Here is a 72,089-nt window from a genome sequence, read left to right as displayed (position 1 = left end):
TTCCATATTCTAAGCATATCTCTTCAAAAGGAGATTCGTATTCACCACTTCTATCACTTCTTATCATTTTGATTTTCTTGTTAAGTTGTGTTTTAATTTTATTTTTGTATTGCTTGAATGCATCTATTGCTTCATCTTTACTATTAAGTAAGTAAACATAGCAATATCGAGTACTGTCATCAATAAAAGTTATGAAATACTACTTTCCACTGAGAGATGGTATTGACTTCATGTTGCAAATATTTGTATGAATTGAGTCTAAAGGATTTGAATTCCTTTCAACTGACTTATAAGGATATTTAACATATTTAGATTCTACACATATTGATATTTTGATTTGTCGCATTCAAATTAATCATTTTTCGCAAGATTTTATAATTGACATGTCCTAAACGTATATGCGATAAATTATTTGACTCAAGTAAGTAAGAAGAAGCTGAAATTTTATTATTGTCAACAATCATTACATTCAGCTTAAAAGGGCTCTCAGTAAGGTAATATTTTCCTAAGTACATCTCGTTCTTACTTATTACAACTTTGTCTGAAACAAAAACACACTTAACCCCATTCTTGACGAGAAGTGAAATAGAAACTAAGTTCTTCTGTATTTTAGGAATATGACCTATGTTGTTCAGAGTCACCACTTTCCCAGAGGTCATCTTCAGAAATATCTTTCCATGCCCTTCAATTTTGGCCGTTGCAGAATTTTCCATAAAAATGGTCTTGTCGGGTCTAGCGGGGCATATGAAGCAAATGCTTCTCTAAAAGCACAAACATGGCGAGTGGCGAGTAGCACCAGAATCAATCCACCACTCCTTAGGATTTCCCACTAAGTTGCATTCAGATAACATAGCGCACAAGTCATCAATATCATCATTTGTTTGAACCATATTTGCGTGACCCTTTTCTTCTCTTTCTTTGGAGCACGACATTCTGCAGCTTTGTGTCCATCCTTTCCACAGTTGTGGCAGTTTCCCTTGAATTTCTTCTTGATGTGATAGTTGTTTGGTCCAGAAGACTTCTTCCGCTTCTTCGGATTAATTGGAGCAGTTTCAACAATATTTGCTCCCATAATTGGTTAGTTCCCACGTGTCTTTTTTTCTGCAGCTTTATTGTCCTCTTCGATCCTCAATCGAACGATGAGATCTTCGAGTTTCATCTCCATGCACTTGTGTTTCAAGTAGTTATTAAAGTCCCTCCATAAAAGGGGTAACTTCTCAATCATTGCTGCAACTTGAAACGCCTCATTGATGACCAAACCTTCAACAAAAAATTCATAATTGGTAACAAAATTAATACTTTCAACAAAAGCATTAATTTGGATTATACCTTCAGCAAGGATATCATGAATGATAACTTGCAGCTCTTGAACTTGGGTAATGACAGGCTTGCTGTCTACTATCTTATAGTCCAAATATTTAGCTGCAACGAACTTTTTCAAACCGGTATCCTCGATTTTATACTTCTTTTCCAATGCCTACCATAGTTCTTTCGAAGTTTCTACATTACTATAGACGTTGTAAAGATCATCCTCCAGTCCGCTAAGAATGTAATTCTTGCATAAGAAATATGAGCGCTTCCATGCCTCAGTCACTAAAAAATGTTTATTCTCAGGAATTGATTCCACCAGAACTGGAACGCCCTCTTTGATGAACTTCTATAGACTCCAAGTAGTCAAATAGAAGAACATCTTTTATTGCCACCGTTTGAACTCAATCCCGAAAAAAAATTCGGACTTTTTCGTCGGAGCCGGTGGTGGCACAGAATGACTGAAAGAAACAACATTGCTCGTAGAGCCAACCACGAGAGTTCATGTTTCTGTCATTTTTGCTTTCTGTTAATCACAAAACAGAAACAAAATTAATCAGCGGTGAAGTATTTAAAATCTTCAAACCGAATAACTTTAATGGAAACAGATTAAATACAATGGTAAAGATTTTATTTCTTCAAACCGAATACAAAAGGAGTAGAAAATCCGAAAATTTTAGTCTCCAAACTGAGAGTAGAAATCACTAGGATTTAGTCTCTCACAAACAGAATATAAGATGAATACAGAAAAATAAATGAAGTTTCTTAAGCTTGTTATTATTCTGTATTCGAAAATATATTCAAAACCAACAGCAATTAAAAAAAAATCAGAAATGTAGAAGAACAGAAAATGAATCCGAGCCCACTGAATTCACAGTGTTTCCTTAAGAAAATTAATCTCCTCTTAGTACCTCGAGATTTAGGATTATTTCCTCTCAGGATAGAACGGATAACCTCACTGGTGTAGCGGTACTTCAAACCCAGTGACCAATGAACTCAAAGAACAATAGTAAATCACACTTACTGCTTTCTTTTCTGAAGCCGAAGCCGAGCGAGCGATGCCGCGAGGTTTGCCTTCTTCTTAACTCTTTAAAAGCTAGAAGAAGAATAATTGTATATGTACCCATCAAAAGTCTTTTCCTTCTTCAATATGGGACAATGTATCTTTGTCAAGAAGGAAAAATCAAATTTTTATTTTTCCCTTCATTTCTCATTCACCATCTTTAAGCTCTAAGAGGGGCTTAAACCCAGGGGATGTAATTTATTTAATTATAGTTAGGATTGTGAAGAAACATTCAAATTTTTATTTTTTCCTCAATTTCCCATTCACCTTCTTTAAGCTCTAAGAAGGGCTTAAACCCAACGGGGGTGTAATTTATTTAATTATAGTTAGGATTGTGAAGAAACATTCATATTTAAGATCAAATTAGTTTCAACTGCTGGCCTCTTTGGTTGTGTAAGCGGTTTCTTAACTGATTCTGCACATCTGTGATCTGTTTTTAATATTTGGTGTCAAAAAAATTTGGTATAAGCTTTGCCAAAAGGTGTCATGGTAGATGCCAATGGGGATATTCTGGGAATTGTTTTCCACCTAAAAAGAAGTAGGCATAGGATAAGATCCAGAAGAGCAGTTGGTAAACTTGTCCCTTTTGGGGGGATTATTTGATTTAAAATGTTTTGCTTATCAAAAGGTATAGTCTTAGTTCAGATCTCGTCGTAAACTCATTTCTGTCAAGTTCCTTAAAATATAGATGATGGAATATTTTAGCATGGGGTAATTGAATAGTTATCCTTTCCCAATCTTTTATGTGAATCTCTGAATGCATATACTCTTCCTATCAATCTAACTTCTAAGGGTATTTCTTCTGTTTAGAACTGTGAACTAATGTATATAGTAAATAGGGTGAAGAATTGTGGGAGATTACTACTGCAATTGTCATGTACTTTTTGTTAAATGCATTAATAACGAGGCACTTCAAGATCAGTTTTTTGCCTCAGTTTGCTTTCGGTATATCTACATTTGGTGTATGGCTCTTGGAATGTATAGTGGTCTACAACCAACAGAAACAACAATGGCAAAAACAAAATCCATCGTGCTGAATTTTTTGTTAATATTTAATGGGAAAAAAGTTGTCACTACAGCAACAATTCTGTTTAATGGGAAAAAAATTGTCGCTACGTTGAGAATTGTTAAGTACTTAGTTGATGGTTTACCATTCATTTCCTTTCTACTTAAGAGTTTTCCTTTTTTATATGCAGAGGTTGTTTATGCTCATTTCTATTTAATTGTAAATGAATTAGGATTCAAATATATTAGAGAATCTGCTCTCTTCACTCAAATCAGTTAGTAGTTTCGATGTATTGGGGCGAGTGAGTAGGGTAGAGTGGGATCATAAGATTTAGGGCTTACATGTTACAAGATTTTTAATTTCTGAGCATAAACCAGTACCTGAAATATAATTCCAACATCCCGCTCCCTTCCAACGGAAGAGGGTATATATATGTTCCATTTATTAACATGCCTTGAATATTTTGAGATGCAGTAACTTGGAGTAGCTCTCTAACCAGATTATATCCACTCTACTTTTACTGTTTAGAAAATTTTTTAAAGATACAATCGTTGCAAAATAAGAACATTCAATTCTACATAACCTTGTGTTTTAGAAAACTGGAAACTTAATATAGTTGGTAAACCTCATGTTTGTAGATATACCGCATCAGTAGTGAAGTATAATAGCACGTACTACGATGCAAGATATAATTCTCCTTCTAAATCTGTTTGTAAGAATAGGGATTACGTCAAAGGTCCAAATATACCTTTGTACTTTCGAAAATGGTTTAAGAATACCCTCGTTATACTATTGGGTTATCTATACCCCTGCAGTCATACTTTGGATTCAAATATACCACTCATTTAAACGGAGGGACACGTGTCATCGTCCTGTTGGCCAATTCTAAATATCTCCTAATTAATTAAAAAGCCACACTATTTGGTACCCGAAAAGCAATTTTCTAAAGCAAATTTTTTTTGTAAAAACTGAAAAAAAACTGAAATTATTTTTACTAAAAACTAAAAAAAATAAAAATATTTTTTTTCCAGTTTTTACAAAAAAAACTACTTTAAAAAAAACTGAAAACTATTTTTCTAAAACAATAATTTTGTAAAAATTGAAAAAAAAAACTGAAAAATAATTTTCCAAAGTAATTAAAAACTGAAAAAAACTGAATTGTTTTTAACTAAAAACTGAAAAAAAATTGTTTTAGAAAGATATTTTTCACTTTTTTTTAAAGTAGTTTTTTTGTAAAAACTGGGGAAAAAATATTTTCATTTTTTCAGTTTTTAGTAAAAATAATTTCAATTTTTTTCAGTTTTTATAAAAAAAAATTACTTTAGAAAATTGCTTTTCGGATACTAAATAATGGGTCTTTTTAATTAATTAGTAGATATTTAGAATTGACCAACATGACGATGAGACGTGTCCTTCCGTTTAAATGAGGGGTATATTTGAACCCAAAGTATGACTGTAGGGGTATAGATAACCCAATAGTATAACGAAGGGTATTCTTAGATCATTTTCGAAAATAGAGGGGTATATTTGGACCTTTGCCGTTTTGCCGTAGGGATTATAAAGTGTTTGACCTTACGCCTTAGGGGAGGTGCTGACAACAACTAAAATCATGGTGTAACCTCTTCGAATGACCAGCTCTTTTATTTTTTCCTTTTCCAATTTAGACAAAGTAAGTAATGGCAGTGTTAGATTTTGCTGCACAAGAGCTTCTGAGATGTACAAGATTTTAGCTATGACAGGCACTAATGAAAAATTTATCATTGCCACTTTGGCAGGACTGGCTATTCCTTTAGTTCCCACCTTAAGCTTTGCAGTTAGGGATGTTCATAAAAATCCAAAAAATTAAACCAAACTAAACTGACCAAAAAAATCGATATTTTTAGGTTTGGTTTTGATTTTAATAAAAAAAAAACGAACCAAACCGACTATAAAAGTAGCTATTTAAATTTATTATTACACCTATATAAATTTATTATTACACCTATATATATGTATATTTTTATATAAAGTTTCTAAAATTTTATGGTACATATTAGTCATTTATATTTTTAGTCTAGTTCTTTGCTATTATAATAATCTAATTCTTTGCCTTCTAGTTTGATTGGTAGTTTTCTTTTATTAAGTACAAGAATTTATTTCTTATTAAAAATAATCAAATTTTAATTGAGTACTTAAGTTATTCATCACTATTTGAGTCAATTATCATCAATATATCTTGGTAAATGATAGATTTCTCAAAGAGCAATTGGTTTGATAACGTTACGTTGAAAATGTACTCGCTGGAATATGCGTTTGATAGTGTATGTCTCATATTTAAGAAAAAACGACAAATAACCGAAAAAACCGAAAAATCGAATCGATAAAAAACCGACTTAATTGGTTTGGTTTGGTTCCAATATTTGAAAAACCGACTTACTTAGTTTGATTTCTTTTTAGGGAAAAACCGACTCAAACCGAACCATAAACCCCCCTATTTGCAGTGTTTGGAACTTTTGATAACAATTCTAATGAATTTGGAATTCACTGATGATATTGGCCAAACTTTGTTGTATGAACCGGGTGTAGCCATTGATCTATTCTAAGTCTGCTCCCTTTTTGATGTGGAAGTCCTAATTTCCAAGTTTAATGTATTTTATGAATACTCCAATTTGTTTGTATACTGATGGACTTCCTTGCTTTCTTTTGCTTTCTCCTGATTTTCAACTTCTGTTTAGTATTTTCATTTCCATTGCTCTCCTGTATTTCATGAAGATCCTCTCATTTTTGACTTTATACCTCTGGTTAGTATTTTCAAGCTTTTGGTAACTCTCTACACGTTAGAGTGCCCCATGTTTGTTGAGAGTGTATGGTGTTATCTCCTTCTATTTTATTAAACAATCTTCGCCTTTTGAGTTAGTTTTTGCAGTTGAAGATCCATTTTTAAACATGGTATTAGAGCCAGACCAATACTCCAGGATACGCAACCTGGATGAGGGGTAGGGGGAGGGGGAGGGTGATACGAAGATTATAGAAGAAGAGTGTAAAGAGCAGTACCAGCTGCTTTGAAGATGGTACTAGTCGTTAAGTTAGTTAATAGAATTAAGTATTCTAGTGAATACACTTTAGTCCCTTGGTAGTTATTTTTATTACTGTTCAATATTTGTAGAATAGTCCCTGAGAGTTGTTAGGATGTTTTGTCCGGTAATGGGGTGTATAAGACCCTTTGTAATTATCTTAATTGGACAAGAAATGAAATCTATCTTAGCTAACCCCTAGCTTCTTCTTATTTTCTTCTTAGTTGTAGCTCGATTCTCTCTTAGATTCCAATTATCGTAACAGGGTATTAGAGCAAGCTCTTGGCTCTGTGGAATCCATGGCCGCCGAGATGTCTGAGGTGATTAATGTCCAGCACAAAATGTCGGTTGATATAACCCATTTCAGTCACATGCAGGAGCAAGTTGAGGTGAGGTAGGAACAAGCCATCCGAGCTCAGGAATTAGCTCTGCGGGAACTTCAAGATGTTGTTCATGGAGGTAAAAGGCCCGAAAGGGGTAAAGATCCAACTCCCAGTGGTAGTGAGTTATACTCTATGTCGGGTACCCTACTGGTAATTGGGGATTTGATGGTTCCATCTCCTTGTTCCCTAAATGTTCACGGTTCCGCAAATACTTGATAACATCAACCATCTCCCAATGTTTCCCTTTCACGTATTGTTCCATTGAAAACAATTATTTCACTGCAAAGTTTTGTATCAGCCACAACTCTTAATTCTAGTTTGCAAACAAGTGGTGATAATTCTGTCAAATCGCAAATCCAATATTGTCAATCCCCCATACCTAACTACCTAAATGTGACCAACACCAGCAACATGAGCTTCCAAAATACAGTTGTGCCAAGCAGCCATCCCCAAAGTAGTTGTGTTCAATATAATATGAATCCATCACTAAATTACATCGTCGCTACTCCATTGTACACACCCCAAACATAACACCATTACACCCCACACTCCCAGCATTTGAGCTTCCAAAACCTTCCACAGGAAAGAGCACCATTGTGTCAACCTCAACCCTTTCATATCCAACCTAACCAAGGTAGGTATTATCCATCCAATCAGCCTCAAAACCCAAGAATCTCTTTGGGAATGCAAGTTCCCTACAACCCTTATGCTCATAGTACTCAGTATTCAGTTGCCTACAATGTTCAACCCACTTATATGCCCCCTCTTTTATACCACCAAGCTCCATATATGGCCACCCATTTTCCTTATCAGAACATACATCCGGTCACTTACCACCAGAACCACCATAATATACCTTTACCCAATATTCCCTTTACCAAATATACCAAGGTGGAGTTCCCAAAATTTAATAGTGAGGATCTAAGAACTTGGTTATACAAGGTGGAACAGTTCTTTGCAGAAGAGGACATTTCTATCCAACAGAAGATGAAATTGGTGTCCTTACACTTTGAAGGGGAAGCCTTGCAGTGGCATCTAGGTTACATGAGGAGCAGAGGACAAATGCCTCTTCCAAGCTAGGAGGAGTACCTATGGGCTTTATCTGATTGCTTTGGAGCTGAGTACTCTGATGCAATGACAGAGATCATGAGAGGTTCTGTGAAAGAGTACCAAAGGGCTTTCAATAGTGTTATGACCAGGCTCAACCTGTCAGTGGAGCATGCCATTAGCATTTTTCTGAACAACCTTAAACCTGAATTGAGCAATGCAGTAAAGGTTGGAAACCCATGCACCCTACCCCAAGCCTACTATCTAGCAAGACTGCAAGAATCTAATTTTGCAGCACAAAGCAAAGCTATTAGAGGTACCTCTTCAGGAGCTCCTCTGAATAAAATAATAGTGGGTTACAATCAAAATAACCTGCAGAGGAACAACACAGGTACTATCAAAAGGCCCATTACTGCCAAAATGGATACTACCAGGAGAAGAAGATTAACCCCACCATAAATGGATGACAAAAGGGACAGGGACCTATATTTTTTCCGTGATGAGAAGTTCTTCCTTGGCCACAAGTGTTAGGCAAAGAGGCATTTATTTTCACTAGAACTGGAGAGAGTGAAGAGCACGAAGAGGAGGAGACAATGGAAGCACTAGGTGAAGTAGAGGAGGAAAAAGAGCCAGTAGAGACTCTGGAAAATTGTGATATCTCTTTACAAGAACTCAATGGTACTATGGGATTCAAAACCTTGAGACTCAGGGGTTTCACAGAACAAAAACCTCTTGAAGAATTCATTGATTGTGGGTCAACTCATGATTTTATTGATGAAGAGGTTGTTATGAGATTGGGTTGTGAAATTACCAAGATAAAACCTCAGCTAGTGCAAGTGGCTGGTGGAAGGGAGGTACCAAGTGACAAAATGTGCAAAGGATTCAAATGGTTGATGCAAAGGGCAGTGTTTCAGGATGATTTTCTATTATTCCCTATTGGAAAGAGTGGCGTAGTTCTGGGAATACAGTGGTTGTTCCCTTTAGAGGATATTAAATTTAATTTTAGGAGGTTGCAGATGGAGTTTGAGTATCAAGGGAAATTACTCACCTTACAGAGTATTAAACCAAAATTTAAAACCGTTGAGGCCAGGACACTGAATAAACTGTCAGTAGGAACTTCACAATTCTTTATGGTTCAGGTAAAGAGTGCAGAATCGGAATCCTTAGAACTAATGGAACAACAAAAAGATGAACCTACGCTAGTTAAAAGATTACTGGAAGAATTTAAGGGAATCTTTGGTGAGCCAAAAACACTACCCCCTTCAAGGGGTGTGTTTGTTGATCATATCCCTATAATGGAAGTCAACTCTCATGTCAATTCTAAACCCTACATATACTCACATGTTCAAAAAGATGTCATTAAAAATATGGTCCAAGAGATGATAAACCAACAAATTATTCAGTACAGTTCAAGCCCCTATGCTTCCCCAGTGGTTCTGGTGGGGAAGGAGGATGGGTCATGGAGGTTATGTGTGGACTACAGAGCTTTAAACAAGGTGACAGTGAAGACAAGTTTCTTATTCCTGTCATTGAGGAGTTATTGGATGAGTTGGGTGGTTCTCAAATCTACTCAAAGATAGACTTGAGAGCAGGATATTATCATATCAGAATGGCATCTTCTGACATTCAAAAAACTGCTTTCAAAACACATTCAGGACACTATGAATACTTGGTCATGCTCTTTGGGTTAACCAATGCACCCTCTAGTTTCTAAAGTCTGATGAACCTTGTCTTTCAAGAACATCTCATAAGGTTCATCTTGGTGCTTTTTTATGATATATTATTATATATCAAGAGCTTAGATGACCATTTGCATCATCTCAGAATCACCTTTGAGTTGTTGGCCGAAAATCAGTTGTTGGCAAAAAAGAGTAAATGTGTGTTTGTTGCCACCAAGGTAGAGTACTTGGGTCACTGTATCTCAGCAGATGGGGTAGCAACAGATCCCAAAAAAAGTAGTTGTTGTGCAAAACTGGCCTCAACCTGCATCCTTCAAGCAATTGAGAGGTGTTTTGGGGCTAGGTTGGTATTATAGATGGTTTATAAGGAACTATAGAATGATTAGCAAGCCACTCACTGAATTGCTCAATAAGGAAAGCTTCAATTGGACAGAAAAAGCAGCTAAAGCGTTTAGCAAACTCAAGGAGGTACCCACTTCAGCTCATGTGTTGGCACTTCCTGATTTCTCCTTACTTTTTATAGTAGAGATAGATGCTTGTAATGTGGGGATTGGGGCAATGTTGATACAGAAGGGTCAACCCATTGCCTTTCTCCGTAAGGGACTCTCTAGTCAACAACAGTTATTGTCAGTGTACGACAAAGAACTACTAGGTTTAGTAATGGATGTGAACAGGTGGTCATAATACCTGACAGGAAGAAACTTTGTGGTAAAACAGATGAGAAGGTTCTCAAATTCTTGTCAGAGCAGAAACTACACATTGGAACTCAGCTGAAATTGATCACTAAATTGATGCAGTATGACTTTACCATTGAGTATAAGAAGGGAAGGGGGAATAAGGTTGCAGATGCCTTGTCTAGAATGCATATGATAGAATTGTCTATCGTGACCTTATCAACTATGAAAACTGAGCTCTTAAACTTAATTGTTCAAAGTTGGAATCAGGATTCAGAGTTGGCAGAACTAACAACAACAACAACCCAGTATAATCCAACTAGTAGAGTCTGGGGAGGGTAGTGTGTACGCAGACCTTACAACTACCATGGGGTAGAGAGGCTGTTTTCGATAGACCATCGGCTCCCTTCCTCCAAGAACTCCCCACCTTGCTCTTTATTAGTTGGCAGAACTAATAAAAAGATTGAAGGAAGGAGACAGAGAGGCCAAGGGGTATACCTGGATACACGATCAATTAAGAAAAAATGGCAAATTTGTAGTGAGGGCTGATCGAGAACTCAGGAGGAATATTATAAACCTCTGGCATGACACTACAACAGGTGGTCACTCAGGCATTGATCATACTTACAGGAAGTTGGCTGCTTTGTTTCATTGGAAGGGATTGAGGGAGGATGTCCAAACTTATGTCAAGGCTTGTGATGTGTTCTAGAGGCACAAGTATGACACTGCACCTTATCCAGAGTTGTTACAGCCTCTCAAATTACCAGAATCATCCTGAAGCAGTATCAGTATGGATTTTATAAAAGGCCTACCAAAATCTAAGAACAAGATAGTGATATAGGTAGTGGTCGACAGACTAACTAAATATGCACACTTCATACGATTGTCTCATCCCTACTCAGCAAGTGGTGTGGCTAAATTGTTCATGGAGCACATTCATAAGTTACATGGGATGCCTGAGGATATAGCGAGTGACAGAGACCCCATATTTACTAGCAAGGTATGGCAAGAGCTCTTCTCAATGATGGGGGTCACTCTCAATACCTCCACCACCTACCATCCTCACTCAATAGATGCCTAGAGACTTATCTCAGATATTTTTGCTCAGATTCTCAGAACGATTGGTATTTATACCTAGCTACAACTGAGTGGTGGTACAATACCACATTTCATACCTCCATCCAAACTACACTTTATGAAGCCTTTTATGGGCAACCTCCCCATCTACACTTGCCATATGATGCTGGTGATTCTGCTTTGGATGAGGTGGACAGGAGTTTACTCACTAGGGAATACAAACTTCAATTGTTGAAATTCCATTTGTAGAGAGCACAACAAAAAATCATTGATCAGACTAACAAGAACAGATCTGATATGCAGTACCAGGAAGAGGATCGAGTTTATATGAAGATACAACCTTATAGGCAGGTTTCTATGTCTGGCCACCATTTTTCTAAGCTTTCTGATGGGTATTATGGTCCCTACCAAATTCTCCAGAAAGTGGGGAGTTGTTGCATACAAATTATCTCTGCCCTCTCAACTATTGATTCATCCCACTTTCCATGTTTCTCAACTGAAGCTATACCACAATTTACCTAAAGCAATTAACCATCCACCTGTTGTGGAACTTTCAAGTCCATATTGCCCACAACCTCAAAAGATTCTGGAAAGGCGTATGGTATGGAAGGGAAATAAGACAGTCATACAAGTGTTGGTGCAATGGGATAAAATTCCACCTGATTATGCTACTTGGGTGGACTAGCAGACCTTATGAGTTCGTTTCCCTAACTTCCTTTCTTGAGGACAAGGAAGTTTTTAGGGCGGGGGAGGGGAACTGATATGAATATTATAGAATAAGAGTGTAAAGAGCAGTACCATCAACTTTGAAGTTGGTATGATGTTTTGTCCGGCAGTAGGGTGTATAAGACCCTTTGTAATTATCTTAATTGGACAAGAAATGAATCTATCTTAGCTAACCCTAGCTTCTTCTTATTTTCTTCTTAGTTGTAGCTCGATTCTCTCTTAGATTCCAGTTATCGTAACAGAGAGGGAGGGGAGAGCTGTGTTAGAGTGTCTCTATAAGTTGAGGTAGTTGCATGTTGTCTCCAAATATTAGATATTATATGAAGCAGTCGAAATGTAGAAGTTGTTAGAGTATTAATTTTAGTTAGTTATTCCCTTCTTCAAACTATAGCTTTTTAATAATTTGAAATGGTAATACCAGGTCATAATAGTACGAAGTGGTTGTTGTGGATTAGTTATCTCATGCATCTTTTTTATTTTCCTTCATTTACTTTCTATTATTTACCTCCTAATTAGTTCCTAATAATTTGTCAAGTGCTTATTTCTTTAAATTATGAATAGCAGAATGCTCAATTTGGGCCTATTAGAACTTAATCTTATTTGAATTTGACTAGAGACTCAAGTGAGAGAATCCAGAACATTTCACAGAGACAACCTATCAGTTTGCAGTGGGCGCATAAGCAGTGGCGGAGCCATATGCTTTTAAGGGGTGTCAATGACACCCCCTTCAACGACAACAACAATAAAAGCCCAGTGTAATTTCACAAATGGGATATGGGGAGGGTAATGTGTTCGCAGACCTACCCTTACCTTGTTAAGACAGAAAGGTTATTTTTTATAGACCCTTGGTTCAAAGAACAATGAAAATAAAGTAACAGACAGGAACAACAATAATATAATAAAAGCAAATAGCACAACATGGTATAGTAAAGAACCAGGAATAAGAGAAATACAAAAATAGTACTAGCACTACTAGTAAGACTAAGTAACACTAGCGACTACGTATCATCCTTCCACCTTAATTCCCATCTTTACATTTTTCTATCGAGGGTCATGTCCTCGGTAAGCTAGAGCAATAGCATGTTTTGCCTAATCACATCACCCCAATATTTTTTAGGCCTACCCCTACCCTTCCTTTGACCCTCCATGATCAACCTCTCACACATCATGACCGGGACATCTATGTCTCTCCTCTGCACGTGTCTGAACTATCTCAACCTCGAATCTCGCAATTTGTCCTCCACCTGTCACGACCCCAAATTCCCTCTGTAGGATGTCGTGATGGCACCTAATCTCTAAGACTAGGTAAGCCTATCAATGCGGAATAATAATAAATATCTGAAATAATTAAACTACAATTCAAACAATTTCAACTCTCAAAACCCGGTAGTAATAAGTCACAAGCTTCTAAGAATTTATTCTCAATGTCTCTATATATCAAGAAGAAAAATAAGGAAGTAACATAAAAATGATAGAAGGGGACTCCGGAGTCTGCGGACGCTAACAGATATACCTCGAAGTCTTTGTGCGCAGGTAACTCACTAACGTCTAGACTGGTAAGATTTACCTGGATCTGCACAAAAAGATGTGCATAAGCATAGTATGAGTACACCACAGTGGTACCCAGTAAGTGCCAAGCCTAACCTCAGTAGAGTAGTGACGAGGTCATGTGAGGCCCTACTGGAATATAATAATGGTATGGTAAAATGTTTAACAATATAGTAAAATAAAATGACATTGAAAATGAATCAAGTAGTGTGTCACCATTTAATTAAGCAAAATAATGGTAAATAATATCTCGTGGAAACAAAACAGAATTTCCTTTCAACTTTAAGAAAATCACAACAAATAATCAAGGCAACTGCGACCATAAATCAATATCAATAAGGGCACTCCCGAGGTACCGCCTCGTAGTCCCAAATCATAAACAAATTCACAATATCTCATTTTCTTATCTCACCGCGGGAGCCTTCACAATTTATTTGAAAGAAAATATTTTTTCCGAAATAGCATCCCGCGTTTTAGCCATCCTTATCACACCGCATGACTTCTAGTAGTTCCTCGTACTAGCCACGCGTATCAAGCCACCATTATCTCACCGCATGTGTTTCAATACCCAGACCTTATACCACCGCATATGTATCAATATCACAATATATCACAATTTGCACCTCAAGTGCTCAAATAATTTAACTTGCCAAAATAATTCAACAACAATATGTTTCCACAATAAAGAGCTCACGGCTCATGCCAAAATAAATCATCAATAATATTTTTCCACAATAAAGAGCTCACGACTCAAGTCAAACTAATTCAACAATAATATTTTTTCACAATAAAGAGCTCACGGCTCATGTCAAAATAATTCAACAATAATATTTTTCCATAATAAAGAGTTCACTGCTCCATCACAATGAGTAAGAAAATCTTACAAAAATATTCAGGAGTAAATAATTCAGGAAAATGATATTTCAAAATCTTTAATACGTTGCTTCAATATCAAGTTTAAATATGCCAAATACTTCATATTAATAATATTTAATTTAAAGAAAATCAACCTTCAAATAATGCACAGAGTAAAAGAAACCAAGTTCCAACTAAACAGATAAAACAATTAGCAAGAAAAGGTCAAGCAAATTTAAAATATAAACATTAAATCAATAATGAAGAATATAACAAAATAAAATAATTTAATTAATGCGCAACAGTGATCTACACAATTTTAGACATAATATTTCACATTTATCCCGTGTACACACTCGTCACCTCATGTACACGACTTTTCACACATTACAATTATCAATCCTAGGGGAAATTTCCCTCACACAAGGTTAGACAAGTCACTTACCTCGACTTGCTCCAATTTAACCAAGTATTATGTTTTTCCTCGACTTTCCGACTCTGATCGACTCGTATCTAGTCATAATTAATTCGATACAGTCAACAAAAATTATAGGAATCAATTTCATAAGAAAATACTACATTTTTTAATAAAATCCTAAATTAGCTCAAATATCGCCCGTGGGGGCCACATCTCGGAATCCGGCGAAACTCACAAAATCTGATAAGTCATTCAATTATGAGTCCAACCATACCAGTTTCACTCAAATCCGACTCCGGATCGACACCGAAATCTCATAAATTTGTTTCTATGAAATTTCTAAAAGTTTCTCAAATTTATATTTCAAAACACTAATTAATTAGTGAAAACAACGATATATTCGTATATATTGACCAAATCCGAGTTAGAATCACTTACCTCCAATGTTTTTCCTTGAAAATATATCAAAATCGTCTCTCCTCAAGCTCCAATTCGTCAAAAAGACAAATGGGACGAAGTCCCCTGTTTTTATAACTTACAGATTGCCACGGAGCTCGATTTTGTCAGGAGCTCGATTTTGTAAGGGAGCTCGATTTGTCAGGGAGCTCGATTTGAGGGAGCTCGATTTGTCAGGGAGTCCGATTTTGACAGGGAATCCGATTTTGACAGGCAGTCCGATTTTGACAACATTTCCAACAGAAAAATAGTAGCAACTTTTGCAGCAGCTAAGTCCCACTTTTGATCCGTTAACCATCTGAAACTCACCCGAGGCCCTTGGGACCTCAACCTAATACACCAGCAAGTCCTAAAATATCATACGAACTTATTTGAAACCTCAAATCACATCAAACACCGCTAAAATCATGAATCATGCTCCAATTCAAGTTTAATGAAACTTAGAATTTCCAACTTCTACATTCGATGTCGAAACCTATCAAATCAAGTCCGATTGACCTCAAATTTTGCACTCAAGTCATAAATGACATAACGGAGCTGTGAAAATTTTCGAAACTGGATTCCGACCCCGATATCAAAAAGTCAACTCTCCGGTCAAACTTCCAAACTTTAAATTCCTATTTTAGTCATTTCAAGCCTAATTTCACTACGGACTTTCAAATAAAATTTCGATCATGCTCCTAAGTCCAAAATCACCATATGGAGCTGTTGGAATCATCAAAACTCTATTCTGGGGTCGTTTGCACATAATTCGACATCCGGTCACTATTTAAATTTAAACTTTTAATTTTTTTTCAAAATTCCATATCTCGGGCTAGGGACCTCGTAATTTGATTTCGGGCATACGCCCAAATCCCAAATCACGATACGGGCCTAAAGAAACTGTCAAAATACTTATCCGAGTCTATTTGCTAAAAATATTGACCAAGGTCAACTTAGTTGAGTTTTAAAGCTCTAATTCACATTTTAATTTATTTTTCGTATAAAAACTTTTCGAAAAATTTTACGGACTGCGCAAGCAAGTCAAGTAATGATAAATAGTACTTTTTGAGGTCTTAGAACACATAATTAATTATTAAATTTAAAGATGACATTTTGGGTCATCACACCCCTGGAGCAACACTCATCTTTTCCCTAATAACTTTATTCTTAATCTTGTCTTTCCTGGTATGCACACATATTTATCTCAATATCCTCATCCCATCTACCTTCATTTTTTAGACATGGAACTTCTTGACGGGCCAACACTACACTCCAGACAACATAGTCGGTTTAACCACCACTCTGTAGAACTTGCCTTTAAGTCTTTTTGGCATATTATTATCACAGAACCCCAGAAGCGAGCCTCAATTTCATCCACGCTGCACCAATCTGGTGTGTACCATCAAGTCAAACTCCATGATGCCTTAAGTTACATTACAGACCCAAATATTTGAAACTATCCTTTATAGGGATGACTTGTGTATCAATATTCACTTCCACCTCTGCTTCTAGCATCCCATCACTAAACTTGCACTCCAAGTATTCTATTTTCGACCTGCTCAACTTGAAACCTTTAGACTCCAGCGTTTATCTCCAAACCTCTAACCTAGCATTAACCCCGCCTCGCGTCTCGTCAATCAGTACTATGTCATCAACAAAAAGCATACAGTGTGGCACCTCCCTTTATATGAGCTGCTTCAGCACATCCAACGCCAAGGCAAACAAAAATGGGCTAAGAGTCGATCCCTGATGTAACCCCATCTCCACTGGGAAATGCTCTGAGTCACCACCCACGGTCCTCATCCGAGTCTTAGCTCCCTCGTACATATCCTTAATCACCCTAAAGTACGCTATCGGAGCACCGCTAACCTCCAAACATCTCCGTAGAACCTCTCTCGGGACTTTGTCGTAGGCTTTCTCTAGATCAATGAACACCATATGCAAGACATTTTTCTTCTCCCGATACTGCTCTACCAATCTCCGCACAAGGTGAAGGGATTCGATAGTAGACCTCCCCAACATAAATCCGAACTGATTCTTGGAAATAGACACATTTCTCTTCACCCTTTTCTCCACCACTCTCTCCTAAACTTCCATAGTATGACTCGGCAGCTTGATACCCCTATAGTTATTGCAGTTCTGGATATCACCTTTATTTTTGTACGACGTAATCATCAAACTCCACATCCAATATTCGGTCATCTTCTTCGTCTTGAAAATGACATTAAACAAACCAGTAAGCCACTCCACGCCTGCTCGACCCACGCTCTTCCAAAATTCTACTAAGATCACGTCAGTCCTAGTCGCCTTACCCATGCTCACTTTCCACATTGCGTCCACAACCTTGATACGCCTACAAAACCCAAAATCACTTTGTCTCTCTCTAAGTTCTCCAACTCATCGAGCACGATGTTCTTGTCCCCCTCCTCGTTCAAGAGTTTATGGAAGTACGTCTGCCACCTACGCCTAATACTCGATTCGCGAAAAAATAATATTGTATAACTAAATAAAAAATTGTTTTTTATGTATAGATATTATATGACTTCTTCGTGGATTTACTTCTTTATATTTTGACCCCATAAGTAAAAATTCTGACTCCGCTTCTTGTGACATTGCATGCAAAAAAAGCCACAATGGTACTGATGAGTTTGCTTTAAAACCAGCTTTAGAAGTGTTCTGCTCTACTAAGTGTTATGCAATGGCACGCACCCTCTGGTACAATGTATAGTCGGAAGTGTAAAGAGAACCTTGGTAGGGTGAGAAATCCCTAAGGGGACTTTGAGAAAGTATTAGAGAGTACACGTCTTAGGATAGCTTTGAGAAAAGAAATGAAAATTGAGCGAACAGATAACGCTCGTCTGACCTGAAGGACATTATGAATCCACTCGACCCGCACAGCATTCGTTTGTGTCGAGCAGATCCAATAGTATAATATAACATTCGCTTTTCGAATATAATTTGTGGAGTACTTGTAAGAAAAATGGGCTTACACAATAAATATTTTATTTATAGTCAAATGCCTTTGTTTGGTGATAGTCCATAAACTTGTCCATAAACTTGAACACACTTATAAGGGTGGTAATTAGTTATTAAGTTGTGCATTTTATGTACTGGGTGGTCTAGGTGGTGAATGTAGGCTCAATCCGATAAGGTCCATAATGGGAAGGCTTATTAGGGTTTCATCAATTGCAGCTATTCCCTTGTATAAATACAGTCGGTTGGGTGTGGTAGTTGTCTTTGACACCGCTAGTCGGAATTGGAGAAAGGGTAATAAAAAGGAAGACCTAGTCCTTTGTCAATAATGCATGATATGGCTGAAATAGGTATGCCACTATTCTTGCTAATCTAAAATTGTTTTTTGTCCTAATATCGTGTTTGATTTTGGGTTCATATTATGTCAATACTATTAAAGTATGCCTTTTGTTTCAATATTTGTGGTATTCTTTTCTATTTAGTCTATTCAAATAGGAATGTCGCTTTATATATTTAGAGATAATTAAACTTTAAAATTCAATTTTTATCTTTAGTAAGATGGTTTATAATCACACAAGTATCTAAGATTGGCTTTAGACCACAAATTTCAAAAATCTTATAAATTGAAACAACAAGTACATATACACTAGAAAAAATACAGTATAGCGGATTCAACTGAACCTGCTCCCTTGAATGTAGGTCCATCCCCATTCCCCGCCTCTATGATACTGCAAATCCAAATGACACTTTATAGTGTAAAATGGTGTGTTCATTAGTCTGTCTTGTATATAAGTTAAAGGGTATGTGCATCTCACAGAGCAAATCTTCGAATGACCATATATTTCAGAGTCCGGATTAGTCCGGAGTTTATTGTTGAGATTATCATGATACAGAAAATGTATGTGGGGGTTAAGTGCTCTTGAAAATTATGGCAGCCATGCTAGCTTTGAATTAACATTGAAAAATTAACATTGAGCCACAAGTTATTTCAAAGGCATAAGCAACTGATTCATTTCAAGAATTAACTAATTGAAAAATAAGTGATATTTAGAACAATATAAAGCACAAGTGTACATGTGCATTGCAGTAAACAAAATGGTCATATCTCGGTGCTTTCTTTTTCCTTCGTCTATATATAGTGATTCCAAGAAGTGATAATACTTTAGTCTGGTCGGACATCACTTACTATTTCTGTTCTTAAGAAACATTACCAAATTTAACCCCTAGTTAAGATTCTCATCCGACTTAACCCATTTTGTACAGCAGTCCAACTTCAGCCGACATTGTGAATGAAGCTGTACTGGACCCAGATTGGTTCTTCTGAAATTTAGCTAAATCTTCTCCAACTCACTTCAAATGTGAATTTCCAACTCCTCTTGATGTTTCTAACCTATTGGAGCAACATACAATCCAAACAACTAACAAACTTGATTTCAAAATCAATCCTTGAAAGGCCTTTAATGATAGACTTTCATTCTTCAAGTTTTTAATCCACCACGATAAAGAAAAGCTCAACCTCAGTTCAGGCGAATTTTTTATATGTTCAAGGAAATGTAATCATTTGCCATACGTTCGTGTAACCTAACCTCCCGCTGAAATCCTTCCTTTGTTATGTGATGATCGACAACAGTAACAACTTATACACAAGTAGTTTTGTTTCTTGGCCACCTTATTTCCTAACACTTCCTCGCTTACATTATATGAATATTGAATCAATATTCATAGAGCACAAAGCAGAGATTTCGCCTCAAAATATCAATTCTTATTTTAGAAAACAATTATGAAAACAGATCATGATATGCAGAAAGGAAAACAATAAATTAAGAAATTATTTACTTAAGTTGTATTGGGCCCCTGCTGATTCTGCTCGTTAACATATAAAAGGCTGACTAATAAGTAATACAATCCCCTAATGCAACTCCAGGCAACACAACAATCAATTTACATGTAAAAGGCTGACTAACAAAATTGACTTAATAAAATTGAATACTCTATTAGGTATTAAAACATTACTCAGATTCCACGCCAAATCATACATAAATAGAAAGACTGCACATGACACATGAAAGTTAAACAGCTGTCAATACCGATGTTCCAAGAGAGTTCAACCATAAATAAGACTACCAATAGTTTAAGGGTGCAACTAACAGTTTGTGCCAAGTTTAGTGGTGTCTTCAGGTATTCTACAACTAATAAAGACATCAATCAATATTAACCGCTTTAGTATTGTAGAATGAAATCAGTTTACTGGGCTAACTACCATGCCAACAAAAGTAGTTTAACTCATCACTACCTAGTAAGGGCGTTGAGAATTGTTTTTGCTTTTTTTTTAATGATAGTGGTTTCAACTTTCAAGTAGTACTAGATCTAGAAAGCAATAGTTCAACTGCCTCTTTTCTTGCCTCCGGTGAAGCTTCTTAATTCAACTTCGCGGATAAACCAACTGCACATTAGTCCAAGAAAAAAAACTAAATTAGCCATCATGTATAGATGCAAACCAAGGCAAATCAGCCATCAAGTATAGGTCAATACTGTTACTTCAACTCTTTGACAACTAAACCACCACCACCAATTCAGGGCAAGTCATCACAGTTTAGTAATTATATTTAATCATATATTCCCTAAAGACAAGAAGGTCCAGTAACAGCTATTTTCATGTTTCAGTGTCATACCAAAATCTCAACTCCTACAAAAGTGTCTCAAGATGAAGTTCAGGTAAATGTATGCAAAGGGGGGGAATCCAAAAATAAGGTGAATGGAAAGGGAATGTTTTTTTTTTATTTTGCACCGGGTGTCCAAGTCTCTTTTAAGCCCCGACTAATCCTGGGGGTGCACAGGCCCTCGGCAAGGAGATTCCCGCAAGTGCACCACGGTTAATTCAGGTTTTACCCAGTCCGATGGCCCTCAGAAATTGTTTGCACCCAGTAAGTTTCGAACTTGAGACCTTGAAAGGGAGCAAACCCCAAGGCTCAAGTCAATTGCCACCAGGCCAACCCCTGAGGGTTATGGAAAGGGAATGTGCGGGCATATAGAGCTAAAAAGGGGCAGAAGCAGTGATAGTAACACACGACACACAATACAACCGGAGAAAATGAACACATGGTTGTTACAGCTAGCTACAGAGAACTACCAGTTCAAGGTTCCCTCAAACCTTGACCAAACTACACATGAGCATATTAGAATTGACAGAAAAAGAAACACAAAGAAGAAGAGGAAGCCTAAATTTCAGAAGATCAGTAGAAACGTGAGCAAAACAAGAAAGAGAGGGTATTCCCTGATCCTGAAGATCAATGCAACATCATGAATAATTATTTTTGTAAATCTGAAGCAAGTAGAAATTTTCTTCCGGAGTGGTAATTCCTCCTGAGGTGGTCTTGGGAAATGAAGGCCAGGTGGAGGAGATGAATACCAACTAAATGTTCCCTTCTTTGGTTTAGATGCCCACCTATCAGAAAAGAGGTGCTAGGGACAAAGCTAAGGAAAGGGAACATGAACATCCAGCTGGGGAAGTTCAGAGATTAAGGGCCAGGATGAACTTCTTATCAATGATGCACAAGCTGCAGATGGAGTACTAGAGGATACTGCCTACAAAGACTGGTCAGGATATTGACATGGACGGAATGTGGCTTATTTTAATAATCTCTCCAAGGGGTTTTCTAAATTCCACTAATGGGCAAAATGAAAATCCAATCGGTGGAGGGATAAACGTCAGAATTAGTAAAGACCCTAACCCTACTGTGTCTCGTGATTATAGCGATCTCATGGAACGTTAGGGGCATAGTGTCCCAAGGTGCTGCTGCGAGACTCAGATTAATAAAACAACTAAAAAAAACTTCATTTTCTTGGACGAACCAATGGTGAGGGCTAAGAACATTGACAAGTTTAAAGGAAGTTGGGACACTGATCCTGATTTGACAACTGCTCCAACAAAATTTGGATCTTCTGGACTGGTGCACGTGTGATAGCCATTCTGGAGGATAAGGAGTACAGGTTTTGTTACATACCACCCAAGCCCAAGGGTCAATCTCTTTTCACATTACTGTTGTATATGGCAAGTGTGAGGTGCATTTGAGAAATGAGTTGTGGAATGAACTCAGGGCTACTGAGAGTAACATTGATGGTTAATGAGGGGTTGTTGGGGGACTTCAAGTCATTACTAATGCAGAAGAAAAACATGGAGGAAGACCTTTTAGGATCGAGGTATGTTTCAATTTCATATCTTGTCTATCTCACTAATCTGTGTACGAATGGCATAGTCAATTTGGTGCAACTACTGCCGCATATCTGTCAAGATCGTTCAAACCATGTTCTTTTGCTGATACATGTGATATGAATGATTAGAAGATAAGATATTTCAAATTCCATTATGCAGCAGGTGTCCTCTCTGGGAAGAGAACCCTGAAGATACTCGTCATCTTTTCCTACACTCCAAGATAACTTATCAGATTTGAAGCTTGTTTTTTGCTATTTTGGGCAGATCATGGACAATGCCTCACTCTACTCGGGATTTCTTACGTAGATGGAGAATAGATGGTCTCAATAGGAAGACACACAAGCTTTGAAAAGTGCAACACTATTCCCATGGTTATTTGGTGGACAATTTGGACTGAAAGAAACAATAGAATTTTTGAAGGCAAAGTTAACAACATACATAGTCTTAAACACAAATGTATTTCTTTGCTAGCTTTTTGGTGCAACATGGCCTTTGTAAACTATGTGATTCCATGTTAGATATGATCCAGGCATTGCAAACTTTGTAACTTTTAACACTGTCTTAGTGCAGTTATACCATTTATAAAATATCATTACGTATAAAAAAATATGGGTAGATCACGAGGATTATCCAAAGTAACCCAAGATGCTTGGTGTCTAACGATGTGGCAGGTAATCCTCTTCTCATTCTGCACCAAGAAACTAGAGAGTTTGCAAAGCCCTTAGTATATGGTCTAGAACTGCATTTGGTGATACTCGTGAAGAGCCAAAGAGTATGGGAGTTCTAATTAGGAGTTTGGAAGAGGCTGTTGTGTCTGATAATAGTCGAGAGAATTGAATGAATTTACCAAGGGCAAGAGCGGAGTTTACCAGATTCTAAAACTACAAGATAGTGTAGAAACAAAAGGCAAGAGTGAAATGGCTTAAGGGGGAAGATACCAACACTGTTTTCTTTCATGGGGTTAATAAAGATAGGACGAAGAAGCTGAACATACAGAAAATCAGAGATGGAGATGGACAGTGGGTGGATGGTACTAAAGATGTGGCAAAAGCAACTGTGAAGTTCTTTGAACAACTCTTCAGTGCTGAAGACATCTCTGGAGATTGTGAGGTGTTAAATGTTGTGAAGAAAGTTGTCACAGAGGAGGACAATGCAGTCCTTACAGCTTCTACACTGCAGGAAGTAAAGGAAAGTGTGTTCTCAATATATCCAAACAGTACACCTGGTCCAGATGGTCTCAATGAAAGGTTCTACCAAACAGCCTGGCCTATTATTGCCAAAGATATTTATGAAGCAGGTATGGCCTTCTTCCTTGGAGCTACACTCCCTAAGTCCTTTACTCATACATGCCTTGACATGTTACCCAAATTGAATCTCCTAAACGCTATACAGATATTAGTACCTATCAGCCTATGCAATGTATCTAGCAGGATCATTGCTAGGTGTTAAATGCCAGATTCAATATCACACGGCCCAAAATAATTACTCAAAATCAGAGTGATTTTGTCAAGGGGAGAGTTATTACGGACAATATACCACTAGCCTAGGAGATTGTAGATGATATTGCAAACCTATGAAGGGTGGCAATGTGGTGATCAATTAGATATGGCCAAAACATACGGTAGAGTGTCTTGGTTTAGAATTCTAGATCAACCTCATGGTTTCTAGGTAGCAAACAATTGATACTCCTAGGTAGCAAACATGGTTTCTTCAACTCACCGAGGGATCTAGGGTGACCACCCTCTAACACCCTCTCTTTGTGTCCTCACTGCAGAGTTACTATTGCATGCTTAATGCATTGCACAACAGCAGGAAATATAGCTTTATAAGCAGCTATGGGTTTATGGCCCTTAAATTAATCATTTAACCTCTGTTAATGATACTATAATTATTAGCAGTGGAGGTGACATCTCAGTACAACTCGTTCTCAATACTATGGTGAGTCACGAGTTATGAGAATGTTTTATGGGCATCTGATAAAGAGAATTAAGAGTCGCTACACTATGGCACCTAATACATCCCAAAGAGTCATCTGAAGAGTGGGAAGAATCTTAGGAATGAGATTTGATAAACTCCCCATGAAACATCATGCATGTCCTTGAACTTAAATAAGGAAGAAGCTTTCTATCTTCTCTGAAATGGTGAGTACAATAATTAACAGAGTAAAGGAATATAAGACACGTTCTACTTGCTCTGAACATCCACACTCCACACTCTGCCAGTTGTTCATCCTTTTAAAGGAACTATTAACTATTGACATTGTTGAAAAATATATTGCAAGATTCTTCTGGTCAGGCATGGAGAATGGTGGGAAGCATCACCGGGCCTTCTGGACCAATCTATGTTTCCCTTATGAAGGATAGTCAAACTTTAGGATGTTGGAAAATACTTTAGAATAAGTTTCACTGCAAAAAAATGGTGGAATCTCTGAACCACTAACACATTGTGAGTCTATATACAGGCTACACACTGCAGAAATTCTCATCCAGTCACCTAACAATGGAGAGCTGGACGATCACATAGTTGGAACGCCTATCCACAAGTAAATCATCTGATATCCATATCCACAAAAATTGAACAACCAAAGCCAAAGAAACAACGTAAACAAATAGCACTAAGATTCATTCAAAATCTGTATACCTCAAACCAGCAATTTTCTCCGGCAAAGGCAGACAATATTCTCCCCATCTGGTCCTTTATATGCATGGATTTGAAAAGTTTCTTTAGGTGAACGCAGAGTGAGATTTTTAACTTTAACAGTCATAAAAAATTCGCGGCATTCGGCCAAAATAAAGTTCACTTTTTCAACATACAAGACCTCGTATTTGTAAACCTGCAAGGCACGTAGAAAATACTGTAAGGACACTTGGGGTGAGGGAGATTGTTCAACCAGAGCAAAGATGATAAGATGAATAAAGGCCTACATTGGTTTCTTTACTGTTGTAATCCTGAATAGCATGGTTAGCCAGTTCCATCAGCAAGTCAATTTCTTTCTCAAAATCCAGGTATGGTATAAGCATAGCTGCCTTGGCTTTACCCGGATAGATGTCAATGTCGAAACCCTGCCAAATAAGCCAATCAGTCATGAATCCATACTCGAGCGATAACAAGAAGGGGTCATAATTGAAGCTGAAAGTCAAAGAAGCTGATATTCAATCAAGTAAAGAAGTTTAATTTGTGGAGCTAACATGCTGTTTTAGAATTTGGTCTATTTGCTTAATAAAATAAAGAGAACAGGGGCTAATCAAATCACTTGAACACTATGGCTAAAAGTACCACCAAAACAGCCATGAATTCCTAAATTTATTTTAACACGTAACCAAGTAAGCCCCATAATCTTGTCTGCCACACTTAAGGCTCTAAACAAAATTAAGGAGCTCAGACTGGGCAGAGCTTGGGATATTACAAATTAGTTGTTAAGAATGCTCAGACAATAAGCAGGCTAAACAACTAATTTTCTAAAAATATACTCCTAATGTTAAGAACAGCCTTAGCCAACTAAAAGTAAAACTGGGAAAAACTTGGAATTGTTGAAAGTGATAACAATTGTAAGCTCTAATTAAGAAATTTGACCAGCTCTAATTGATGTGTGTGTATACATATAATGCAAGATTAGAATAAAAGAGTAGTGAAAGAAGACGAACATCCGAAGCAAAAATCTGAAGGAAGTATTTCCTATAAATTCTGCGAAATATAACCCTGTGCTTCTCCGAAGCGCCTTCGGGGATGAAAGCGTCGTCATCCCAGACAACCTGACCAGACAAGAACCTGCGGGGCAGTTCCCTCCTCTGCCAGTCAAGTAGTTCTTCTGCAAAACATGGCTCCTTATCAGGTGAAAATTGCCTCGATTCACTATCGGCCATTTCTTCGGAACTATCGACCAAACCCTAGTACCAACAATTTCCCATATATGCTAAATATATATACTAGGAGTGAGTAGTATAGAAAAATAGTGCCGGGGCACACTTGTAAATTAATTATTACAATATTTTCTTTGCCTTTCTCATCCCTATAATAATTTTCTTTATGAGTTTATATATCCAAACTGTCTTTTTATTTCTCTTCAATCTCCTACTTTACTTTACTAACTATCTATTTTCTATCTCTCTCTATATATATATATATAATACTATATTAAAAGTACAAAAACCCTTAACGAAATATCATTCGTCATTTTTATCCTTCAAAAATCGATTTCATATTGGACAAACCTCTAATTTAATTATGTTCCTAATATTTAAATTTTTAAAATCACTTAGAAATTTAATTATTAAATATTTCCTTATTTGTATCAGGTATGTAATCCTAAAATTGAGACATTTAAAATAGAATAATTTTAAGTCCGTGTTAGAATCGTGTAAGCTACAATTAAGTAATCATTGTTATTCACTTTTAGAATTACAAATAGCATTTTCTCCCACCACCTAGAATCGGTGTTGCTATCCCTTGGATCTAACTCCTTTTATAATTTTTATCTTATCCTTTCCCCAAAGTATTATAAGATTGTCCCTTAATTCGTTTAGTATTTTTAATTTTTAATTCTATTCTAATTTTTGTTTATAATTTACCACTATTGTCGTACATGATGTATAACACTATGAAATTTGAGTTAGTTTCAATAATATCGAATTTTAAATAATTTCCTACTACTCCTTGTTAGACAATTTGACGTGGACCTGACATTCCAAGCAATAAGTTTTGGCTAAAAGTAAATAATATGAAATAATTGTCCAACATTTATGAACTATACATATATAGATTTAGGATTTCATTTAATATTGTTTGATTCAGTTTTCTCTAATGCTAAATTTAGACAGTTCCCTCATATTATCATTTTAGCTGTAACAATGTCTTGCAATTATTTATATATTATTATTTAAGGTATAATATTGGTTCAAAATTAGTGTCATGTTTTTTCCCGATAAAATTATTTTTCCTCTCCAACTTTTTACTTTAACAATCAAAGTTACCTTCCAATTTTGAACAACATAATACATTTGTCCTTACTATCTCAAAACAATTTTTAAATTAATATTTTAAGCTCAGTTTATTATGATCAAGCTTTATTTTATTTTTTTAATATCGTGATTTTTAAAAAAATCTATCATATTAAATTACCTAAATAGTGAATTAAATATTATTTCTAAGTAAGTAAGAAAGAAAAAATAGTGATCAAGCAATTATAAATTAATTTTTCTAATTTTTAGGACTTTAAAATCAATTAAAAAATTTATTTCATAATTGGAATTATATAGGAACTTCTAATATTAAGGAATACAAAATTAAGAAAACATTTACTTATATAAGCCATTTTCTTATTTAAAGTGTTAAATAAATTTCAATTATTTTTTTTGATAAGAGTGAAACCCGCCGCCGCTACACTTAGTGCGCACTAGGTAAACTTCCCTTTGTGTAATAGTCTGCAAACCACACGGGGGAGGTAAATCGCACTAGGCAAGCCATGTGCGATATGCTCAATCCATAAGGCATTGAGGGGGATTCGATCTCAGATCATCCGTATAGATGACAACCCTCCAAACTAATTGGGCAACCTCGAAGGGTTAAGCTGTCTGATATACTTATTTTCACTGCATACAGATAAAGTTAAAAAAGGTACAGTTCAATTAGGATGTAACAATTATAATCCAATTGTTTTAGCTAAGGCACGTACAAAAAATACATTTAAAACATAGTTTTGATTAAAAAATATGGAAGCATTATATTGAGATGATATGAATTTAGACTTAGCAATTAGGACTTACTTTTTTCTTTGACTAATAGAAGGACTTAGAATTTGAAGTATACTCAAATTCGTTTGTCCACTTTTATTGTCTACATATTAAGAAATAAATCAAATGACAATCTTTTCAAAACGTGAAATTATATTAAACGATAAAAAGATTGATCAATATTTTGGACAAAAAAATAAGAATAGAAAAACAACGTATATATATAATTAGAAGCAAATAAAAATACTTTAGAAAAGAACCAAGGTAAAATAAGATAACGATCGAGCTAAAAAATTATAATTTTTTTTATAATAATCGAGTTCGGATGTCTATATGATTGTTTAGGCATGAATAGAATAAGGTTATAGTTTAGAAGTTTCATTAAAATGAGTAAAATATAGGTAAAAAATTTCTCAATCTTTCTAAGACAATTTGTGTAATAAGTAACATAACATATACATGCAATACACCTCAGGCAAAGTTGAACGATCTTTTTACCTTTTAATCAACGTTATTTCTATGATTTTTTTTATACAATGAAGCAAGCAAGCGAACAAATGGAGGGAAAACCCACTAAAGTAAATCAAACTCCCAAATATTATCATTTTGGAACTTGTAAGTTTTTGTTAATTCTTACGTTATAACATAAACACATCATTTGAAAATTATGTTATTTTTAAAATTTTGTTTTCTTTAACACGAGGGACACGCGCAACGCTACACTAAGACTAGTTATTATAAAAGTGGGAAGTTCAAAAGTGAAAAGTTGAATTATAAAATTACCTTTCTATATGACTTATAATTTATTTAGAAAATTTAAAAAATATAACGCTACAAACATCACTAAATTAGTGCTTCATACCCCTTCATTAATAGTCACAACCGTTCAAATTACAAAGCTAAAAGTAATAAATCATCACTTCCTTAATCTAAAGAAATAAATCGTTACTTACCAAGGCTAAAGAAACAAATCATGACTTTTCATTCTTTTGATACTTTTCGATAAAAGTTAAATTACTGAAATGCCCTTCTTAAAAATCTAATATTTATTAATAAAATTTAATTTAATTTTAAGTGCCTTTTCTAAAAGGTTATGTCTTTTTAGAATGTAACTAAATATCCAAATTTGAACTCTGTTCATTCGTTGCCTTAATTAGTTGAAAAACTAAACGCTGCCTTTGATTAAAAAAATAATGTGTATATATATATTTTTTCTTCAAAAACTTCTAAAGGTTTCCGATATTTGTTGACATGCGGTGAGTGCACTGTAAGAATTCCTTTTCATTCGGATGGTTCTTCGTTTTGATAATAAATAAATGACAAATGATAGTACTACGTCCATGAAAAATTTATAAATAGTAGTTACTAATAAGTAGTATGTCTTCTTTTAATAGGTCCTTTCGTAGACACATTTATCAACAATTGTTACAAAGATCCAAATATTCAAAAAGATCTTAGAATATAATTCAATATTTAGTTTAATTATTTTATTCTCAAATATTCAGTATATTATGCTTGAATTTTTATTAGTATCAACTTTTTAATTGCATTATGATGAAAAGAATTATGTAAGCATAATTCGAATAGATACTGGATTGAATCGTGTTCACAAGAATGAGTGTTGATTAGACTAAGCATTAAGAAAAGAGATGCATTGGGTTTATATAGATTATTATGTATATAATTAGACCATCTTGCACTAACAAGCTACGTCGCTAGCAGATCAGAGGAGAAAATGTGTTAAAAGCAACGTGGATGAACTCTTTGGCTCTCAAATCTTTTCAATGGTGCATCCATATATTAATGGTCAAAGATATGACTATAAAGTGCATAGCAAAAACAACTGCACCGAAGCAATGGATTACGAGGAAGAAAGTGATAAAATCAGGTTATACTACCTTTACATTACAATTATCAATCATCTATGAGTTATACAATTTAATGTTTATAAACATTAGGATAATGGTCATGATCTCATAATTATTGTGTCTTACTTATGCATGATATGGTTTGGAATATTATTTTTACACATGAATAAAACTTACAATAATACATTATAATTATCTTGGGATATAAAAATAATATATATTAAGTACTTTATACATGGATTGTATATATATCTAAGAATTATTATAACATTGAGACAGAGATACTTTGATTGGGCATAAAATGTTAATGATTTGGGCATTCCAATTGCTAACAATATGATTTAGGTTGCCCAGGCACTTAAAAATTTTAAAGTACGGGATATTAGGGTTATGATTAAAATTCAATATTGAAGTTACTGGTTAATATTATTTTGAAGAAGTAGAAGAAAAACAAGATTCATGAAAATCTAAAATATATTATTTGTTTTGTAAATTTCTTCATGGCACTAAAGTTTTCTCAATTATAGCTTAAAATAGAGAGATAGAGCTGTTGTGGGACACTCTGAATGAGATTTTCTATACATGTAACAAAGAGAGAGGCCACTTTCAATGAATTTAATAGAAAACCCTAATATTCTTGTTAAAACATGATAGAGTACAAGTCTCATATGCCTCCATTACAGAACAACAAGAATTTAGGTACAATATGAAAAAGAATCTTTCATTCCAAAGCTTTAATGTTTGGTTAGCTACCTTTAGTTATGTATTATAAATATTATTTAATTATGATAAAAATACTGATAAAGAAGGTGTATTTTCTAAGGGTTGCGATGCTTCTATTTGTAACCAATTTTTAAAATTTTCCTTTAACCGTTGGCTCCCTTTAAAATCAAGAGATACGTTTATATAAAAGTTTTTTCCTCTATTAAGCCGATAGCAAGAAAAGTCATTCTTCTGAGCTAATATTCTGTCAAATTCTTCTTCGTCATTCCTTCTAACGTTGAAAATATATTGACATTTCCGTTTTCTTCAATCTTATATTCCAACTTCTAATTTCTGTTAATTGGGTTGGGTTTTGTATTAGAAGAAATTTTAAAATACAACTTTAATTTTTGAGTATGCACTGTTCTTGAGAGTAGAATTTTTATTTAACAATTTACACCATGTGGAAAAATTTCAATCCTAAAAAATAGTAGCGCACACCATTTTGTATTTTTTTTTTTAAAACAAAAATCTCTTGCATCATTTCACATATATATTCAATAATTGTTACATTGATGTTCGGTCAAAAATGCATATATTTGACTATTATTGTCTCACATTCTAGTACTTTTAATCGTCTTTTGAGTATCAATTATATTGTGTAAATAATAATGTAGTTTTGGAGTTGGAGCGTATTGGACCTCATTCTAAACACTTTTCAACATTGTGTTTGGTTGGTGACATGGGAATTAATCCATTCGAGCATATGGAGGAGTCAATAGATGAGGAACAAAGTGCTTATATCCTAAAATTTGCCATACCAAAGAGACAAAACGACATCTCTCACTTAAAGGTCAGGAAGTGTAAGATGCGACATTGTTTACTTGGTTCTTTTGTATTCACACCACCGCCCTAGGAACGTGATAGAAAAATTGATGCGAAATTGGGGGCGCGATTCATATCGTCAAAGTGGAAGAGAAAGTGGTGAAAGTGATGGCACCGTGTCGCGACGTTAAATCAAGCGCTTGTTGGGAGGCAACCCAATTCTTTCTTTTTTTTTTTGTTTTTCTTCTTCTTTTGTGTGTGTGTAATCGGTGTAGTGTTATTTTTGTATTTTGTAGGAGTAGGGGCATGGAGTCAAAGCCAATAGGCATGTGCAAAAGCGAGCAGATGGTTGAAACTAAGTGTGAGGTACCCGCACAAAGAATCATACCTGGGTAAAGTGTGAGCATCTCGTGAGCTGCTAATACTTCGGCCGTTGGCCTACCAGGGAGTCTCTTTTACCTCTTGTTATTTTCAGTGTGCATTGAGGATATTGCACAATTTTAAGTGTGGGTGAGAAAATTGTCTGGGTGATTTTCTGTGTTATCCTAACTTAGTTGTAAAAACAATGTTCTCTTAATGTAGTTTTTTATTTTATTTTTTAAAACATATAAAAACGAAAAATAAAAAATTTAAAAAGCAGAAATTTTGGACTTTTTCCAACGATAGATTTTATGGACAACTTTCTTGAGGGATTAAAGTCCAATAATTTTTAAAAAATCCAAATAGATTTTCTTTTTGTTTCTAGTTAATTTTGGGTAGGTAATAATCCCCCTTGGTTTTTCTTTTTGCATCGGTTCTTTTCCAATAGATGTAACTTGAACCGGATAAACTTTTTTATTTTTAGGATTAGATATTTTTTAGGAGAAAAAAAAAGGGAGACGACAAAAACTTTTATTACCTGTTTGATACTAGCATATTTTGGCCCGAGCTTGAGTAGTACTTTCCTCTAAGTGCTTGAGTAATGAATAAAATAACAGACTTTCCGACACCTTTGCTCAGGGTTGTGACTCTGTATATAACTTATTCTTATTTTGTCGTTCGCTATGATCATGTCTGTCTTAGAGTACAATTGATCCATCTTGATTGATACTAGTGCCATGTGTGGTGAGAATTTCTTACATATATTCCATGTAATGCATCTTAGTCTAGAACTTTCCATGCACGTTATTGAAGTGAAATAAAAGTGTTGCTTTGTTTAGAAGATGATAATAGGCTTTCTTTGATATGTCTTATGAATTTTAGTCTCTTTAGATATCGTACCACTAGTTAGCTTGTTGAGCCTGTAACCTTTTGTTTGGAAGCCGTATTTTTGTCTTGATCCTTTTGTTGAATCCCTAGTCTTTGCACCCTGCTTCCTTGAGCATGGTTGCTTAAACTATGATATAAATTGATAAATTTGAAGAAAGGGATGGTTAAGTGAAAAAAGGTGACCAACGATAGCTGAAAAGTGATGAAAAGACCCTCTTGACAAGAATGTGACATGAAAAAAAAACAAGAGAATGAAAAAAAAAATTGCTTTGAAAAAAATAAATTAAATGTTCTTGATATGGGGGAAATACCTGTGAAACAATCGATGAAGAGAGGGTTGAAAAATAAAATTAAGAGATGAAAATAATGGGTGATTAAGTCTAAAAGTGCAAAGTGTTTAGGGAAGAAGTCATTATTATATAGTTCTCCTACTCTTCCCTTAGCCAACATTACAACCACTCAAAGTCCTATTTGATTCTATTCGAGCATACTTAATTAGTAGAGATGTATATAATGGGCAAGCCTATTGTTCTTTGTGCGTACATGTGAATTATTTGTGAGTGCGAGAGTTATTCTTTGATGCTAAGTCATTAAATTATATTCATTCTTTGATTTGATTGTATGGGCTATTTATTCTTGCGAGGGCACTCGTTTCATGATATATAAGTGATGTTATTAGCTTTATTTGAAAGAGTAGGTGAGCGAGCTTAAATTTGATGAGTTAGAGTCCCTCTATGAGGTTACGAGGTTAGAAGTTTGTTGTTTGTTTGTGACTTGTATATCTTGCACGATGATCATGAAGTGTATCTCTAATGGTTTGAGTTGTTATAGGGCCTAATGGTTAGTATCAACCGAAGTGGTGGTGTTTCTATGCTTGATTTATTGAGAGTGGTTTTAATGCTTACTTGAGGATGAGCAAGAGTCTAAGCGTGAGATGTTGATATTCGGCCAAAAATGCATATATTTAACCATTATTTCCTCACATTCTAGTACTTTTAATCGTCTTTTGAGTATCAATTATATGTTTGTGCTTAATATTATGTTTTAATTGTGTAGGAATAAAGCAGTGAAAAGATGAAGAGATTTGGAGCAAAATTAAATTAGAAGCCGAAGGAAAAGAAAGAAAGAAAGATAAAACAATTTAAAAGGATGAGATGGGGGGGACACCTTTGAGTTTTGTCACTCCAAGTGGAAGACAAGAAATGAAGAGATGAAAAGCAAAGTAAATATTGAAAGGAATTGGCGTGAAACATTCTGCCTCTAGCGCCGCGGCTGGTCTGGACGTTGGGGGCGAGGACTTTTCCTATTTCGTTTGAGACAAGGTTATTTCGGCCCTATACGGTCCCAACTAGTATAAAAGGGGTTCTAAACTTAATTTGAAGAATATCAAATATACTTTGAAGGAAAATTCACTTGGGGGAACACACACCACGCTTGGAGGGGGCTTCTAACTAGTTTTTCTTCTCTAGCCTTCTTTTAATCTTATAGTTTATTAGTTATAGAGTTTTGGGTGCTGCATGAACGTTGTAGTTTGAAGCTTGAATTGTTCTTATTATTTTACCATATTGATTTATTTATTCAATCTTGCACTTAATTATTTGATTGCTTGATCACCAATTGAATACTATCCACGAATCTAGGATTGAACTCGGGAGATGGAATTATAGATTGCATATAAGATTGAATAGAGCAAGATCCTAACTCTGAGTGGGGGGCGAATTTGAGGTTAGGATAGGAATATACCTAATCGCTTTGTTTGGTTACTATACAAGAATTATTAATACGTTCTTGTTAATTCTAATTCCATGAGAATATATGTGTTAGATTAGTTTGAATATGTGAGTAGTACTTCGGGAGAAGGCTACGAGCAATATTAACCAAGTCAACCAATAAACCAGATAAATTAATTAGACGATTTAGGTGAAAAACTCAACGGGATTGTTAGCTAACCCGTAGCTCTAGAATATTTTCTCTCATTGAATTTATCTCTAAGATTGCAGACTTGTTTCCTTTAATTTCATAGTTTACTATTCTAGATTAATTTTAGTTAAATATTTATACTTTAAAAGATCGCTTGAGTAGATTAATTGTCTTAGTTTAATTTAGTTGATAGTTAATCACAAGTCCCCGAGAGTACGATATTTGTACTTACAATCCTATATGTGATGACCTAAAATATCATCTTTAAATTTAATAAGTAATATTGTGTTCTAAGATCTCAAAAAATACCATGTATCATTCCTCGACTTACGTACGTAGCCCGTACAATTTTCCGAAAAGTTTTTGTGTGAAAAATGGATTAAAATGTGAAATAGAGCTTTAAAAACTCAATTGAGTTGACTTTAGTCAACATTTTGAGCAAACAGACTCGGATCAATATTTTGACAATTTTGATAGGTCCGTATCGTGATTTGGGACTTGGGCGTATGCCCGAAATCGAATTCCGAGGTCCCTAGCCCGAGATATGAAATTTTGATAAAATATTAAAAGCTTGAAAGCTTAATGATTTTTAAGAAATTACTGATATTGGATTTATTGACCTCGGGTCCGTATTTTGGTTCTGGAGTGCGGTATAGGTCCACTATAATATTTATGATCTGTGTGCCGAATTTGGTGAGAATCAGAGTTGATTTGGCATGAGTCAGACATCCGGTTGTAAAAATATAAGTTTTAAAGTTTTCTTAAAAATTTTCTTTGATTTGGTGTCCGTTTCGTAGTTCTAGGTGTTATTTTGGCGATTTGATCGCGCGAGCAAGTTCGTATGATTTTTTAGACTTGTGTGCATGTTTGATTTGGAGCCCTGAGGGCTCGGGTGAGTTTCGGATAGGCCACAAGATGTTTTGAACTTAGAAAAACTCTTTTTTCTGCAACTTCAGGCTTCTGGTATTTCCTTCATCGCGTTCGCGAATGTACTCTCGCGAATGCGAAGAGCAAACTGGGCTGGTTGAATTTTCCTTCTTCGCGAACGCGAAGGTTGGGCCGCGAACGCGAAGCTATGGGGACTTTACCCTTCGCGAACGCGACCAGCTCAACGCGAACGCGAAGCTTTAGAGGCCCAGGGGAGGGGTCAGTTGCCCTTCTACGCGAACGCGAGCACTGACACGCGAAAACGAAGGCCAAGGGGGAAAAACCTTCGCGAATGCGAAGGAGGACTCGCGAACGCGAAAGCCACGGACTGCTACTCATTGCGAACGCGACAGGACCTTCGCGAACGCGACAGGACCTTCGCGAACGCGACAGGACCTTCGCGAACGCGAAGAAGGCCTGACGCTTGTGACTTAAAACAGAACCAAAACGGGATTTTCCCATTTTTCACAAAACCTCAATTAGAACTCGGCTTAGGGGCGATTTCAAAAGAGTTTTTCACGATTTCGAATTGGGTAAGTGTTCTTTATCATATAGTGATTATATTTGATAAATCTAAGTCTATATTCATCATTTATTTCGGATTTAGATGAAAGAAATTGGAATTTTTATAAAATCTTTCAAAAACGAAAAGTTAAGATTTGAAGATCCATTTGATATCGGAATTGGACAATTTTTGTATGGTTGAACTCGTATCGAAACGGGTATTCGAATTTTGCGAGTTTTTCCGGGATTTGAGACGTAGGGTCCCAATGTCGAATATTTTAATAAATTTTGGATTTTTATCTGAAAAATTAGTAAATTCATATGGAATTAATTCCTATTATTCGTATTGAATATATCGAATTGTTTGTGAATAGATTTGAAACTTTTGGAGACAAATTTAAAAGGAAAAGCTGTGGTTGAGTAATTGATTGAAATTTGCAAAGCGAGGTAAGTGTCGTGGTTAACCTTGACTTGAGGGAATAGAACCCTTAAATTATTTGTTATGTGAATTGTATGTGAACGACGTATAGGCAAGGTGACGAGTGTCTATACGTCGTCAAATTAATTATTTGCATGTTTACTTGAAAAATCATAAATTATTTTTAAAATCATAAATTAATTATTACAATAATTGTTTCTCTCCTATTCTTTGTCAAATATTAATTCTTGAATTCCTGCATTAATTGTTACATGTTATTTGAATTATGTGCCTTAATTGTTATTTGACATTTAACATATTAATTATTAAATTGTATATTTTCTTTGAGATTTCCATAATAATTTGTTATTTGTCTTTGTTTGTTTCATAATTAAGTCATAATTATTGTACGCTTGTTATCTTATAATTTTATATTAATTGATGTATTTATTGGGGAAATTCTTTCTATAAGAATTGGTAAATGAATATGTTGGAGGAGCGGGTTGCACGCCGCAACAAAATTGATTATAATGAATATATTGGAGGATCGGGTTGCACGCCGCAACAGACTTATTAAAAGTCTATATTGGAGGATCAGGTTGCACGCCGCAACAGACTTGTTAAAAGTCTATATTAGAGGATCGGGGTTGCACGTCGCAATAGACTTATTAAAAGTCTATATTGGAGGATCGGGTTGCACGTCGCAACAAACTTATTAAAAGTTTATATTGGAGGATCGGGTTGCACGCCGCAACAAACTTATTTAAAAGGCAACATACATATATATATTGGGGGATCGAGTTGCACGTCGCAACAGACTTGATTAAAAATGAATATATTGTGAGAGTGGGTTGCACGCTGCAACAAAATTGAATGTGAATATATTGTGAGAGCGGGTTGCACGCTGCAACATAATTGATGGAAATGACAACTGATTATGACTGCTGAGTTGGCTTCAATTATTATAAATGAATTACCTGATTTATTTCTATTATTGTTTTTGTTACTAATATTGCGTACATGTAATGTAAGTGACCCGCCTTAGCCTCGTCACTACTTCGTCGAGGTTGGGCTCAACACTTACCAGCACATGAGGTCGGTTGTACTGATACTACACTCTGCACTTCTTGTGCATATTTTGGAGTTGGTCCCGACGGCGTACCATAGACTTACTCGGATTTCAGCTACTCAGAGGAGACTTGAGGTATAGCTGCACAACGTTCATAGTTCTGAAGTCCCCATCTATTTTACTCTAGCTGTGTGTTTATTTTCAGACAACTTTATTTTATTTAAGACATTTATTTGTATAATTCTAGAAGCTCGTATACTTGTGACATTAATTCTGGGATGGTATTTAGACACCATTATTTTTATGGATTATTCACTATATTTTAAATTTTGCTTCCGCATTTGTTTATTTGATTATTAATAAATTAAAGATTGTTTAAAAATTGGTTTAAAAATGGATAATATTAATCTAACGTTGACTTGTCTAGCAAGTGAAATGTTAGGCGCCATCACGGTCCGAAGGTGATAATTTCAGATCGTGATACTATATTACTTGTCGACTACGTATACTTGCATGTGTGTTTAGGAGTAACAGACCTCGACAAAAAAGTCAACATAACATGATTCATATTGATTATTTATATAACCTTGTACTTTATTCTTTCATGTCTAATCGTTTACTTAAAGCTTTATCTTAATAATTTTGATATTATTTTATAAAATTATATAATTCATAACTCGACATACATGTGTAAGGAGAAACTAGTATATATTAGGGGTGTACAGTGGTTTGCTCCGAATTTTCTAATTACCACTTACGTGTTTATATTACATGGCTTTTACTCCTATTTTTATCGTTCTATAGAGTTCTTTCATCTGCTTTCCTTCAATAGGCCCTTTGTCTTCCATGTTTTTTTCTTCAATCCGATCAGAGAGTCCCAAAAGTACCATCGCGATCTTCTTCTGCATCTTCCTCTTCGATTCTATTTTGAAATTATTTCTTTTGTGATTGTTATTTTCGTCCTCTTTGTTCTATTTTTCCTTTTTCCCTTTTATTTTATGTGTTAATGCTTGATTTGATTTGTTCTGCATATTTTGTTGTTGTATCTATGTATTTGATTGTAAAATCGAGTTTTGCATTTTTTGGTATCTTCAAAACCTAGCAAAGCAGAGAGGGCGGTAAGATAATCGCTTGGGTTGTCATGGAATCATTCAAATAGAGATTCCAACATGACATACTAATTTTATTTTCCTGCTCGTGGTCTCAATTGGTTTATCAACTTTCTGTTATTCTGCCTAACTTCTTTTATAATTCAATTCAAAGAGTTAACTGTAATTCACTTTACAATTTATGGTAAAATGTAATTTATGATGATGTTGCTGAATTAGCACAAAAGATAAGTTCTCTCCCATAATTACGGTGTTACAATTAATGCCCCGAAGTATTATCGCACAGTAAAACTTGGAATCTTCTCTTCTTACTATCCCCCTATGCATTCTTTTTATTGTGCTTCAGAATTTTATTTCTGATAACTTGGGTTGAAAGAGGGAGACTGGAATTCGATATCATACTGAATTCTCAGATGTTTGCTCCGCTATTGTTGTCTTGGATTCTCAGGTTGAATTTCCTATCTTTCTTTACTTAGGAACGTGCATAAAACTGTAAAACATTGATTATGAAATCACATGTTTATTCACCTTGTCCTTTTCTTTTCTTTACTCAACTTTGATTCTCACTCAAAACTTTGAATATTTGCCCTCTTATTTTGTTAATATTTTGGTTGCATTGTCGCGTCCACTCAGCTTTTGATTACATATTTATGGTTCCTTTAGTTGTCCAGTAATTCTCATGAATCATAGTTTAAAATTTTGTGACACCTATAAGATTTCAAATACAAATATCTATTTTTCAACTCAGTATGGAACTACTATGAGTTATAATTTGAAATTCAATAATAGCTGTATTAATAATGTGATCTTGGTTTTGTTTGGGGGAGATAAGATCTGTAACCACACTGTACTTTTATTGTCATTAAAGTGTCCAAAAGTATATATGAAAAACATGTTTGATAATGTAGCTTTCTGTGCAGAGTGTGACTGCTCTTAAGTAGAACATTAGAAAAGTATCAAGCTGCATATGTAAGATCCTAAGTATCTAATTATTGCCAACTACAAAATTCCTTGGAGGATGATCGTCTCTTCATGTGCTTGACGGGGATGTAAATCCATGATATCTAATTCATCTGCTTTTCATGTGTATCCCTCCAACAAAAATATACTATTAGAATATGCCAGTGCCATCATTTTACTTACAGCTCTCAAATATGGCTAAGTTCACTTTTTTCATTCTATATCATTTCATTATTATAATTTATCTAACTCATACTAAGTTGTTATTCTTTGAATTATTTTATGAAAATAACAACTCCTACCCTCGAATCTGTTTGTGCAGGTTTTGCTTCCATTAGAAACATACCAGGTAACATTTAGACGCTAAGCTCACTTCAACCTTGTATAAGTGTGTATAACACAAGTTATGAACACTAACACTAAAAAATGCCTTATATCCAGCATTGTCTTCATTTCAACACCAAAATCTCTAACACACACAAAAAAGAATAAAATATCAGAACTAGCATCGAATCTGGTCGAATCTTTTCCCCGGTGATGTCTCTCTCCTTCCTTGCAGATCCAATTGGATAAGCCGGATCTAGAGTCAGATTTAAAGTCAAACTCAAGGATTTTAGAAGAAAAAGAACATCTATTATGAGCACAGTAATTTTTTCCATGCACAAAACTACTCCTAAAATGCCAAATACATAGCTTTTATATTATTTTGTTTGATTTTATATATCTTTGTTTGCATTTCATGGAATTTGGTTGTATTTGCATAATTCGAAATAATGTTAAATCATAATATTGTCAAGAAAATGTCATTTTTTTCATTGTATTTTTAGATTTTTAATTGCATTTTTAGGATTTAATTACATTATTAAACCCATGATTAAAATACATAAAATCACAAATAAACGTTAGTCTTCTTCGCTTTTATTTTTGAATTTTAGGTTCAATTAAATTAGTTAATTAGCCAATCATTAGATAAAATAGATAACTAGATTAGTTATGCAAAATTGGGTCTAAATTAGAATTTCAAATAGCTGGTTTTGAAAAATCTGATAAGAGAAGCTTCACATTCGAACGTAAAAATTGCATGGGGCGCCCTATTTGGTTGCCCCTTTTTAACTTATACCCGTTTTATTTTTTCGTTTGCATCCATACCTATTTTTTATTAAAAGTATTTTAAAAAGACGATTTTGCCCTTCTTTAATAAAAGACTATTGACAAATTGCATGACAAAAACATAAGCATGTTTAGAATGATGTTTTAGAAAATAAACTAAAAAAATTCAGCTTGTTTAGACTGAAATTTCAGATAAAACTCAAGACAAAACTGTAGACTGAGTTACAAAACTTCAGCATGTTTTGGTATGAAGTTTTAGCAAATAAACTAAATAATTTCAGCATGCATTAGCAAAAATTCTTTAAAAAATTACATACTGCAAGACAGAAACTTAAGCATGTTTAGTCTGAGGTTTTAACAAATGAACTAAAAAATTTCAGTATGTTTAGTCTAGAGTTTTAGCAAATGAACTAAATAACTTAAGCATGTTTAGTCTGAAATTTTAGCAAATGAACTAAATAACTTCAACATGCATTAGCAAAAACTCATTAGAAAATCACATACTACAAGATAAAAACTTAAGCATGTTTAGTGTGAAATTTTAGCAAATGAACTAAATAACTTAAGCATGTTAGTCTGAAGTTTTAGCAAATGAACTAAATAACTTAAGCATGTTTAGTCTGAAGTTTTAGCAAATGAACTAAATAACTTAAGCATGTTTAGTCTGAAATTTTAGCAAATGAACTAAATAACTTAAGCATGTTTAGTCTGAAGTTTTAGCAAATGAACTAAATAACTTAAGCATGTTTAGTCTGAAATTTTAGCAAATGAACTAAATAATTTCAACATGTTTAGAGTGAAGTTTCAGATAAAATTCATGGCAAAACTATAGACTGCATAATAAATAACTTCAACATGCATTAGCATGAAGTTTTAACTTCAATGTGAAACAACTTCATGCTATATTAGCATGAAGTTTTAGTTTCAATATGAAACAACTTCATGCTATATTAACATGAAGTTTTAGCTTCAAGGTAAAACAACTTCATGCAAGTGTGATTCTGAAGATGAATCTAGACAAGTTTCTAATTTTTTTATAAAGTTGCTGAGAGGAGAGGAGAAGATCGTTTTATATCTTTTGTCAGGGGTATAATTGTCATATTATTACAGATTTTTTGTGAGATGGCTACCAAATCAATAATTTTAAAAAATAGGGTACAAGTTAAAAGGTGGCACAAATATAGGGTACGACTGCAAATAACCCATTCGAACTGGGCCAAGCAAATCGGACGGCCCAGTTACTTTAATTCGGTTCATGCCCGTCCAAGCCCACACCTTCATCCGGTCCAAATATCCCCCATATGCCAAACGACACAGTTTTGGATCAAGCTTAATCTCGGTCGTCCGTTGTTGTTTGATCCAACGGGCGATAACTGGCCATTCGTTCTCTTTAAAGTGTCGGAACAGCCCCTACCCCCACCCAAGTCCTCTCTCTCATACCTCATTTCCTCTCCACCCTTCCCCGCCGCGTACCGCCCACCGGAAATCGCGGTAGCGGCGGGCCACCTCCAAACCACCCCAAACCGTACAATCCCCAGCCCCTCCTCGGTCCAAATCCACCACCAGTTTCCCTCAAATCCGTCTCAAACAATTCGTTTAGTAGATGTAAGAAATCACAAACCTGAATTCATCCCCTTTTCCATTTTTCCTCACATCTCGGACTGTTTGGGGTTAATACCAACATCAATAGACTACTCTCAATGAGAGTTGTCGATTGATGGTAAGTTTATCTTGTTTCAGGACCATCGGAATCTAGTCAAACTCTGGTTGACCGGCCAGTTCCCACCCATATCGCCATGGTGTCATTTTCTCCGGCTTAGCAAGGGATATTGTTGCATGTAGCACTGGCCAGTATGAAGCAACTCTGGTTAGTGCTTGTGTAACAATTCCTCCAGGTTGCTGGAATTCTTTTATCGATCCATTTTGAGTTCCAGCATGTATATTCTGTTCCTTTTTCTTTTACTTCTTCTATGTTTTTCCCTCATTCCCTTTCTTCTTTCTACTTGTTTGTCTCCAGTCATCTCTGCTTAATTTAGCAGGAGCAAATAATTGATCATTTGATTCATATCTGTTTTGAGTGTGATTAACTGTTAGCTATTGAATTTTCGATTGTTGTTTGAGTAGTCACATGATTAGGTATCACTGAAACAATATTTAATTGATTTAATTCCCTGTTAAATCGACAGTTTCTTTTGTTTTAGTGTTTGTATAAGAATATTATTCTTGAGGATCAATTAGTGAGTCACAGGCTTTCTAGGATTTGATTAGCTTACTTTGGACTTAGGAGTGTAGTTTGTTTTAAGAATGAAGCCAGGTTCAGGCTCACATGATTTCTATAGAGTTGAAAGGTAAAAAGAGAAGTGAAAGGTCTGTAGTTTTGAGAGTAGAAAGTAACAGAGGTAAAAAAGGTATTAAGGGGATTAGACTTAGAGAATCTTTATAACTAACCACTAGGAAGCTTCTAGGAAAGAAAAACCAGCAGGGGTCTGCTGGGGAGGGACTTGAAGAGTAAAAACAGAAAAGAAAAAAGGATTAAAAATAATAGAAATTTTTTGAAGAGCAGCTTTGAAAATCAGCTTAAATAGATGACCATCCTCGCACTATAGGCATTCATACTCATTCACAATCTGGAGATTCACTCACACACATTCACCTAGCTGAAACAACTTTCAAAAGTTCAAAAAAAGGGCTCAAAAACCAGATATGGAAAGCCAAAAAAGGGCTCAAAAAACAGAAGATAATTAGCTTTCAAAAGAGATTTCTCAAGTTGTTTCCACTGCTGTTGTTTGTTCTATACTTTCTGGTTTTAGAAAACAATTCAGACTCAAATCACTGTCCAATTATGCTGTTTATTGCTGGATCTGTGTTGTAGAGCTTCAACTACCTGATCTCCTTACCTTTATTTGGTTTTTCTCAGTTGTAATTCATCACATTAGGTATTCCTTTAATCTCTGCTATATACATAATGTTCATAGAATTTTGAATGCTTTGTTTGATTGTAATGATGTGTTTAATTCCAATATGAAATTTAATTAATCCTTTAGTGCACGAGTCTAACTATTTCAGTATGATTTTAATATACGTCATGAAAAACATTGAGTGTTCAATATGATTCAGAATTTGTTAACATGCATAATCTATGTGTGAAATTATGTAATCAACTTATAATATGGAGGTTGTTTGTGACTTATAATGGGTTAATCTGATATGTCAGGTGGTTGGCAATAATAGGTTGCAAAACCATGAGCAAGCCTGAAGAAACGAGTGGCCAGTGGACAGAAATGCTCCATGTGAACTATCCATATGTAATTCAGCTATGATAAACAATTTCATGTAGTTCATGTATTGTATTTTAAAATTAAAGGATTATAGAGTTATGGTTTGGAATCTAGTACGATTATTGGCTAATTTAGTTTAACCTAATACACAATGGGTCATACTTGCATTAATGGCCCAATAAGGGGTTAATTAGGTAAGTCTGATCTTCGGAGGATATTGGGCCTTGAAGTTAGCCCATTTGAACAGGCCTGAACTAAGAATGTAATTTTCGTCATTTGCTTTGTTCGTTAGATCGTGTAATTCCTTGTAGTGTTTCTTGTTCCCTATCAAATCGTCTTATTTGACTACTGAAAAATGAATGTGTTGATTGATAATTTAAGAGCCCGTTTGGACATAAAAAAAATTTCTTTCTTTTTTTCCAAAAATAAAATTCACTTTTTTTCGAAATCAGTGTTTGTTCATAAAATTTTCAATTTTTACTTGAAGATGCATTTTGAATTTTTTTGAAAATTTGAAAAACTTCAAAAATTATTTTTCAAAATTTTCATTCAAATTGCTCACAAAACATAAAAAACAACCCAAACTGCAATTTATGTCCAAACACAACTCTAAATTTCAAATACCATTTTCAATTGAAAAAGTTTTTCACCATTTTTTTTGGAATTTTACAATTATTATGTTCAAACGCCTACTATCCATCCCCAGACTCATATCGGCCTTAAGGCCATCAAGTTAAACCTGGACAACTTCACATAAACTAGTTCCTAGTTAAAATTCATAACCAAATAACCTTTCAATTAATTTATGGGCTACCAGCTTATTATATAAAGTAATTGACTAAATAACATAATAGTTTTATAAGCAACGATGATAATTGAACTCATAATTTCGACTCTGAGGAAACGAACCCAGAATTTTTGGTTCAAGGATTAGAATTCGAGCTTAAATGACTTTTATACTTGACTTTGTTGTTTATTGTCCGATTTTACATATTTGATCCTATTATACTAAAGACCGCTCTTTTCCGCTTTAATAAATATTTGAATTGTATAAAACTTGATACGCCACCCTTCTTCTCTCCAAGTCTTCTATATCTTCTGGGAGCGCACGTACGCGTGGCTCTTTTCTGTTAGAAGTGTCACACCCTAATTTTAGAACGACGATCGAACCCATTGCAAAGCCGGTGAAGCTTCTGTATTTCCGGTGTGCTCCTCCCTCCCCCGACTCGAGTTGTCCGCTTGGGTAAGTCAGGCCTAGAACTCCATACATTTTAAGGTTTTACCCTAGATGAACATTACTTCATGCCGGATCCCAAGTAGGTACATATGTTTGCATCACGTGCATTTGACCTAGGGGACTAAACACAAGGTTTGATCCGTTTAGGACAGTGTACCCAAGAATAAAAGACCAACTTGATGCATTCTTACATGCTACTTGTGCATTTATTTGATCTGGTTTGCATGTTGACTGATTTCTAAAATAGGGAAAGAAAATCAAGAAAACCACGAGAGAGAAAATGTACTCGGTTCTTGAAAATTCCGGTATTTGAAAAAAAAAAACGAAGAGAATATTGAAACCCTGTCGATTTTTTATGAGGTTATTAGTTATTACAAAATGAGCCAAATTTTCAAACATGTCATTTCCCCCAATTTTGAAAAATCTACCAAACTACGAAGGTTTGATTCTCACCGGTGGTGAGGTACGTAGGCAACCTTCATCGGGTATGGCCTCATTTTTTCAAAAATAACCTAAAAATAATAATATGGCAAAATTTTCAAAGTGTGGTCATACCCCAAGCCGTTCTTGTCGAAATAGCCTTGATGCGCTCTCGCGGGACATCGTTCTTGTAGAAGGATACCTGAAAGCATAGCTCTAACTGTACGATCTAAAGTATGAAAGAAATGAAACAATCCTAGATGTCTTGGCGTCACTGTTTACACGTATAGCGCACACACACATAAAAGTGACCCCGCTGGACATGACTTCATAGACTCTATAGGACTCTTGAACCTAGGCTCCAATACCAAGCTTTGTCAAGATTTTCTAGTAGGCTCCCTTACTAGCAACACGCGTATCAAGCCCACCTTATCTTACTGCATGTGTTTTAACCCTAATCCTTATACCACTACATGCATATCAGTATCATAATGTATCACAAATCGCACATCAAGTGCACAATATCATAACTTGCCAAAGAAGTCAACAATAATGGTGTTTCCACAATAAATAGCCCATGGCTCAACCACAATATGCACACGAGTATCAACAATAACAATCAGAAGTGAATAATTCGACAAGAATAGTATTTCACAACTTTACAACTTTGCCTCAATGTGAATCACGACCTTAATAACTCAATACCAATTTCAACAACACGATATTCCAAGAATAACAATTTCAAGTGAGGAACTCAACAGTTAAATAATGAATAAGGAATAGAGGAAACAATAACTTAAACTAAACATATAAAGACAATTAACAAGTAAGAGATAAGACAAGTAAAGCATATAAAGATAGACTAATGATGTTGAATATAACATATTATGGTAACTCAAATAAAGGCATTAAAGGAATCTACATTACTAGAACCAGTAAATTATCACATTTAGCCCGTGTACACACTCATCACCTTGCGTACACGACTTCCACATTTAAGAATTAACACAAAACAACACCAATCCTAAGGGGTAATTCCCCCCCCCCCCCCCCACAAAGTTTGGCAAGACACTTAACTCAAAATACACTAACTCAATCTACTAGTAAGCCTTTCCCTCGATTATCCAACTATCAACGACTCAAATCTAGCCAAAATAACTTCATACCATAAATATAAGCTATAGGAAGCTAATCCGAACAATAAAATTGTAATCTTTAAAGAGAAATAAAAAGTTAACCCCAGTCTCACGTCTCGAAACTCGACCAGAACTACAAAATCCGAACACCCTCAATAACGAGTCCAACCATACAAGAATTTCTCCAATCTGACCTCAAATCGCCTTTCAAATCCCCCAAATTTAATCTAAGAAGTTTTCACAATTTCCCCCTAAATTCCAACTCAAATCACTAATTAAATGATGAAAATAACAAGGGATTCATGTAATATAGCCAAAACTAAGTTAAAATCTCTTACCCCAATGATTTTCTTGAAAATCCCTCAAAATATCGCCACAAAACCGAGCTCTTTAGGTCCAAAAATGAAAATGAGATGAAAACCTCGACCTAAGACCTTTTCTGCCCAGCGATTTTGCATCTACGAACCCACAGCCGCATCTGCGGAATTTCCATCGCAGATGTAGTCCTCACTAAGGTCCAGTACTCTCCACTTCTGCGGACAAAACGCGCATCTGCACATTTGCTCTTGTGGATATAGGGGCACTTCTGCGCACGCGCTCCTGCGATGATGTCCTCTTTTGCGATAATAGACCAAGCTGGCCCAGTCCGCATCTACGACCAGCTCCTCTGCACCTGCGGACTTGCAGATACGGAAATCACCTCGCACCTTCGATCCCAGCCAAGATCACTAATGGCCGCTTCTGCAATCAACCTCATGCACCTGCGTGGCCGCACCTACGGCCAAACCCTTCGCAGGTGCGATGACACTAGAACAACAGTAGGTTTAGAAATCCATCAGGTCCTAAATTGTTTCAGATTCAATTTGAATCACACCCGGGCCCCCGGGACCCCATCCGAATATACTAACAAGTTCCAAAACACATAATGAACCTAATCGAGGCAAAAATTATATCAAACAATATCGATTCTGCGAATCGCACCCCAATTCAAGCCTATTGAAACTATGAGCATCCGACTTCCAAAACTAACACCGAATCACACCAAAATAACTCTGATTGACCTCAAATCTGCACACAGGTCATAAATGACATGACAGACCTATTCCAACTTTCGAAATTGGAATCCAACCCCGATAACAATAAAGTCAACTCTCGGTTAAACCTTTCAACCTTACAAATCTTCAACTTTCTAACTTTTGCCAAATTAAGACGAAACGACCTACAGACCTCCAAATCAACATCCGCACACACTCCTAAGTCCAAATTACCATACGGAGTTGTTGGAACCGTCATAACTCCATTCCAGAGTTGTCTATATAAAAGTCAAACTACGGCCAACTCTTTTAACTTAAGCCTCCAACTTAGGGACTATGTGTCTCATTTCAATCCGAAACTTACCAAAATCAAAACCAAATACCCCAGCAAGTGACATAACCACAATGCAACATAGAGGGCACGATAAATAGGGGATCAGGGCTAAAACTATAAGGCCCCGCAAAACTTTACCTAAAACCTGTAAGGCCCCGCAACATAGAGGACGCGATAAATTAGGTTGAACAGTACGCTAAAGAGTTAAAGGAAAATCTTTTGCAGAAGTGGGCGTTTCTGCGGTTTATTATGCGGCCGCATAATCAATTTGCGGACCGCAAAATAGTCGCAGAGTGAGGTCATTTTTTTTGGGCCGCACTCTGATTGCATATCCAACCTTGAGATTTTTCTGATGGTGGTTCTGCACCGCATTATATGACCACAGAACAGGTCTGCGGACCGTAGACTGGTCGCAGACTGAAGAAGAAAATGTAAGCTCCGAATGGCCAATTATGCGGCCCACTCTATGGACCGCAGATCTGTGTCAGGCTCCTATTTTTCTAATTATTATAACCCGACCCAATCTCGTTATATAAACATTGTGGATCATTTTTCTTGGAAAACCTGATACTTTTATAGTGAGAGAGAGTGCTTAGAATGGGGTAGTGATCTTCAATCAATTATACATAAATTCTTGCTCAAATCATTGAAGATTAACTAGGAGAAATTCACTATGTCTCCATCCAAGAGGTAAGAATCTATACCATAGCCCTTAATTTCGTAAATTAACAAAAAATGGGTAATTCGCAAGACAATTCTTGGGTAGGGGAGTTGTTTATCTTGCATGCATGTGTGACAAGCGAGTATATGGAGGATGGTGAGATAAAATGATAAAGAATGGGGTGTGGGATGGTGAAGTCTTTCATAAAAGAGCCTTAAAACCTTAGTGCACACTTGGTGGTTGATAAATGCTCAAATGAGCTAGAACCATTATCATTTCCCTAATTTTAATTCAATTTGTTATATTTATAAAATAGACTGATATTGCTAAGATTCCCGGAACATTTTAGAGTGTAAGGGATCTCAATTGAGGTATGTTGGCTAAACCTCTTTCATCTTAGAATCAAATCTCACGGTGTTCATATAATTGGTGTAAGTCCCAAATTGATCATTATAGAATGGACTATTCCGAATGTGTTTGTGTTGAAGGATACATGTTCAATATTTATTCTAAATGCTTTATCATGTCATCTTTCCATTTGAGGATGTGTTCAAAATGTGGAATATGTGTTAAGAAATGTTAAGACTTCATGTCAAAGTTGAATAAAGGTTGTTATGCCAAATTGTATGAAAAGCCTTTGTATGCTTAGGATTCCCAAGTTGTTCATAGGTGTATTAATGTATTAAATGGTAGGTCTTATTATTGTTGATGATGATAATGTTGTTAAATGTAAAAAAGGGAAAACTAAAATTATGAAATACGTCCAAGTGCCACGAATGACTTAATAATTGAGTCCACTCATGCCAATGTATTGAAAAGATGGGAAAGTAGTATGAAGTGAGATGATTGATTGAAATGGTGATGTCTCGAGTGATATGGCCTAACCGATCGGGCCATGATCGGACGCCATACCACACACATGGTGGTAACTATGCTGGAAATGATAATTGGAATTGTGGTTATGGTTGATGTCTCCAATGAAATGACCTAGCCGATCGGGTCGTGATCGGACTCCGTGTAAGAACACGGTAGTATTGTGATTTATGGCATTTTGGCACTAAAGATTCCCCAACCTAATAAGATGGAAATTGACTTGAGAACTTATGTGATCCTTACTTGATGTTTTAGTATTGTTTGAAGCTCTTATTGAATTCATGATTGTTTCCCCCCTTGTATTAATGTTTATTCTATTAAGATGGTGTTTTAGTTTTACATACTAGTACTATTCGATAGTACTAACGTCCCTTTTGCCGGAGGCGCTGCATCTTTAAATGGATGCAGGTGGTTCCATAACAGACAATGTTGATTACAGATAGTGATACATCCTCTTCCCAGCGGACTCGGTGAGTCCCACTTCATCCCGGGGTCATGTATTGTATCTTTGTTCATATTGTTGTCACGTTTTGAGGTATAGCCGGAGCCTTATCGCCGACACTATCTTAACACTCTTTTGTATCTTTAGAAGCTACGTAGACACTATGTGGGTTGTATATGGGTGCTAGAAAGGTCAAACAGATTATGTTGTGTTTTGGACTCTTGTTCCACTCAATCATAAGAATGTGTGTATTTTGAAACTTAACAGTGATGTAACTAATGAAATGATTTAGTAATGTATATATGATCTTCCTACTGTTTAATTAATGAAAACATGCCTTCTATTGATCATAAGTGAGTTGGGTAGAAAGTGTCTGATAGGCTTTCTCGACTGGGTCCACTCGGTTGAGCGTTGGTTGCGCTTTTCGAGGTTGGGGTTTTGAAAACAATACCTAAAATAAATGGTCGGGTCAGTACACTACATAACCTCAAAGCAAAGTATGAGTACATATAAGAATGAGTAGATCCCGGATCAATCAACACAAGTGCATCAAATGTACAGACAGAAAGAATACATGTAACCACAACATTCGAGGCCTGAGCATCCAGTCTAGTGAATACAAAAACTCTTGCCTGACCTATACCAACATTCCCTTGTCCTTGATTCACAGTAGTACGATCTCCAGCACCTCAACCTCTATTTCATGTACCTACAACAGTCTAAGTATTACGAGTAGTCTAAGTAGGTATAACTGACTGGAAAGAAGCCTAACTGAAATTCCTCAAAGATTATAGGCAATCCTGTAATGATCTGACCAATCATTTTGAGATTTAGCATTCCATTTAGTGGTTTGAGACTTTGAGTAGCTTTATATTATGTATTATGACTTTAGTGTATGGTTGGTTTCGATTTTTGAGCAGTTCGGGATTGATTTGGAAGAATGATTCTCGTTTTATAAGTTTTAAGTTGGAAAAGATGTTCAAGGTTTGAATTTTGGGTAAATGGGCTTGGAATCAGGTTTTAATTATTCTAATAAGTCTGTATAATGATTTTGGGCATGTCCACAAAGTTTGGTTAAATTCCGATGAGTTTTGGATAAGTTTGGGTTGTATGGTGATTGTTTTCGGTTTTAACGTCGATTTGATCATAAAGTTTATCATATTGAGCAAACGACCTTTGATTCATGTTTCGACTAAACTATAATATCCGTATCACAATTTTGGAATCATAGCAACTGGAATCATCTAGTTTCGACATCGTATGAGGAATTTATAGTCATTTTACAAAGAATTGGGTCGCTAGATTTTTTCCAGATTAATTACAAAATTGCTACTGAATTTGTATTTAAAAATCTGCTCTATTTTCAAATATTAAAACCAACATATCTCCTTCATTATAAGGTCAATGGAGTGATTCAAAAGCCTAACTTGACTGCAATTTCACGAGGAATCCATTGGAGGCATAAAAAATAAGTTCCATGATTGTTTGGCACAAAAAATGAGGCAGAGCAACTGGGCAGAAGCATATAATATTGAGGGTTTGTTCGTTTGATCATATTTTGGGTTGGGAGCTCGGATTTGGGCGATTTTGGAGGCGATTTTCACCATATGGATTGAGATAAGTGTTCTATACTCGGTTTTGGTTCTATTTCATGAATCCATCTTTGTTTTTGGCATTTGATTGATGATTTCAAAGTGAAATTTGTGGGGTTTAGTCTAAAATTTCACAAAGTGAATTTTTTAGTTTCGAACATCGATTCGAAGTGGGATTTGAGTGAAACTAGTATGGTTGGACTCGTAATTGAATGAGTTATCGGATTTTATGAGTTTTTTCGGATTCCAAGGTGGCCTAGGTTTGACGTTTTGGTTGACTTTAGGCTTTTGATTAAAGATTCCTCCTTTATTGATTGAGTTTGTTTTCTTTGGCATTATTGATGTTCTTGAGTTTCTTTTGGCTAGTTTCGAGTCGTCCAGAGGTTGGTATGCATGGGATGTCATTTCTAGAGTATTGTTTGGCTCTCTTGGTATTGGATTCAGCTTGTTCGAGGTAAGTAACACTTCAAAACTTGGTGTTGTAGGTCTGAATCCGCAAATATATATGTGTTATGTGTTGGTGTTGAGGTAACGCACATGCTAGGTGACGGGCGTGTGGGCGTGTACCGTGTGAATTAGGACTCGGTTGATTCTATGATACTATGTAGTTAACTATATTTTTTTAATCCATGAATTTACTACGTGTTAGAGTAATTGAGATGTGATCCATGTTAGAAATCATGTTTAGGCCATATACTTAATTTGTTGAGAACGACTGAGGTCATTTTTGTTGTGAGTTATTTGCTTAAATTATATACTCAGTCATATTTATTCATTTGCATATTATATCTCAGTCCCTGTGTGATGACCTGATAGGTCATCTTATGATTTAAACCTAATTCTATGATCCAAAATCTTAAAAAGTTATGTTTTAGCATTTCTCGATTTGCGTGCATAGTTCGGGCGTCTTTTCGGAAAGCTTTTATGTTAAAAACTGATAAACATAAGAAACTTTGCCTAATAACTTCATTTGAGTTGACTTCGGTCAATATTTTTAGTAAACGGACCCATATTGATGTTTTGACGGTCCCGATGGGTCCATATCGTGATTTGGGACTTGGGCGTATGCCCGGAATCGAAATTGGAAGTCCCTAGCCCGAGATATCGGATTATGTCGGAATTCGAAAGTTGAAAGCTTAATGAAATTGAAATGTTTGACCAAAGTTTGACTTTTTGGATAACGGGATTGTATTTTGGTTCCGGAACCTAGTATATGTCCAATACCATAATTATGACTTGTCTGTGAGATTTGGTAAAAAACGGAGTTGATGTGACGTGATTCGGACGTCCGGTTGGGAAAATAGGAATTTCATAGTTTTCTTGAAAGTTTCATGTGATTTGGGGTTAAATTCATAGTTCTAGGTGTTATTTTGCCGATTCGATCACGCGAGCAAGTTTGTATGATGTTTTTAGACTTGTGTGCATATTTGGTTTGGAGCCCCGAGAGCTCGGGTGAGTTTCGAATAGTCTACGGAGTGGAATTTGGACTTAGAACATAGCTGGTGTTGCAATATCTGGTGCAGGCCTCTGATCTCGCATTTGCGAGATCAGGCATCACAATTGCGACCCGTGCAGGTTCCGCATTTGCGAGCTATGTCTCGCATTTGCGAAGAATGGCTGGCCTCATAGTTTTTGCATTTGCGAACAAGCTCTTCACATTTACGAACTGGGTCGGGGGAGACAGTGATCGCATTTGCGATCAAATGGTCGCATTTGCGAAATGATCAGGCTCGCATTTGCGAGATTTTCTTCGCAATTCTGAAGGTAGCAGGAATGGGAGACCTTCACATTTGCGATAGGTTCTTCGCATTTGCGGGGCTCGCATTTGCGAACCCCAGGTCACAAATGCAACACCTGCAACTGATAAAAACGATTTTTGGACCGGAGTTTTGGTTCATTTCTCAACTCTTCAAATCCTAGAACCCTAGAGGTGATTCTTCCAAGACCAATTATTCCCCAAAACTTTGGTAAGTGATCCTAACCTACTTTTTTTCAATTTCCCATCACATTTCATGAATGACCAACCCAAAATCTAGGATTTCCATGGTAGAAATTGGGGGTTTGGGTAGAATTAGGGATTTTTGGGAAATTGGGATTTAGAACTCAAATTGAGGTCAGATTTCAAAACTAATTGCATAATCGGTCTTGGGGGTGAATGGGTTTTGGTCTGAACCTCGAGTTTTGACCAAGCGGGCCTGGGGTCGATTTTTTGACTTTTGGGGGGAAAGCTTGGGAAATCAAAATTTATGTATTGTAATTGATTCCTTTAGCAATAATTGATGTTATTGAGTTAATTGTGGCTAGATACGAGTGGTTCAAAGGTGGATACTAGAGGAAAAGCGGTAATTGAGCATTGAGTGGCATGTGTAGCGAGGTAAGCGTTGTGTTTAACTTTGATTTGGGGGATTAGGAACCCTCGACCTATTTGCTATATGAAATTCATGTGAGCGGCGTATATGTGATGTGACGAGTACTTATGCGCTGCCAAGTTATCTGTTTTTCTTGTTTCTTTCCTGTTATTCTTATACTGTTTCTTTTCCCGTCTTAACTGTTACATGCTTTACTTGTATTTCCATTCCTAATTGCTAATTGTTAGACATTGTTTCTCCTTGTTGAAGGTATTATTTATCCCGTGGCTTCATTTTCTCTTATTATTTGCTTAAGCTATCTCATTAGTGCTTTTATGATATATTTTGTATTGGTCTCGCTGAGTAGTATTATTTGTGTGAAGTTCGTATTGTACAAGCTTTCCATTTGCTTTCGTTTGAAGTTAAGTATCGTGAAGGGTTTTGTGTTGAATTGTGAAATTTCTGTACTTACTGAGTAATTGATACTGATATGGTGGGATCGGGTTGCGCGCCGCAACAAGTGAAATAAGGGTGATATATTAAGGAGGAATAAGGGTGAATTGATATTGTACGGTGGGATCGGGTTGCACGCCGCAACACGTGTAATAAGGGTGAAACGTGATTGTGATTATTGTGATATGGTGGGATTGGGTTGCACCTCGCAACACTTTTATTTATATTCTGATGTTTATGTTATTGAGAGGAAATAAGGGAGGAATATTATATGTATGGTGAGATCGGGTTGCGCGTCGCAACAATCTATTTGTTTATACTTTTCCTTGACTGTGTTAGCTGTATGGTAGTCTTAATTTGCACTTAAGGATTGGTAATAGCTGAACACTGATGAAATACTTTGAGTACTGTATTTACTTCTTGCAAGTTACTACTTTACTTTATTCTGTCTTCTTTTTTGATTTTATTATATACCGTATGGAAATTACATTGTGAGTGTCCCGCCATAGCCTCGTCACTCCTTCATCGAGGTTAAGCTCAGCACTTACCAGTACATGGGGTCAGTTGTACTGATACTACACTCTGCACCTCCTGTGCAGATTTTGGAGCAGGTTCGGGCTGATCGAGAGGTTGGCTGTAGGCTTCACTACTAGGAGACCCAAGGTTGGCTGTAAGCTTCTTATTGGCATCCGCAGGCTCTGGCGTCCCCTCCTATACCCCCATACTTTACTATTTTCCTTATTTCGCAAATAGTTGTATTTTTCTTTCGGGCAAATACTTGTAGTAAAATCTTAGTATGTTCGTGAATTGTGACTCCGGATTCTGGGCAGTAATAGTATATATATTCAAAGTTGTTATTTTTATATTTCCGCATTCATTTCGACTTATTATAGTTTGTTTACTGATAATCACCTAAATGTAAGAGAATTGGCTAATAAATCTCTCACGTTGGGTTGCCTAGCAAGTGTAATATTAGGCGCCATTACGGTCCCGATGGTGGGGATTCCGGGTCGTGACAAGTTAGTATCAAAGCACTAGGTTTCCTAGGACTCACAATTCATGAACGAGCTTAGTAGAGTTTGGGGGATCGATATGGAGACGTCTGTACTTATCTCCCATAGGCTATAAAGTTTAGGAAAAAATTCACTTTTATTCATCTCTAGCGTGCGACCTTGTTTTCTCAATACTGATTGAACTCTCCTACTCTTATTCTCTCGCAGATGGAGAGAACATGTACCCCTTCTTAAACTGAGCAACAACTAGAGCCTCAAATAGCTGCTCCTACGAGGGGTAGAGTTCAAGGACGACAAGAGACCTCGTCATACCGGTGAGTCGAGATTTCTTTTTAGGCAACTGCTAGTGTCTCCAGGCGAGTCGAGATGGTTCTTTCACAGGGGGGTCAGGGGTCTGACAAGAGACCTCGTCATACCGGTGGGTTTAGCGACGCCTCATCTGGAGGCAGGGGTACTTTTGGTAGAGGCCATCCTCCCAGGTCGTTCCATTCAACGCTTGAGGTATCCTACAGTGCTTCAGGGAGTCATGGTCCTTATATGCCTCATTCTGGGCAGCCAGCCTACAATGCATCACTAGCTCCCATCAGTGCATCTCCTATTCAGAGTTATTACCATGGTCAGTCAGCCTGTTCGGGTCAGTCCCAGTTTCCACAGCCACAGTATTAGGATGGATTCTACGAGTGTGGCGGTTATGGGCATATTAAGAGGACCTATCCGAGATTATTGGGCATTCCGCCACAACATCAGGATTCTTGTGCCATGGTTCCGACACCAGTTGCTGCACCTCATGCTCAGATAGCTAGAGGCAGGGGTCAGGCAGCTAGAGGTAGGGGCCAGACCGTTAGAGGTGGAGGTCAGGCCGTTAGAGGTGAAGGCCCGCCAGCTAGAGGTCATCCCAGAGATATGGTTCAGGGTGGTGGGCCTCATTCCCGATGTTATGCTTTTCCAGCCAGGCCTGAGGCTGAGTCATCAGATGCTGTTATTACAGGTACTATTTTAGTTTGTAGTAGATATGCTTCAGTTTTATTTGATCCGGGGCCTACTTACTCCTATGTGTCATCTTATTTTGCTTCATATTTGGTTGTGCCTCATGATTCTTTGAGTTCCCTTGTATATGTGTCCACACCCGTGATGGATGCTATTTTTGTAGATCGTCTATTTCATTCGTGTGTGGTCACTATTGGGAGTCTTGAGACTAGTGTAGATATTCTACTCCTCGATATGGTTGATTTTGATGTTATATTGGGCATGGATTGGATGTCACCTTATCACACTATATTGGACTGTCACGCAAAAACATTGAACTTGGTGTTGCCCTCAGGTTCAGGATCCTACACGGTATATTGTGATGCTTCCCGTGTTTGGCTCGGTGCAGTATTGATGCAGGAGGGTAGGGTGATTGCATATGCGTCTCGGTAGTTGAAGGTTCATGTGAAGAATTACCATGTCCATGATTTAGAGTTGGCATCCATTGTTCATACGTTGAAGATTTGGAGGCACTATATTTATGGCGTGTCGTGTGAGGTTTTCACGGATCATCGCAGCCTTCAGTATTTGTTCAAGTAAAAGGATATCAATTTGAGGCAGAAGAGGTGGTTGGAGAAATTGAAATACTATGATATCACCATCTTGTACCATCCCAAGAAAGCCAATGTGGTGGTCGACGCATTGAGTAGGAAGGCAAAGAGTATGGGCAGCCTTGCATTCATTCCAATCGGTGAGAGGCCACTAGCGTTAGATGTTCAGACATTGGCCAACCAGTTTGTGAGGTTGGATATTTTAGAGCCCAATTGTGTTCTAGCTTGCACAATCGCTCAGTCTTCTTTGATTGGGCGTATTAGAGATCGACAATATGACGAACCTCATTTGTATGTCCTTAGGGACACAGTGCGGCACAGTGGTGTCGCGCCCCTTTTTCTCGTGAAATCGGGTTTCGACGTGTGATAACTCTTTTAAGGAGGTATTAAAATAGGAGAGTCTCCACCTAACGATTTTAAGGTGCGTTAGGGCGCCTATTTGCAAATAACTGTGTTTTAACTAGTTTATATCACCAAAAATTGGGTAAGGGCTCAAATTACCTCAAGCAGAAGGTATTAGGCACTCCTCGAGGTCCACAACTGTGGGTCCCGACCAAACTTAAATCATATGGATTAGTCTATGTGATCAAGTAAGCAAAGAGAGAGCACACAATTTAAGAATTATAAAAAAAGATTTTTGAACAAAAGGGTACAACTATTAATAGAAAATAAAGAAAATAAGGGGTGAGGGAGGGGGTCCTAAGTTTTTTAGCCTAAAGGATCACCCCGTGCAACATAAATAATATTTCTTAACTCCCTCGAGATGGGGTGTTACTCATATTATTCAGCGAGCACAAACTATCATCTCCTGCTACCCGATTACTATGTTGAAGTTGTTTACCTAAAAACGCTCTAATTCAATCCTAAGCCGTTCCCTATGCGTGCACTACCCGTCCCATACCTATGGTCCAGGAGGTTTTGGACCTCTATTTGGATGGTTCTAGACCTTATCTTGGCTGCTAAAAAATGTAAAAAACTAGGCGACAAACAAAACATCAAAAGACTTCACATGGATGCAATTAAAGGCTCACACTGACCTTCACACTTAGGCAACAAGTGCACACAAACACATATATCAATTAGGAATTGGCATAGTCGAGAATCTTAAACCTATAGACATGTTTTCTAGGCGATCAAAGTATGGAGGTAAATTTTAGATGCAGGATATTGCTTATAGGCGGGATAATACAGGATTATAAGCTAATTATTAACAGTTTTAAGTTACCAATCCTATATGTGGAGTATCTAGGTGATCTACACAGTTGGGTATAACAAAATCTACTAGGGAAAAAGTCCCAGTATTATTCATACGACGTACATGAAGTAGTGTTTGAATGGTCTAGCATTAACCAATTATAGCGAGCAATTATTTCCTATCGGCAGGATCTCTAACGCATAGTACTTTAGAGCTTGTTTTATTTATACTTAGTCCTATAAATAAGATTTCTAGTGAACAATGTGATACAATAGCAAATGAAGTGATCAAAATCATATAGGCATGATTTCTAGTGAATAACTGAAGTGAATTGAAGGAAAATTAATTTGTTCCTATAGGCAGGTTTCTAATGCGGTTGAAAGCAGTCATGCAAATTGAAAGAGTGCTCACTTCCTATAGGCATGCTGTCTATAAACACGTAGTAGTAGACATAGCATTTGAACTAATGTTTAGTGGTAAACAGGTAGTGTGTGTGTGTGCTTCTCCTAATGTCATGATCTCTACAATGCTCATGTAATTAAACAACACATATAGCAAACACATTATGAAGTCCTATAGGCATGTCATCTACCCACTTTGCATGTAGATATTGAATTCTACCCATTCCCTTTTTACTAACACCCCAATTGTTTATACAAAGGTTATTATATGCCCAATAATGAGTAAACGTAACAGTGTTACATAACAATGATAAGAGGCCCACAACAAGCCTAATAAATACCCAACATTGACTGGGCCTTCAATAGCTCTTACATAGCATACTCAGGCCTTCAACAAAGAGCCACATTCAATACACGACTCAGGGATCCATAGAGGAGTCTAGTACTAGTTTACTCAACCATGACACTAAGTATTGCACCATTTTAAATCAGCCAATTCAAGTACACAACACATAACAGGGTGAAGTAGAGTGAATAGGAACAATTTGAGATTGAGGGAGTGACTAAGGACCAAGCCCTAGTGTGTCATAGTTCACAAGGTCTCAATTGGACCCCGAGCAATGCTCACACTAGGGGGGGGGGTTAATAATAGAACCTAGGTAGCCTTGGCTTTCAGCCGGCTAAGAATGAAGAGTTCAGAATAGCATAAGTTGCTAATGAGGAAAATGGACAGAAGTTAGGAGATACATTCATATCCTAAAGTAGACATATCCAAATTGAGCATATAGAGTAATTAATCAAATATGCCAGTAGGTTCAACAGGACAGCAAAGCACCACATAGATAGCCTCATATTGAAGGAAATTGAGGAAGAAACAGGTTTGCAAGATATACATAGATTAACATTCATGACATTAAACAATTGAGACCTAAGAGGTTCATATTAAGCTAAGCATGCATCTTAGGGTCATGCTAACAAGTATTTAGACATTGTGATAAACACTAGAAGAGATAGGGTATCAAATGAACAAAAGACATACTAGAAACATATTAGCATGGAAGCAAGATCATAGTCGATAGAAAATGGTTTTAATACAAATTGCAACACATTGTACATGTAAGACAGACATTACAGAGATTCAGGATAGTGTGTGATAGCAAACACATGTAGGTATTCTGGGATTGATATAATAGACTAATCTACTAGAGAAGATCTAAGTTATGTCATAAAGAAAAATAGTTCAAACAGGGTAGAGAGATCAAGTTGAGATAATTGGTAAGATCTTAGTCAATCACTAATGGGGTTGGGGGATCATGCCGAGTGACAAAAGAACAGGGGAACATGTCACAATTAACAAAGGAAGTTCTAACACAAATATGAAGCATTCATTATAGAGATTAAGGACAAAGCAAGTAAGCATGTATTAGGGAACATCCAGACACCCATACACTTAAGAGGATCAGATTATCCAAGTTGGACTTAGGCATACTCAAAACTAGTAGCATTAGGAAGAAGTTAGATGCTAAAAGACTTAAAACAAAGTAGAATTAACAAAATTATGCACAAAAGTAATCCAGAAAAACATATTAAGCCAGGAATTTCAAAGGCTAGAACACATGCAAATAAAAGGCACATAGGGATGAAATTGTAAGAGTCAAGTAGCTTACCTGTTAACGGACAATAAAGAACAAAAGATCCATAAGAACCTAGAAACCTCGATGCGTCAAAGTTTCCAAGAGCTTCGATGAACTCAGGGCAATGCTCGTACCAAGAACATGTAACAAAATGCTAATGGCCTTGGCTTACAGCTAGCCAGTATAGAATACCAAGCAAGAGAGTAGCAAAACCCCCAAATTTTAGTAAGAATGGATTTGTTTTAAAGCCTCCCCCCAGAAGGGAAAATGAGGGGGTTTATATAGCAGTCAAAAATCGAACAAACACATTAGGAAACTGAGTAAATTAAACAACAAATAAGGAAAGAAAACATGAAAATCAATTTGAAATCGATATAAGAGAGAAATTCGGTAAACCCTAGTTTTTTTTAGGGAAAGTGTAAATCAGCAGAAATCCAAACGAAATCGGACTCACACAATATAGTATTGAATGTATGCAGACGAGATATGGCCCAGATTCAAATGATTGAAATTGAATGGGCAGGATCAGATAGATAGTACTTGCCATGTTTAGGCAAGTACTAAGTGATACCATTGAGGAACAACCAGTAGCGGAAAAGCACAGATATGTCAAGTAAATGAGAGGAGAATCCCATCATGAGAGGGATTAGGAGAGGCGATTTAGGGTTCTTCAAAGAAGGGGAAGGGTTCCAGGGTGGCGGGTGAGAGGGAAATAGGGATTATGGTTTGTGGGTTGGGCAAATAAAAGGGTAGGGTTGTGGGCCGTTGATCTTTGAGATCAACGACCAAAATTTAAAAAAGGGATTGGGGCTGGTTAATTAGACGGGTCACGACCGGGTTGGGTTAGAAATGTTGTTTGATTTGGACTGGGGTTATTGGGCTAATTTAGTCCGAACAATCACTTAAAAATTGGGTCAGCCTTTTAAACACATGTAATTTAGCAAACATAATTTATAAAAATATTTAGTAAATGAGTGAAATATTTTTTATGCCCTAAAATGATTAAGAATAATGACTTTGTATTATAAAAATATAAAGATGTTATTTTGACACAAATAATATAAAATAAAGAGGAATTGTGTATGAATATAGGTCATTATTGCAAAATTAGATAAATCGCTTAAACAATGCTAATGTAATTATATGAAATGAAATAAAAATATTTGAGACATATATTATAGGTGCAAAATAATAATTAGGTAACTAAGTCATCACTAAATAATTTAAAGTTAAAATTAATAAATATTTATATAATTTAAATGCAAGAATATTAATTTAAGAGCTCTAAAAATATGAAAAATTATAGGAAATGCTTGTATAGATTTGTAAACTAAATAATTATGCATAAAATGCTATTTTGAAGGCATGTATATATTTTGAAAAATATGAGGGTAAAATTGGGTATCAATAGCTACCCCTCTTTACTCAGAAATGATGAAAGAGTTGTCGGGTAAAGAATATGATGACCAATTTTGGCCGAATTGAGTGAGGGATGATGTGATTTGAAATAAAAATGGGGGTCGGACCTTGGTTCCTGAGTTGCCTACATATCCTTGGTGTTATGGGAATCAGGCCGTATGTAGTTCTGGATCCAACGATGAACGAGAACGATGGAGTTGTTATAGGAATGGCCGTATGTTTTGTAAAGGGTTCTTGTCACGACCCAATTTCCCTTCCATGTGACGTTGTGGCGGCACCTAGTCTCTACAATTAGGTAAGCCTAATATTTTTGTGGAATAATGAAATAAAAATAAAAATTCAACCAACTATTCAAAAATACACAACAATCCCAACACCCGGAACATCGTGAATCACAATCTACAAAAGGAAAATCTAGTGTCTCTATACATCAGAGTCTAACAAAGGAAAACTACAGAAGATAATGGACATGGGAAAGAGTAGAAGGCGACTACGAGGTCTGCGGACATGACATATATACCTTGAAGTCTCCAAAGCTGTCCTGGCTCACTGATAGTGCAGAGAGTAGCATGAGTACACCACAATCGGTACCCAGTAAGTGCCAAGCCTAACCTTAGTCGAGTAGTGACGAGATCAGGTCAGGACCCTACTGGTAAATATATAATAAAACAAGATAGAGTGTAATACCGCAATAAAGGCTGAAATTTAACAACAATGAAATCATAGAAGGTAATAGCTCAGTACACAGAGACACAACATGGGATCTCCTGAGATACCGTCTCGTAGTTCCAAACGTAAATATGCAATACATGGGGATCTCCCGGAATACCGTTCTATAGTCCCAAAGTAAATATGGAGTACATGGGGATCTCCCGGAATACCATTCCGTAGTCCCAAAGTAAATATGCAGTACAAGAGGATCTCTCGGAATACCGTTCCGTAGTCCCAAAATAAATATGCAGTACATGAGAATCTCCTGGAATACCATTCCGTAGTCCCAAAGTAAATATGCAGTACAGGAGGATCTCTCGGAATATCGTTCCGTAGTCCCAAAGTAAATATGCAGTACAAGAGGATATCCCGGAATACCGTTCCATAGTCCCAAAGTAAATATGCAATGAAAACAATATAATTCAATAGTTATGGCACAAATTTTTACAATGCAACCTAAGTACCAGTTAAGGAAAGACAGGTAAATTCACTAAATATGATGCTCGTAGTTGAAGTAAACAGTTAAGGCAAGTAGGCATGCAATTCTAATATAGCACGATACAACACATGCTGATGAAACTCAAATAAAAAGGAAAATTAGGTTATTACTTAGTAGAAAAATTGGGTTTTTACACAATTTGCTCGTGTACGTACTCGTCACCTCACGTACACGACGCTCATATATCAAAAACATTACAAATCCTATGGGGAGTCCCCCCCCCCACCACAAGGTTAGGCAAGTCACTTACCTCGAACCAAGCTTAATCAATCGGTAAGAATGCCATTTCCTCGTATATCCGACTCCGAATGGACCAAATCTAGCCAAACAAAATTTTCTATCATAAATACAACCATAATAGACTCATCTAATTAATGAAATCAATACTTTTAACGAAAATTCCGAAATTAACTCAAAAATCACCCGTGGAGCCCACGTCTTGGAATCGGGTAAAAGTCACAAAATACGAACACCCATCCACTCACGGGTCTAACCATATAAAAATTACTCAAATCCAACCACAAATCCCATTTCAAAACTCGAAATCCTTTTCAAAGAAGTTCTTCCAAAATTTTCCCAATTTTAACCCCAAAATCCGAAATTAAATGATGAAATCAACCATAGATTAGTGGAATATAACCATAAAGGAGTTAAGAATTGTTACTTAGTTGATATCTTTGAAAATCCCTCAATACCTCGTCCAAAATTCGAGCTCCCAACTCAAGTTTTTGATAAAAATGTCAAAACCCCCATTTTGGAAACTTAATACTGCCCATTGATTCCTTAATCTTGATCGCGGAAGTAGCCTCGCGATCGCGAAGAACAACTTTGCTTCCCCAGAAATTTACTCTACGCGATCGCGTAAAACACCACGCGAACGCGATGCTCTATCTCCCATACTCACGCGATCGCGAACGACCTCACGCGTTCACAATGAGCAAAGTGCATGGCCCAACTTTGGTACACTTAACCTTACGCGAGCGCGACCTTGTCTCTGCGTTCGCGAAGCACCACCTCACATCACTACGCGTTCATATTCCCATGTCTGCAAACGCGAAGAACAATTTCATCCTCTGCCCAGCTAAGCCTACGCAGTCGTGGATCACCCCACGCGATCGCGTATAAGGAAACCAGAACTCAGACACCAGAAAACTTCAGCAACCTCCTACGTCCAACAATCGATCAGTTGGGCGTCCGAAACTCACCCGAGGCCCTCGAAACCTCGACCAAACATACCAAACAATCCTAAAACACCATACAAACTTAGTCGAGCCCTCAAACCACATCAAACAACGCTAAAATCACAAATCATCCTCCTGTTCAAACTTAAAGAACTTGAAACTTCCAATTTCGACAACCGATGCCGAAATTAACCAAACCACGCCCGATTGACCCTAAATTTTGCACACAAGTCATATTCAACATTACAGATCTATTCTAACTTCCAGAATCGGAATCCGACCCCGATATCAAAATTTCCACTATTGGTCCAAATCTCCAAATATTCGACTTTCGACATTTCAAGCCTAAATGAGTTACGGACGTCCAAAACCCGATCCGGACACGCTCTTAAGTCCAAAATCACCTAACGGAGCTAAGGAACCGACGAAATTCCATTCCGGAGTCGTCTTCATTTAGTTCCGATTATGATCAAAATCTTAAGACTTAAGCTTCCGTTTTAGGGACTAAGTGTGCCAAAACACTCCAAAACCAAAAACAAAACCTCCCGGCAAGTCACATAAGCAGAAACAGGTATGGGGAAACAACAAATATGGGATCAGGGCTAATACACTTAAAAAGACCGGCCGAGTAGTTATAGTTCTTTTAGGGTAGGACAATATTAGATGCGTTTATACAAAATCGTGAATGTGAGTCTGAAATGTTATGGACGTATCTTAAAATGAATATCTGAACGGTTATCGAGTAAACGTGGGTAACTGATGGTGATTGGTTATGTTTGAAATAATTGTAGGATGTGAACGTTGAACGAAAATCGGAGCGAAGATTGCTCCCGTTAGGAGAACGGTTACTTCCTAGATTACCTGCAAAACTTTAAACACGATGGATGCAAGTATATATGGATTATTGCGAGAATTTAAACATGATGCAAATTCCCTTTGGACGGTGAGGATGTTGTCCTTAGACCATGATGTCCTGAGCCATGAACCGTGTGATAAGGGATTCGCAGGCCATGAAATGATATCCTCGGGCCATGAAAATGGTGCCTCTAAACCATGACGCCTTTGAATAATGATTTGAAATACTGAGAGATCCTTAGGCCACAGAATGGTGTCTTTCGGCTATGAGGATGATGCATTTAGACTATGACGCCTTTGGACAAAGATGGCGATGTTTTAGCCCATGAGATGCAAATATATGATGCTATGTCATATGTAAAATGAAATAGAGCTTAGGCAATGCTTAGCCACAGGTGAATAGAAAACAGTGCTAGGTCTTAAATAGTATAATGGAGATAGTATTTAATTTTTTAGGAAAAGACAGTGCTTAGCCGTATGCAAGAAGGGGAGGCAGGGCTTAGCCTCATGCAAAATAGGATACAATGCTTAGTCTCGTGCGAAGGAGGGAATGTTTAGCCTTATGCAGTTAAGGAGGCATAGCTCAGCCTCGTGCAAATATGAGACAATGCTTAATATCATGCAAATAAAGACAATGCTTAGCCTTATACAGTTTAGGAGGCAATGCTTAGCCTCATGCAAATAATATGAGACAATGCTTAGTCTCATGCAAAGAAAGGCAGTTCTTAGCCTTATGCAATTAAGGAGGCAGGGCATAGCCTCATGCAAAATAGGAGACAATGCTTAGTCTCATGCGAAGAAGGCAATGTTTAGCCTTATGCAGTTAAGGAAGAAGGTCTTAGCTTCGTGCAAATAGGAGACAATGCTTAGCCTCATGCAAAGAAGACAATGCTTAGTCTTGTGCAGTTAATGAGGCAATGCTTAGCCTCATGCAAAGAAAGACAATGCTTAGTCTTATGCAGTTAAGGAGGCAATGCTTAACCTCATGCAAATAAGAGACAATGCTTAGTCTCGATGCAAAGAAAGGCAGTGCTTAGCCTTATGCAGTTAAGGAGGCAATGCTTAGCCTCATGCAAAGAATATGAGGCAAGTGGAAAAGTATTTCTTAGCTGAAGATATTTGTGCTATATAATTTGAAGGCAGTGTATTGATGTATCTGCGAGTATCGTTATCTTATTGTACCTGCATTCAAAGAAAAATTGTGAGTTCTGTGGGGGAAGGTTGGTTTGCATTTTTGTCTTATGCCTTGCCTGTGCTCCTGTCTTTAGATCCTGTTTGAGTTACCCTGGGTAGCATCTGGCTGCCATAGAAATAAAGTTTTCGAAAAATATGCATACATTTGATAAATATAACTGTTTTAAATATAATAGTATGTAATATCAAGTAATTTAGATGAACCAATGACTGTGACATATTTTAGAGACATTGCGACTTCCTTGCTTTAGAATTTTGAGGGTCGGCCTCAAAATTTTGCCCAGTTTAAAAGAAATTCTTTGACTGTTCTGTATATGACGAAGGTGGATGGACTTGCTTTAGAATTTGGAGGGTCCTCCTCAAAATTCTGCCCCAGTTTCTGACCATGGCAAAATGAAGATTTTATTGAGATGTGACCGAACCCACAGGGTTGCCTACGTATCCCCTCTTAAACGGGAATCATGTCAAGCATAGTTCAGTTACATTAAATGAAGAAATGTAAACAATCTAAATATAGTATCTTTTGACTACGTTTGAGTTGATAGGTTTTGGCCAAATTTCTTCGTCCATTTCTGCAAGTATGAGCGCTCCCCCTATTAGTACTCTACGAACCATGTAGGGCCCTTACCAATTGGGTGAAAATTTCCCTTTGGCTTCATTTTGATGCGGGAAGATCCGCTTTAGGACCAACTGCCCTAGTGCGAATTGTCTATGCCTGACCCTTTTATTGAAAGCTCTGGACATTCTGTTATGGTAAAATTGACCATAACATACTGCGTTCATTCTTTTCCCGTCAATGAGAGCCAGTTGTTCATAATGACTTCGTATCCATTTTGCACCACTAAGTTCAACCTCTTGTATGATTCTCAAAGAAGGAATTTCTACTTCAGCGGGAATGACGACTTTAGTACCATAGACCAACAAATAAGGAGTTGCCCCAGTTGATGTGCAAACCGTGGTGCGATATCCAAGTAGGGCAAATGATAACTTCTCGTGCCATTGCTTGTGGTTATCTACCATCTTCCTTAGTATCTTTTTGATGTTATTATTGGCGGCTTCCACAACTCCATTCATTTGTGGCATGTATGTTGTGGAATTCCTATGCTTGATCTTGAAGGTTTCACACATGGATCTCATCAAATCACTGTTAAGGTTTGCGACGTTGTCGGTGATGATTGACTCTGGTACCTCGAATCGACAAACAATACGATCCCTAACGAAATCTGCTACGACCTTCTTAGTTACAACCTTGTAAGATGCGGCTTCAACCTATTTTGTGAAATAGTCTATGGCCCCTAGAATGAACTTGTGCCCATTTGAAACGGCGGGTTCGATTAGACCGATGACATCCATCCTCCAAGCGGAGAAAGGACAAGGTGCACTTGTTGCATTGAGTTCATTGGGTGACACTCGTATCATATCAATATATACTTGGCATTGATGACACTTTTGGATATACCTGATGCAGTATGTTTCCATAGTCATCCAAAAATATCATGCTCTTAATAGCTTCTTCGCTAAGACGAAACCATTCATGTGTGGTTCGTAAGTTTTGGCATGTATCTCTTCGAGCAATTTGGATGCTTCCTTGGCGTTGACGCACTGCAATAAACCAAGATCCGGAGCCCTTCTATACATAATTCTTACGCTTTGGAAGAAATGGTTCGATAACCTTCAGAGTGTGCGTTTCTAAGTATGATTTGTGTGCTCCGGGTATTCTCCTTTTTCCAAATATTCTTTGATGTCGTGGAGCCATGGATTTCCATCAGTTTCTTCTTCAACATGAGCACAATAAGCAGGTTGATTTTGGATCCCTACTGGGATAATGTCGATGAATTCTTGTCTGGGTGTTGTATCATGGAAGATAAAGTAGCCAATGCATCGGCGAACTCATTCTGAATCCTCGGAACATGTTTGAATTCTATCTTTGTGAATCTCATCATCAGCTCTTGTACATAGTGCAAATATGGCAATATCTTGGTATTCTTCGTAGCCCATTCTCTTAGAACCTGATGTACCAAAAGGTCTGAATCTCCAATTACCAACAATTCCTGAACATTCATGTCGATGGCTAACATGAGTCCTAAGATGCAGGCCTCATATTCTGCTATGTTGTTGGTACACGGGAACCTGAGCTTTATGGATACTGGATAGTGATGACCTATTTATGATATCAAGACAACTCCAATACCCACTCCTTTGAAGTTTGCAGCTCCATCGAAGAACATTCTCCAACTATCATATGTTTTAGAGATATCTTCTCCTACGTCTTCATCGGGAAAATATGTTTTCAGTGGTTCGTATTCTCTCCCTATAAGATTTTCTGCAAGATGATCTGTCAACGCTTGCCCTTTGACCGCTTTATAAGTTACGTAGATGATGTCGAACTCACTCAGTAGTATCTTTCATTTTTCTAACTTCTCCGTAGGCATTGTTTTCTGGAAGATGTATTTTAAAGGATCCATTCTTGATATGAGATATGTGGTGTAGGCACAAAAGTAATGCCTTAACTTTTGAGATATCCATGTTAAAGTGCAATAGGTGCATTCCAACAAAGAATATTGGGCTTCCTAGGGTGTGAACTTCTTATTCAAATAGTATATAGCATATTCCTTTCTTCCTGTCTCATTGTGTTGTCCCAAGACACAATCGAAAGCCCCATCTAGTATAGATAAGTAGAGTAACAGAGGCCTCCCAGGTTCTAGTGCGACCAGGACCGGTGGTTTGGACAAATATTCCTTGATTTTGTAAAAGGCTTTCTGGCATTCTTCCGTCCAACTTGTTGCAGCGTCTTTCTTCAACATTTTGAAAATCGGTTCACAGATCACAATTGATTATCCTATGAAATGGTTAATGTAATTGAGACACCCTAAGAAACTCATCACATCTTTCTTGTACTTCAGAGGCGGCAAATCTTGGATCGCCTTGACCTTTGACGGGTCTAGCTCAATTATGCGGTGGATGACGATGAACCCTAACAACTTTCTAGCAGGGACTCCGAAGGCACATTTTGCGGGATTCAGTTTCAGGTTGTACCTTCGAAGTCGATCAAATAATTTCCTTAAATCTGCTATATGATCTGTGCTACTCTTGGATATGATGACATCATCCACGTATATCTCTATCTCCTTGTGTATCATGTCATGGAAAATGCCCGTCATGGCCCTTATATAAGTGCCTCCACCATTCTTTAGGCCAAACAACATCATTTTGTAACAATATACTCCCCATGGTGTAATAAAGGTTGTGTTTTCAGCATCCTCTTCATCCATCTAGATCTGATGATATCTTGCGAAGTAATCCACAAGGGATTGAAGTTCATGCTTGGCACAATTGTCAATCAGTATGTGTATATTGGGCAAAGGGAAATCATCTTTGGGACTTGCTCTGTTTAAATCCCGATAATCGACACATACTCTGACCTTCCCATCCTTCTTCGGAACCGACACGATGTTGGCTAACCAGGTTGGATATTCAACCACTCTAAGAACCTTGGCTTTGATTTGCCTAGTGACATCCTCTTTTATCTTCAAACTCATATCTGGTTTGAATTTTCTAAGCTTCTGTTTCACTGGTGGACAGTGGGATCAGTAACTTATGAGCCATTATGGATGTGCTCAGGCCGGTCATGTCATTGTAAGACCATGCAAAGATGTCTTCATACTCTTTCATGAACTGGATGTACTCTTCCTTCTATGATGGTGATAGGTGAATGCTTATACGAGTTTCCTTGACTGTTTCGGAATCTCCTAAGTTAACTGTTTCCGTCTCATCCAAATTGGATTTAGGCTTGTTTTCAAAAAATTTCACTTCTCTCACAATTTCCTCAGGTATTACATCGTCTTTCAGATCCTCTGAATCACTATCCTTATATTGCGTTGTCTCATTACATGTCACAGTCGTAGGTTCATCAGGATAAATAATAATAATGCTGTAGAGATAACGTAAAGGATACTAATGAATACTAAAATAGCAATGCATTAAATAAATCTTGAAAACATCAAAACAAGTACGACTCAATGACTCGAGCAATTATTTCAAAACCGAATACGTTCAAAATAAAATACTGAAAATGTCTTAGATGCTTATAAAATTGCTTTCAAAGCTAATTTCCAGGCTACCCAGGAACTCGACAGGCCTGGTACGGTGCAACGGTCAAGTTCTTAAGAATAGCTCATTTTCCCACAGTCGGAATAGTAAGGTCTTCTTCTTCCTCCTCCTCCTCCTCCTCCTCAACTATCATACTGTAGTCCATGTCTTCATCATCCAGAAATAGATTCTTTATGCCAGCTAAAACTTCATCTTCTTCACACCCCCACATCACGTCAGCTGTTGAAATCTCTGGTGCAAATGTGGTATTGGTTGTTCCAGCAGATAATAAGGACCATGCCATGGAGGCGACCAATCCTGATACTCTTTCCAAGTGTATTCATACCCAAGCCCAAAAGTCGTTCCATGACGCTTCAACTGTAACGACTTGGTGATCCCTTGGAGATTCTTGCCTAGATCCTTGTTGGATTCATACCCTATCCATAACAATATGCTTTCTATCTTGTTGATCCACCATTTGTCTTTCTCAATTGTGTTGACGCGCTCGATGCAATGGTATGTTTCTCCACCCAACTTCCTTCTATTTTCGATGACCCGAACAATTTGATTGGTGTTAATGGGATTACTTCTATCCCCATGGATGATCACTTCCTGATGGTTCCACTCAAACTTCACGGCCTGATGTAAAGTAGAAGTCACGGCCCCAACGGCATGTATCCACGGTCTCCCCAACAACAGATTGTATGTAGCAGATATATCCAATACTTGAAACTCAACATCAAACAAGGTCGGGCCTATCTGTAGGCTGAGGTTAGTCTCCCCAATTATGGCCCTTTTAGACCCATCGAATGATTTCATATTCATACTCCATGCTCATATCTCGTACAGACCTTTACCCAACCTTTTCAATGTAGTTAGTGGACAGATGTTGAGACTCGAACCCCCATCTATTAGGACCCTGGAAATGAATTTTTCCTCAACCTGCATTGTGATATGTAGTGCCCTGTTGTGACGTAGTCCTTCCAGTGGCACTTCATCTTCATGAAAAGTGATCTTGTGGCTTTCCAACACTTTCCCTACCATGTTTATCATCTCTCCACTGGTGATGTTATTGGGTACATAAGCTTCATTCAACACCTTCATCAAGGCATTCCTATGTGCCTCGGAGTTTTGCAGCAGTGATAAAATGTATATTTGAGTAGGGGTTTTGTTCAGATGATCAACCACAGAATACTCTCTCACCTGCACCTTTCTCCAAAGATCATTTGGGCCAGTCTAAATGACATGCGGCTTGGAGGCGGCTTCTTTGCTTGTTCCTCCTAAATGCTCGGGTGTATAAACCCTACCAGTTCTGGTCATGCCTTGCGCTACACCTGTTTCTTCCATTTTTGCCTTTCCTTTCCTTCTTGTTTCCGCAACATAATCCCAATGTATAATATTAGATTTAAAATACGGTGTGGGTGTCACCATCATGGTGAAGGTTTTTGTTACCTCAACCTCAAATGGAGTACCTCAACTTCAATTGGTGCATGAGTTTATACCACGATGGGTGTGAGAGTGACTGGATGTTTTAGGATTATCCCCTTCTCGAATGAGTCCAATTGACCCTTACAAGTCCCATTATTCATCGGTCTCTATCACATTTACCCCTTTACCCTTGTGATCCGGGAGAGGATTGGTACGGACATTGGGTGCAAGCTCC

At 36.7% G+C, this 72,089-nt stretch overlaps 2 protein-coding genes and 1 long non-coding RNA gene across 11 annotated transcripts; 2 read left to right on the top strand and 1 right to left on the bottom strand.

Moving 5' to 3' along the window:
- Positions 1 to 13,334: 13,334 nt before the first annotated feature.
- On the bottom strand, positions 13,335 to 26,372 carry LOC104092643 (uncharacterized). 4 transcript variants are annotated; one of them, XR_011408378.1, is made up of 5 exons: positions 26,106 to 26,372; positions 25,386 to 25,523; positions 25,102 to 25,294; positions 14,865 to 14,932; positions 13,335 to 13,589 (listed from the first exon to the last, which is right to left on the bottom strand). XR_011408378.1 is itself a non-coding variant. In XM_070177160.1 (4 exons), the coding sequence occupies exons 1-3, from the start codon at positions 26,322 to 26,324 to the stop codon at positions 25,103 to 25,105; spliced, it is 549 nt and encodes a 182-aa protein (XP_070033261.1). In that variant the 5' UTR covers positions 26,325 to 26,371; the 3' UTR covers positions 13,335 to 13,589; position 25,102. The 4 variants fall into 4 exon arrangements, 3 of the variants coding, with proteins under 3 accessions (XP_070033261.1, XP_009596586.1, XP_009596587.1); XM_070177160.1 differs by lacking the exon at positions 14,865 to 14,932 and having other exon boundaries at positions 26,106 to 26,371; XM_009598291.4 differs by lacking the exons at positions 13,335 to 13,589; positions 14,865 to 14,932 and adding an exon at positions 20,217 to 20,691 and having other exon boundaries at positions 26,106 to 26,371.
- Positions 26,373 to 38,471: 12,099 nt separating this feature from the next.
- On the top strand, positions 38,472 to 44,438 carry LOC138893280 (uncharacterized). 6 transcript variants are annotated; one of them, XR_011408376.1, is made up of 4 exons: positions 38,490 to 39,937; positions 40,063 to 40,089; positions 40,300 to 42,787; positions 44,065 to 44,438. It is a non-coding gene; the product is annotated as an uncharacterized lncRNA (long non-coding RNA). The 6 variants fall into 6 exon arrangements; XR_011408377.1 differs by having other exon boundaries at positions 38,540 to 38,554; XR_011408374.1 differs by having other exon boundaries at positions 38,489 to 39,937; positions 40,063 to 42,787.
- Positions 44,439 to 56,430: 11,992 nt separating this feature from the next.
- Positions 56,431 to 57,090, top strand: LOC138893637 (uncharacterized). The gene has a single exon (XM_070178281.1). The coding sequence runs from the start codon at positions 56,431 to 56,433 to the stop codon at positions 57,088 to 57,090; it is 660 nt and encodes a 219-aa protein (XP_070034382.1).
- The last annotated feature ends 14,999 nt before the right edge of the window (positions 57,091 to 72,089 follow it).

Source organism: Nicotiana tomentosiformis, chromosome 6 (assembly GCF_000390325.3).
Source record: "Nicotiana tomentosiformis chromosome 6, ASM39032v3, whole genome shotgun sequence".
NCBI classification, from domain to species: Eukaryota; Viridiplantae; Streptophyta; class Magnoliopsida; order Solanales; family Solanaceae; genus Nicotiana; species Nicotiana tomentosiformis.
This window is presented reverse-complemented; position numbering and strand designations above follow the sequence as displayed.

Bases quoted from the DNA above. Each gene is read 5' to 3' on its own strand.
- LOC104092643 (XM_009598292.4), bottom strand. From the start codon at position 26,324: ATGGCCGATAGTGAATCGAGGCAATTTTCACCTGATAAGGAGCCATGT. The intron at 25,524-26,105 runs GTTCGTCTTCTT...CTTATTTGGCAG, and splicing joins TTCAGATTTTTGCTTCGGAT to GGTTTCGACATTGACATCTA. The intron at 25,295-25,385 runs GTAGGCCTTTAT...CGTGCCTTGCAG, and splicing joins ACAACAGTAAAGAAACCAAT to GTTTACAAATACGAGGTCTT.
- LOC138893637 (XM_070178281.1), top strand. From the start codon at position 56,431: ATGGTTCCGACACCAGTTGCTGCACCTCATGCTCAGATAGCTAGAGGC.